We start from the raw sequence: 67,927 nt of genomic DNA, 5'->3' as shown, positions 1-67,927 counted from the left end.
GCTCCAAAGCTCAAAAGAGCACACTCGTTCAGCGTACACAGAAACACAGCAGGTCACAGCCCAGCTGATCAGGTTGGCTTCACTTTTCTCATCAGCTATTACAGGCAGAAACGACCCTCATCATCAGGATAATGGTATAAGCTGGAGGCAGCGTGTGCACAGACTTTCTTCACTTGTTGGCTACGTGTTTACACAGACCTCAATGTGAAATCTGGATTTCAGTGCTGCATTATTTTGCCACAAAGTTTGGCGTCTGACTGCTTCACGGTGATTTCAGTTCCTACGTCGAGCAAATATCACCACCATTGCCGTTTGCTGGATCAGCTTGCTGCTGTTCAGACATCAGCCTCGCTGCTTCTTGGAGAGCTGCGTGTAACTCATCGTGCACATTTGACCTCTCCAAGGTAAAAGTAGTGCCGTTTATACATGGACTAGATCGTTTTGTTGTCTTCTCTTCAAGTATTTCCTTGACAGCCTACATCCAGTTGAAATGAAGAGAAGATCATTAACATTCCATAAGAAGTGAAACATTGAGTACGCAAAATACGCACAAACAATATTGAGATATGCTCCTGACTAATATTATGAAATTCTATTTGCAGACAATCAGGATTCAACTGTTCAGCAGCAAGGAAAAGATATACAGATAGTAATTCTTTACTGCCTGACCTAAAAACATTGATCGTTAACCCTGGAAACTGGACCAAAAATCAAGATTGTTAGCCCCAGAAACTGGAAACAGATTCAAAGGCTACTAAATCGGGCATCCTATAATGATCTTGATGTAGCTGTGAATGTGACAAGTGAGAATTGGATCAACGGTCCTCTATAAAAGGAGAGATGGCAATATTGTGGACATTAGAATCTGTTCTAGCCAATCAAGGTCATAAAGCAACCTAAGTCACCATCCACATAAATTGAATGCGAAGTGATAGGTCAAAGATATATGCTAATGCTAGCCACAGAATATATTTTGCAGGCATGCCATAAATAGAAGGATCATAACTAAAGGAGTGTGAAACTTCACATCAGACATGAACTTGTTTTAATTCTAGCTATTGACTGGTGCACTGCTAACTAATAATGCTATACCTCCACCGGATACTCTAATTTGCCAATGAACACCATATTTTCTTTTATGGCTGGGTTCCGGCCTGAAAAGACAGGATTGGATCTTTTCTTCAGCCAGAAAGGTACCCTAAATGGTTTTCAGATGATTCAGCATTTTAGCCCTTCACAATATCCTCAGAAGTCTACATTTAAAAGCTTGAAACCAAATCTTCAAGACTCGTGCCAAAGAGATCATGTCTTTCAGATCTTGCCTATAACAACCAAATACTGCTCCAGCGCAGGACTAAATTATCTGGAAATGCCATTGAAAATTTGTGACATTTCCAGGCTGAAGGCAAGCTGTAGCTTGTTAGAGCTATGATTTTGCATCTGATATGTGATACATTTAACAAATTGGCCAAGGATATTATTGATCAACACTCAACATAATGATTCTTCCCAATTCGAGTATTCAATCAGCTGAACAAGTACAAATGGTGCAAACCTGCAACATCTTGGGATGGAAAGTGGGCACGCCGACCTGCGAGACAGCGGCGGCGCCAAAGAAGTTCCCCAGCAGCGCGGCGTCCGTTGCAGAGAGGCCCCACAACAACCCCGCCGCAAAACCAGCCAGAAAGCTGTCTCCGGCGCCAGTGGGGTCCACCTGAACGGCGGGGAACGGCACGACGCGCGCTTCCCCTCCGTCCCAGTACAGCCGGCACCCGTCCCTCCCATCCGTGACGATCACGCAGCACCGCCGCCTCGCCGTCTCCAACCCCACGTACGGCGCCTCCTCCGACGACGCCTTGAGGAACGCCACCCGCGGGAGGAGCCGCGCGTACGGCGTATCTTCAAGCGCCACGTGGCCGACGGCGCCGTCGCCGTCGAACGCCCGGATTAGCGCCTGCGCGTCCACAAGCACCGCGCGGCAGAGCCGGATCATCCGCTCGAGCGTCTCCGGCAGCACCTCCCCGGCGACGCCGACGGCGAGGCCGTAGGCAAAGCGGCGATCGGGGAGGTCGGCCGGGTAGATCGGGTCGCAGGCGCGCACGCGCCGGAGCTCCCGGTCGGGGGCGTGCGCCGAGGAGGCGGCGTCGGAGAACTGCGCGTGGAAGGATGTGGTCGGCGACGCGCAGAGCAGCGGCGGGCGCCGAGCGGGCCCCGGCGCGGAGGCGTAGGCGAAGTCGTGCCCCACCTTGGAGACCACGACGAACGGGGCCTCCCCCTGCTCCTCCTCCTCCCGGGGCGACGCGGCGTCGAGCACGTTGGACACGAAGGCAGCGGCCCCGCCGAGAGTCTCCCCCACCACGCGCCCGCCCCGGATCAGCACGTCGTGGCAGTAGCTCCCCACCACCAGTCCCTCGAGCGCGGGCGCTCCCTTCGCCGTCGTCGGCAGCTGCTGATGATTCTCCATTTCCTCACGCGCGTCGTCGGGTTCCGCCGCGAGCGGCATCGCGGCGGGGGCGGCGGCGGCAGCGGGGGGAGGAGCCACGGTGCGGGGCGGAGAGGGAAGCGTGGGGGTCTCGGGGCGGCGAGGGAGAGGAGGTGCGCGACGGCATCGTAGGGGAGGGTGGAGATGCGGCGCGGTGGGGAATAAAAACGCGGGGGGCGGGGGCTGGATGCCGGGGCGGCGACTAGACGACTAGGTGGGGCTTTACAGATGCTGCGGGCACGGGGCGTTCGGCGGGACACGTGGTGGCGGCGCACGTGTGAGCTGGTGCGGCGGCGGTGGCAGCTGACGCCGCCCGGCGCGTTGGAATTTGGGATTGCCGTCGGAGCCTGCCAGCCTGGATCGTCGGCCCTGGAGGGGTAGCTGACTAGTAGTAGCTGCTGCTATGGCGTGTGGCCTGCTGGCTGCTGCTGCTTTTTGTCATGATTCATGGCCTGGACGCGTGACATTGCTCACGGTCAGTCGGTCACCGGTTTCGTTTGCGTACGCTGATCTCTACGACTCTACCGTCTCTACGGAACAAGGAAAAGATTTCTTGTTAGTCATACGAGATTTTAGATGATACAAAGAATGAAAGAAGAGGGGAAGAAATTACCTCTACAAAAGTTAGCTTTGCATCGTTGTGGCTTTTGTGGGATCACGGTCCTTTGCTTCAGTTCACAGATGAACCGCATCTACTAATGGTGCAAGCATAAGTGCATAACGCATACAAGATTTCAAATATATCAAAGAGCATTGACGGGTCAGTTTTTATCGCTGAATGCAAATGCAAAAATAACCTGATTGAGTTAAGCATCAACAATATTTGCTTCTGTGTTGGATGACGACTGGTAGTATAGAGCGAGCACATATATAGCAACAAACAATGTAGGAAGAGTGCGCGCAAAAAGGTGTAGGTAGGAACTGAGCTAGCAAGAGGGCTAAAAGGAGTCATATCCTCTTAATCCTCATGCTCTACAATCTACATACTCTTTTTGATACATGTGCAATTTGCTATTTGGATTTCGATTAGTTAGGAAGTTAATATTTAGCACTTTTCACTTCAAATACATGACAAATCACTCTTTTTTCCTAAGAGCTACTAGTTGCTCCTTCTTACTATGTCTAACTCCCTCACTTGATGGTGTATCTTCCCTCGTATGCATCTAAACTTAAAATGGTTTATACTCTGAAATTACAAGCCAATCTATTTTGTTCTAAGTCAATCTTCTCTAGCTTCAATCAAATTTATAGAAAAATACACAAATATCTACAGTATCAAAATTTTTCATTAAATACATTACGCAATATATACTGATTGTGCATTTATTTGATAGTGTAGATTTTAAAATATTTGTTTACAAATTTATTAAAATTAGATAAGTTTAACTTAAGACAAAACTAACTATATTTTTAAACGGAGGGAGTAGTCAGCACATAAAAGTTTGAATATAGCATACATTTAGCAATAGCCTATCTGAATCTAGGTGAAATACGATATGATATATAGGACGAAATATACAACAAACACAAAGTGAAGTGAACAGCTTCGTTTGCAACTTTGCATTTCTTAAGCCACTGTAAATTCGGAATGTTACAGAGCTACGCGCGTAAAATTCTTCTCGGAAAGGAAACTTCCCCAAACCCCCTTGTCATTCTCCACTAGACCACACCGATCCACTCCTACAACCTCCGGTCTCCCCGGCGTCCCGACTCCGAGCCCCGCCGCGGAGCCTCACCGACATGGCTACAGCCAGCGGCGCCCCGCCGCCGGCAATGGACGAGAAGGCACGGCGCACGCGCGACCTCCTAGCCAGCTTCTACAACACCGACCCCTCCGCGGCTTCAGCCGCCGGGGCCGCGGCCCCAGCGTCTCTGGCGCGGCCCTCCCCCACCGCGGCTCCTGCGTCGCCCCTGGACTCCATCAACTCCACCTCCTTCGATCCAGAGATCTACATGAATGTCCTGGTTAGTGCTTTCGTCTGATCCCCACTCCCTCTCTCCCCCTGATCTCAGATCCAGCTCCCTGCTTGTCCGCCTGATCGTTTCTGTTGGGGGCATGTTGGGTAAACTTTGAATGAATGTGATGAACTGTGACCTGCAACAACCTCGAATTGTTAAGATCTGTCTGGATTAATCTGATTAAGGCACATTGTATTTCGTCTGGAGATCAACTGAGCCGAAATGGCGGTTTCTATGATGCTGTTAACTTATGTGTGTATATGCTGCTAAAATTTCTAATTTATCTGTAGTTCATATAGTTCTGTTTTGGATGAAATTTGTTCCATTAATATGTGATTATAATTGTAACTGTGCTCAGGAAATGAAACCATGAAGATATGGTATCTAAGACAGAGAGTTAGTTATATAACACATATCATAGTGGATTTACCAAAACAGATGAAATTGAAAATTTGAATTGGAGCATTCTATCAGTACGGGCTACTTACATAACGTGCTTAGTTCATAACTATGCTGTTGAACGTTGCATCTGAATGTAGATTGGGTTTTTTGTTTAACTAAAATCTCGTTCAAATTCACCTTGAGTTTGGGATCTTTACCCATGGATGCTATTCATCAGAAATACCAAATTTACTGCCGCAGTACTTATAGTGTCAGTTTATTTACATAGTTTACTTAGAATAGTTAGTTTACACTGGCATTACCTTTTATAGTGTCAATTTCTATTATGTACTTATATTACATTCTGATAATTGGAGCTTTAGCATGACTTAAGAGTGATATGTATGTCAAGCGGTGAACATTACCCTTTTTATATAACTGTTACATGCCTTGCCATTTTCACTTGAATGGCATGAATTATTCATGCTGTTCCTTGCAGTGTTGGGTACTCACTGCTGCAAGCCCTTTTGTGAGTCCTTAAATGGTTTTGAGCGTTTTCTATATGGACTTAAGACAGCGTTGGTTTGTGCCCCAACTGACCTTGTTAAATGATTGGATAGCTGGATTTTTTTTCTAACTACCAATGAGTTAACCAAGGTTTGGCAAGAAAGTGTACAGGATGTGACCAAAGGGATATGATATGCCAAAATTTCACATCCATTTAAACAAGTGCCAAATTCTCAGGAGGTTACTGAATACCTAACATGGGCAAGGTTGTTTGGGGCCCAAACCACACATCCTAATATGCTATTGCTAGTGTTTGTTTAAAACGTAAAGAAGTAGGACCATGGTGTCAAAGTTTAGTTTGTTAGCTCCGATATCAATGGGAAGAATGCTCACTTCCCTAGTGGTTTTTAGGTACAACAATCCAATCTGGAAGGTCTTCTACAGAGGCATGTGAAGATGGCTGCTGAGATCAAGAACCTAGACACAGACTTACAGATGCTAGTGTATGAGAACTATAACAAGTTTATTAGTGCAACTGACACTATAAAAAGGTGGTGCTATTTTCTTACTGACAGCTCAGACTTCTTCTGCTAACCAGTTTGATGTACTAATGGTATTATTTGTTGTAATTGTAATGTTTATCTCTACACTTCCATGATTTTGCTGCAGGATGAAGACTAACATTGTTGGAATGGAGGCAGGTATGGAGCAGCTCCTTTCAAAGGTATGCATTATCTCGTTGTTGGTATACTGTTGATTCATCTTTACATGGTTGAAGCAATCTATTTTTTCCTTTTTTTTTCAGATAACATCAGTGCAGTCAAAAAGTGACACAGTGAATACATCTCTTTTCGACAAAAGGGAAAACATAGAGAAATTACACCGTACACGCAATCTTCTTCGAAAAGTTCAAGTAAACGTTCTCCTCCTTCCACTATTATTCTTAGAAGTTAGAACTAACGATTTATGCTGCTTGATCTGCTATTGCCGCCAAGAACTAACAATTTGTAGTTTATACAGCAAAATAACACTATGCAGATTTCACAATGATAGGTTAGTTACACCTAAGTGGCCTACATGCATCATGATTGATGTCCCCACCCATGTTGTGGCCTTGTGGGAGGCCAAAATGGCCAATGTGTGTAGGTTATCACCAAGTTTTTGTGTTGCATAGGGAATGTAGTGGCACAAACCCATGACAGTCACATATAGCAATTTTGAGTTAAATTTTTGCTGTGAAGCTAGGAAAACATTGCGGCAAGTTGTTGTGCCTGTGTAATTTAGCTCACTTGAGAATGACTTTTTGTTTCTGATCACTTGAAAACATGCCTTGAAGATATTTGTTCAAAACTGCCCGTTCAATAGTTTACTTTTACATAACTCCAGAGTGTGTTTACTGCCAGTGAATTCCAGTAACTAACTAAACATAGACAACAGCAACAACAACAACAACATAGCCTTTCAGTCCCAATCAAGTTGGGGTAGGCTAAAAGAAAAAAAGAGAGAGAAACTTTTATTAATGTTAGCTTCCATATTCTTTTGCAGTTCATATATGACCTTCCAACTCGGCTTAACAAATGCATCAAGACAGAAGCATATGCAGATGCTGTCAGGTTTTTTACTGGAGCAAAACCTATTTTTGAGGTAAAGTTGAGCTAAAGTGAATGTCTTCATCTTAAAAACTCCCTGCAGCACCTTGTTTAGCATGCTGTTTTGTCTACTTTCTTCTCTATATAGGCCTATGGTGATACATCCTTTCAAGACTGTAAAAAGGCATCTGAGGAGGCAATGGATTTAGTTATACAACATCTTCAGGTAACTGTATGCATTTTGATTCAGATTTGTGCGGAAGAGCTCGTGACTATTTATTCAAATGCTATTGATTCGTTACACAATCGTAGTATGCTAACTGTGTATTGACTTTAATACTGTTTACCACCCATGAATACAGGCGAAGTTATACTCAGATTCTGAACCTATTGAAGAGAGAGCAGAAGCTGTAGTTCTCCTTAAACAATTGAACTTTCCAGTATGTATTTTATCACTGCTAGTGACATGCATATTGATGAGGCTGTGTCAGAGCTTCTCTTTGTCTTGTATGTGTTGCCTTTTGTTCATTAAATGCTCGTCTTAGTTTTTCTTTCTACCTCTCAACAGGTGGACAACCTAAAATCTAATCTACTTGAGAAGTTAGAGGATTGTCTCTTGAATCTCCAGAATGAGTCTACACAGGTATATATATCAGAAATATTAGAACAACGGAACAGTTTCCATTTAATATCAGGTGGAAGTTCCACAAACTGGGACTGGCACAGCTTGTGTGGTCTGTATTTGCGACTGAGCATGCACAATTTGTGTAATGTGATGATGCTCTTGCTGTAAAATGTAGCCTATTTGTATTTGTTGCAGCCATTTTACGATTTTGTTTTTGAACTACTTTGATTAACCATCTAATACTCTCGTGTTAATTTTTGTTAGGCTTCAATCGGCGACATTTCAAAGACATTCCGTGCTTATTTAATAATATTTCCTGATTCAGAAAGACGTCTCATTGAACTTGCACAAGCTTTGTTCTCAAAGTAAGTTGAGCTTAGTTCTTATGCAATTCTGCCATCGAAGTGTCAGCTGTACTTGGATCCTGTCATCCTGAATAATCATGACCTGCCCAAATCTTTGCTGTTAGCTCCCAGGATATAAACGAAGATTACTGATGTGAAAAGTACATTGCATGCCTTCTTTCATTAATGATATAAAATTTTTAATCCTGAAAGATAGGACTGCAAGTTGACGTATCATGTATGTCCATGAAGCTTTGCAGATATAACTTGAGATGTTGATATCTCTTATTTATAGTTTTATTTCTAAATTCTTGAGAAGATGAAAGCAGCTTGGGGGAATGTGGGGTGGGTGGGAAGTGATGAAAGCAGGGGTGGACTAGGGTGAGCCTTGGTCCCCGCTGCTTGATATATTACTCTAGTTAGCTCCAGAAAAGTTTCATACAAAAAGGAAAACCCTTCTTGGGATCCTTTTAGATTTAGTACATGCTATTTGGACCCCGCTATAAATTATTCTTGCACAACCCCTTCCACTTGATAATATTGGGGTTTGTGGAGTCCGATGTAGCGGGTGCGAATTGGGGCCCCTTTGGGTCACCACTGACCCTTTTTAGTTCAATTGACCCATAGGGGCACCACTTTGCACCCCTCGTCTGGTATGGCAGCTGTCTTCAGGATCTGATTCCAGAAAGGCAAAGGAGCCGCAAATCTTCGAACAACCTGGTACATGTCTTACATTACCAAGTAAATTGCAGAGAGAAATGGGAGTGAAAAAACAAAGGGGAATATTTTCTTTTCTTTTTTTGCTTTCTACCATTCCACATATGGACTGTTACATATATTCCTTACTGTGCAATGGGGATGCAGGAAAATTGCTCCAATTTTGCGGTTCTATGAGATCAACTGAAACTGTCATTTCATTTTGTCATACATTCCTACTATGAAATTCATCACATATACACTTTTTTTGACAAGTCTCATACACACTCAATATTTTCGTTTTCTTTTGCATAAAGCCGATATGAAACAGTCAGAGAGAGTCTGAAGAAAAGAATTCCATCAACAGATCTGCTGGCAATGCTACGTAAGAACTCGCCTACATTCTATGTTATAGCACCATTGCAATTTTATTTAGAGAAAATATTTTGAACAACAGTTTAAACCTCTATGGGCCAGTCACTGTTGGTATTTGAATTCATATCATTCAAAAGTTATCCAATCTATAGACAGAATCCTTATCGCACCATTCCGGACATGAGAGGTTCGGTGGTGATCTTTCAGGGCTACTGGGCTAGTTAGCAGTTGCTTTGCTGTGCTGATTGCTTTGAGATGGAAACTTACTAGTTCCACTAAGATTTTGCTGTTATATGACTTGAATAGGTTTATTTTGAAACACTTCCCCAATAGCAAAAACAGTGCTACTTAATAAATTGATTTTAATGTTTGTGAGATTATTGCATTATTTTGATTTAATACTGCTATTGTTGGGTGATCAAAGGGTCCTTGTGGGAGGATGCATCTGCGATTGATGAAGTTATTCCAGAGGCTGCGCTACCAGCTTTTTCGTTGGAGGTTTGACCTGCACATTTGTAACGGTTCCATTCGGTGATATCATTACCTTCACAGACAAGAATCATATGTTTTTCCTCTGTGGTTGAAATATCCTTTAACTGATTTAATGTTATGCCTTCCGTCTTCAATCAGCTTGTATATTCTGCCTAGAATCAATTAGAGACCATACGGCTAAATGTGCATTATACACTTAGCTTATTAATATGGAAATTTGGCATAGATCACAGTGCTTTCTTGGCTGGTGTATTGTTATTTGCTTCAACTTGCTACAGAAGGCATATGGGGCAGGGTCATAAGGCCTAGTATTTTGGCAGATACTCTTTGAGACAGTGATTCCTGGCATAGGAGTCTCTAGCTTCAGGTTTCTTACTATTCGATAATCCTAATTAACAAAATTCTTTTTATAATTTAGTGAACCGAAATAGATGCTCAAGTAGTAGCCACCTGTTCACAGAATTATATCAGGTCAGCTGTTGCAGTTAGGGTTGGAACTTATTACAAGCATTGGTTTCTATGAAAGTATGATTGCCATTTTAGATCTATCATCTTGTAAACAACATTCTAAAATCAGCTATTAATATTTATTTGAATATTCCCCTGATGGTGAATATAGTGTTATATTGCTTAACTTGTGATTATAGTAACACTTAGCGGTACCCATGGCTTGTGGGTGTGACCTAGTAGACTCGAATTTGCTGCACTGCCTGATATCCTGTGCATTAATTTGCAACTGAGTAAAAATTGTTTTGTACTATATGTTTAGCTGTGGATTTTTATTAGTATACTTTGGCAGTATAGTGTTAGTGTATAGGTTACATGATAAGATTCTTTTGGAAATACTGTAGGTTTGCTTTCTTCCTCTTGTTTTCTTATCCAGGGGATGGATTGAGTATACTTAAATACCCTTCTGCAATTGCTGTTTTTGATATCTTCCATGTCCAGTCGTCTTGATACTGATTGTGCATGTGCCATGCCATTCTTTTTGTTTTCAGACTACTCGAGACATTATTAGGCAACACATAGCGACTGCCTTTCTTCATCTTCAAAGTGAAATATCAGGTTGCCCCACTCCCGCCACAATTTATCTTCAGTTTACAATTCTATTCCAGAACTGGCCTTCATCTTTTGATTTGCCAGTAACTTATTTTGTCTATGGGTGAGCAGGTGCATTGGTCAGAACACATTCAACATCAAATGAGAAATTAGAAGAGTCACAGCTGCAAACTGCTATGGATACAAGCAAAATCAAAGTATCTCAAGGATGCATAGATCTCCTGCAGGTACATATTTTTGGAAGTGTCAGAAAGCATAATGTCCACCTGTTTTTACGTTGTCAAACAACTTAAATGTCACTAGCAATCAACTAAATAGCTCATAATTACATCCAAGCTCTACCCTCTGTTCCAAAATGTGGGTTTTAGCTGTCCTAAGTTAAACTTATCTAACTTTGACCAAGTTTGTAGAAAAATGCACCAATATCTACAACATCAAATTAGTTTCATTAAATCCACCATGAAATATGTCTTGATAGTGCATTTATTTCATATTGCAGATGCTAATGTTTTTCTATAAACTTGGTCCAAGTTAGAGAAGTTTGATTTAGTACAAAACTAAAACCTCTTACATTTTGGGAGGGAGTATTATTGATTCCATTTCAAATTTTGTACAAGCCCACCCCACCCCTGTCGGTGACTCATGTTGGATTTCATCTCTAGCCTGCCCCAACTTGCTTGGGACTCAAAGGCTTTGTTGTTGTGATTGTGTCAGAGCTTCCTTATGCTCTGTTTTGATGTTCTCATTCTGAGCATGCTGCTTTCAGGAATTTCATAATCTGATAGATGGCAATACAGAGTTGCTTGTAAAGCTGAGAGATTTGATTATTGATTGGGTACAAGAAGGGTTTCAAGACTTTTTCCAGAAACTTGATGGTCATTTTCATGTGCTCTCTGGGAGAAGCAAGGGTTTTCCACAGGAGTCAAGTGCTCTGGATTCTGTGCAAATTGATAAGGTCCCAACAGTGTTGGTGCTTATGCTTGCGCAACTCTGTGTTTACATTGAACAAACAACAATTCCTAAAGTCACAGAGGTACATTGCTAATTTCACTTGTTCATCGTCCAATGTGCAACTTAAGTACTTAACAATGAAACAACTCTGACCTCTGTTGCCTTTTTTCAGGAGCTGGCTTCTTCGTTTTCTGGAGGTGGTGCACGTAGTTATGAATACGGACCACCTTTCGTACCTGGAGAGATATGCCGGCTATATCGTTCATCTGGGGAGAAATTCTTACACCATGTAGGAAACATTCTTTATCTTCTGTTCTTTTCATTCTATTCTCGTTACTATTGGCTTTTTACATCTCTTCTATTTTCCTTTGCTTCTCTTGTTTGAAACTACAAACTACATATAGATAGAAAAAAGAAAAAGGCTTGCAGACTAGTAGTCTCTCTTATACTATCAGATCTTCCTTTTGTGAAACATTATTGTAATAGAGACATAGTGATATGTGTGCACTATTTTAGTCTATTTGGAATATTGTGAGAATCATCCACCTAGTGTATCTTGTACATTCAACTTGGAAAGCAATGTCAGTAAATGTATGGTATCTTGTGCCATGCCATTACTTGTTCTAGACTTTGGTTTCTAAGCAGTCGGGTCACAGTTTACATGTTAAGGGCCAATGTCCCATGACATGGCCCATGGGAACATATGTCATCTACTGTTTGTAATCCGAAATTGCTCATTCCTTTTCTCTGTTAGAAGTACAATTCTTTTTATTGGATCTGGCAGTGCCAATAACTGAATATTATGTTCCTTGGAGCAGTACATAAATATGAAGACTCAGAAGATCTCCAAACTTCTTAATAAGCGATTTACAACACCTGTTTGGATAAAGGTTAGCAGTTGTATTGGAAACAAAATATTTGCAACCAGTAATTCTGCCTTTTCTGGTTTTGTTAGCTCAAATTTACATTTCTTCTTCTTCTAAAACAGCACAAGGAACCACGGGAAGTAAACATGTTTGTTGATCTACTTCTCCTTGAGGTTTGTTCAGTTCCTTTTCCTATTTCATTATGTGTGCCTCTAATGCTACTATGGTTACAAATTTAAAACTGAGCTTGCGTTATCAATTTATCATATGAATTTAGCTGTTGGAGTCTTGAACTTGTTCATTTTATGTCCTCACTACCTCATATGGCTAGCGCCTGCTTTCAAAATTCAAACGCGTGAGCTTATGCTGTAACTTTCAGTCTTACGATTTTTTAGTAAAAAGATCTTGTTTTCCTTGTAGTTCAATGGTGTGGTATCTGAAGTCAAGCAGATCTTACCTGGTCAAATTCGGCGGCATCGGCATTCTGATAGCACTGGCAGCACAACTTCCTCTAGAAGCAATCCGATGCGCGAAGACATGTTGAACCGATCAAACACACACCGTGCTAGAAGTCAGTTTTTAGAAAACCACCTAGCAAAGTTATTTGAGCAAAAAATGGAAATATTCACCAAAGTTGAATACACACAGGTGATCGCTTGGAATTACCAATTTCTCTTCTCCTTTTAGAAATAAAAAGATTTGGTTTTGGACTTATGTTTTCATTCATCTTTTAGTTTGTTAAATATTTGGACTAGGGGCATCATACTGCATCAGCTTAATGGAAATTTGTAGTTATGGCAGAAATTCCCACTTTGAAATACATGCTGTGTTTGTTTTAAGTGAAAACAGTCATCCTTGTGGCTTGCTTGCATAGGAAATAAGTTCCAACAGCTGCAAGTAATGTTTTTGATTTACTTGTGCCCATGTGACATGATGAATATAACAAACCTGTACAATGCCAAATGCAGTATAATTTATCGAATGCGTTGTCTGAATGATGTCATATACCAGCTTATCAATTGAAATTTTCTGATTCTTGTTGCGGCAGATATGCTTTCAAATTATGAGCTAATTTGTTCGGCGATAAAGTATAATTTTCTTTCATCTATATGAGCATCGCCCAGCTACTTTTGATTGTAATTCCTTGTATTCTGGGTAAATTTCAGGAATCTGTAATATCTACTGTCCTCAAGCTCTGCCTGAAAAGCTTGCAAGAATTTGTCCGTCTTCAAACTTTCAACAGAAGTGGATTTCAGCAGATTCAGTTGGATATGGAATTTCTCAAGAGCTCCCTTAAGGAGTTTGTGGATGATGAAGCAGCTATTAGCTTTTTACTCAAAGAGGTCAGATAACTGCACTTTACATTCGATTTGCCACTAACTGGTTTCTGCCTGAAACCAGTCAAAACTACCTTTAGTGCTCTAATTATTCCTTATTATGCTTGCTTGTAAATTGATTCTCATATCTTTGCAGGTGAACAATGCTGCACATGAGAGATGTCTTGACCCAATCCCTCTTGAGCCCCCCATATTGGATAAGCTCACAAATGCAAAACTAGCAAAAATTAAAGAGCAAAACCCAAATATGCAGTAGCTATGCACAGATTGGTAACATCCAATTGACACTCTTTAGAGTGAGGTGCGCAACTGCATATGGTTTAGGGCATGTAGCATGTTGTCGACTGTATGTAAATCTGGAATACACTTGAACTGAACAACACTCCCCAAATTTATACTAGTATACTTAATTTGACACGGTTGAGCTCTCAGCATCCTCTTTTGCTTTTCAAGCGTCCATCAAATTGTTCTTCTCTGCATTGTATTGAGTTCAGCTAGGGTCAGCAGAGTTGTGGTCCAAATTTAATCAAATGGGCTTTGTGAAGTTGTTGAATGAAGATAGGTAAATATTCTGAGGATGCTGCACGTGTAGAAAATATGTGAGAATTCTTTAACTCTACTTAGCATGATCTTATGTTAACTGATGCCATCGTATTTCAAAATGGACTTATTGGCATTCGTACTTTCACCTAATTGGCAGATTGGCTACTATGATCAAGCAGCTGAGGCCGCCTACTCTTATAGTTAATTCTTTTGGAAAGCGAGGACTGTTGTCATGACTATGAATTCTGCCTGTCGGGATTGTGATTTCCCTTTTCACGCCTGTATTGTTTTCTTATTTCTCATCTTCAGCTGTACCATCTTTGCTTTCAACTTAAGTTTCCTGTGCTCCGTGTCCCAATTTTGCCTTCTGTAACATATATTGCTCGCCAATCACATTTTGAGCCGCATTGCTATGTCTTTGGAATAACATTTTAACTTCTGCCGATCCTGGGAAGGGTAGGTAAATGTGAATGTGGATCGCTGTATCATTTGTGCACACGGTGTTGGCTACTTGGTTAACTAGCTACAAATACATGGAGATCGTAAGATTTTCGAGGTAAGAATTGAGATGCGCAAGTTGATGAGCTGTGGCATGTTTTGCCATGCTACATCAGAGATTCGGAGACACTCTGCTCAAACAGTTTCCAAGTGTTAGGAGTTTACTGATAAAGAAACCTCAACAACGCTAGCTGAATTTTTTTTTATTAAGTGGATCATATATGAGTGGAGGAGCATGAAGAGACATCCACAGATGTAGCCAGACCCGAAAGGCGGACTTCGGAAGAGCTGACTGCTGAGGGATATATGGCCCCACATAATTTAGGAAACAAATTTGCACATAACTTTAACTATATGCTCACTGAAGAAAAAACAGTCTTTTTTTTTGGCGACACCCAGTCGAGTCATAACCAACATGAATGTAAAGGGTACACTTAGTGACCATGTGATATTTGAAGACTAAAGGTAAAGCTTGAAGATAACTTTCGATAAGTTCAGTAGAACATTGATTTCAGTTCTTAATAATCGTCCGAGCTAGTAAATTGATTCCTCTGCCTTCCTGGTAGATTACCTGTTGGTAGAGTGAAGGATTGTGATCTTGTGCACCTGTAATGCATATCCACCGTGTCTCTTCCGTGCCCACCACGCTCAGCTTTGGACAGCTACAGGCACAACATATAATGTCACATCGGCAGGGACCAAGCCCAGCATCTTTTTCAAAATGCCACAAGAGTCAAAATAAACAGAATCCAGCCCGAATTGAGCAGTAAACCCACCGGCTGTAATTTGAATACCAGTTCACTTGTATGTTTGAAAATCATAATTCATTGTTCTCAGACGAAAAACAGAGAGAGCAACAATTTTCCAAGTGCCATGGCATACAAACATGACAACTAACCAACATGCCTAGTGTGGTTCGTTCCGTAGCTAGAGGCCCTAATTCTGGCAACCCTGAAGGGAACCCTCAGCACAAATTTACAGAAATGGCAGCAATGCTCAAAGAGAAACCACTCCACAATCAGACACTTGGCATGGAAGCGCAAACGACGACGTAGGCCAGGTACTGCAGGGCATCTTGTAGCTTGCTGACAGCGCTAGTCTGATCGGAATTCAGATGGTTGGATATGGACTTAGCTTTCTCCTGCACTGACTTCTGACTTGGGAGATCATCCTGCTTGTCAGCGAGAGCATTTTGTATAGCTGCCGCATAAGCTTCAGCCACATCCGAGATTCCTGCAGATAGAGATGTGTCCAAATTGAACTTTACACGTCTGACGTACAATAATCAACTATACCCATAAGAGGACAATTACCTGTAGCAAAACTAGTAGAGACCTTTTCCATATCCACAGAGATGGACTGCACCTTCCATCTGATTGTTTTAGCTTTTGAAATGGGATCTTCAGGCCAATCTATCTTAACGTCATTTTCATCATCTTCATTCTTTGATTTGTTGGCAGCAGATATTACTGACTTTCCTAGGACCAGAAGCTGAGAAACTGCAAGGCAGCACATCTCTGATAGTCTCTGCAATAAGAGTTTGTTTTCCCTCAGAAATATCCACAATTTTATGGGCAAAGGATGACACACATTATATAGTATGTACATACATGAACACCCTCTGAGTGAATGGTCTCTAGCCTATTGGTAGTTCGTTTGATAATATCATTTGGAGAAAGCCCACCCAAGGCAGTGGCGAACCTGCAAAGGTGATAAATGTTGTCATGGTCTGATCAGTGCTTTTAATGAAATGAATGCCGGAAAATGAAGTATGAATGAGAAGACATTTTGCAGAATCGAGATGAATGGACAATATATTGCAAACAAATAAAACCATGTTAATTCCTTATATACATTGGATTTTTTTAAAGATGTTTCTGTCTTTCTAGTAAGCTGCATACTAAAATGGCTCTCTACAGATGACCATAATTTCGTTAATTTCATCATTGCTTGACAAAACTAAACTACCAACACAAAAATTTTAAATTTAAGAGGAGATATATATACCCTGCAGCCATCTTAGCAGCCTTGCTAACACTTGTTTCACATAACTTCTTCATCTCAGCATCAGCATCAGTATCAGCTGATTCAATCTTCTTCCCTTTGTCAGAGTCTGGTCCATCTTCCTCGGCATTGGTGCTAAGACTAAATATCTGTTGTATTTCTTTGAGCTTTCCATCATAATATGTTTTCTGCTCAGCACTAAGTTTTCCCTTTTTCCTATTAAACAACAGTGCATAGTGGCTTGATAGTGCTTCCAGCTCCTATTACAAAGGGAAAACAGAGACCACGCTCAACTAGAGAAAAAGGGAGCAATTATTGAAACCAAGCACACAATAAACTTGGGAAAACAAAGTGTCACCTCTAATTGATCAGGTCCTCCATAAATATAGAAGCATCTGTCAAATGAGACTTCTTCAAACTGCTCCTCTTCTGTCTGTTGGTCACCTTCACCGGCACTACCTTTGTCAACTTCCATACCAGTTTCTTCAACAATAAACTCCATTGTCTCCTTTCCAACACGTTCAAGCACTTCCATACCTCTTGCTGTAAATGACCTCCCTGTCTGCGATTATTGAACTTTAGTATTAAAACGATGTTCATATCATATATATGATATGAAGAAGCAACACAATTACTGAGTCCTAGTTACCTCTAAAATGGTCGGTGCTATAACAGATGCTTTGGCAGGTAGTTCTCCTTGCTGAATGGTTTCAGCAAGGCTTGAAGCTGAGTTCTCCAATCTAGGAAAATATCAGAGATAAATACACAGAGCAAACATGTTACTTCTCCAAGAAAAGGAGAGACACTTGCAGGTTTATCCTTACTGAAGACATTGTTGATATTCCGGCATTAATGATGTGTCAGGAATGTTAACATGATAGTTGATGCTTGAAACTGAGAAAACATGCAGATGCAAAGTTACTAGATTCAACACAGTAGCATATATATGATGGAAAGATTGTTTTCAGAATCCCATTACTAGTTTATACATAAAAGCAGCTATGCAATATCACAAATATACATGTACACAGGCAGCTGAATACCCACATATTCATTTGTCAACCAGTAACTTGTAATGTGTAAATTCATTTGCCAACCAGTATCTGGAAATGAAGAGCATGATAATACCAGCAGCGTTTCACTTATATAATGCCAAGTTTTTTGGATCTCACATGCGCACACATAAGATGTAACTGACTAGATCCACAATTTCGTCAGCAGAATAGACTGGATGGAGGAAGCAATCCTAGGCAACTGTTTCATGTAATATAGATGAAGTAACATGGGGTTTGTCTCTAATCACTGAACTAAAATGTTTCTGTTAAATTCATAAAGGTTGTAACAACAGAAACTGAAGTAGATATAAATGAGGGATGTACTTTTGAACAAATAGTGAGCCACTCTTCCATGCAGTCCCAAGTGCTTGCCAAGTACCGGTCGTGATGGTCTCCACCGAGCTATCAAAGGCCTTCAGCCCCTGCAGAAATCCATACACACACATTGCAAACAGCAATTCACCAACCATTATCACCTGCATTGCCAGGACACAGCAGCAATATTGAGAGGGTAGCAACGCAGGTACTTGCCTGGCCCAGGATTGAGTCCTCACTGGCCTTCTCCAGCTTTTCCAGAGCCGCCTTGCGTCTCTCCTCCTCTTCCTCCCCCTCCGGTTCCTTCTCCTTATCCTTCTCCCCGCTGTCGGGTCCCGTGTCCTGCTCAGGCGGCTGCTGAATGTCGGCGATGGCACTCTTAGCAACCTCCACCGCCTGCGACATACCACACCACATCAATTCATCGAAACCCTAATCCAACCTTCCCACCGAAGGGGAAAAAATTCTACGCATGACGTATGAAGCCGGGCAGGTCGGAGTGCTACTCAGTACTCACGTTGCGGGAGATCTCGGAGAAGATGTTGAGGCCCCATCCGCCCCAGCCGCCAGTAGCCTGCTCCGCGGGCTGGCTCTTCTCGGCGGCCTGCGCCGGCGGCGGCGACTCGTCGGACATGGCGCGTGCGGTTCACTCCTCGCTCTGGCTCTGGCGGAACGGATCTAAGCTGCAACCACCAGTGGGCTCGCGACTGCAACTACCTGGTGGTGGTGGAGTCGGAGAGGAGCGTTGCGTGCCGTGCACGTGGGGTTGTGTTGGGCCCAGCCCGATGCGTCAATGCCCACGAGGCTGTTGTGGCCCAGGCAGGCCTGCCTTGCTATGATTTCTCTCCGGCCTGGCCCAAACAGCACGAGTCAGAACTCAGAACCCCCTCGAAACCCCAGGCTGCCGATTGTTTGCTTCGCCGGAGATGAGCCGTGAACAGAGCGCAATGGCAGCGGCGGAGGAGGGAGCGGCTGCCGCGCCCCCCGATGGCGGCGCAGAGAGCGAGGCTGCGGCGGAGATGGATGCAGCGGCGGTTATGGAGGGGGAGGAGAAAGAGGAGGCGGCGGAGTACTCGTGGCCCCAGCTCCGCTTCGACCGCCCCCCTCGCCGGCTCTACCAGTTCGCCCGTCAGTTCCGCTCCGCCACTCCCGCTGGCGGCAGGGGAAGCGGCGACAACTTCCTAAAAGGCGTCAAGTGGTCGCCCGACGGATCCTCTTTCCTCACCAGCTCCGACGACAACTCGCTCCGCTTGTTCTACCTGTACGCAGCTCGCTTACCTTCTGAATTCTGATACTCTCCCTCGCGCGCGCGTTGCAAGATGATAAAGTTGCGTCATTTCCTTCTTTACTTGGGCAGGCCGGAGGACGCGTACAGTGGAGCGGAGCACGTTGCCGATGCTGCTGTCGGAGGTGAAGGTGGGTCTTTAGTTTTAGTTGTTTGCTGATGCGATTGTGGGGCTGTATCTTGTAAATGCTTGAACTGAATTCTTGGCTTATCTTTGATTGTCTCAATTGGTATAGTTGTGCAATGGGTTGCCTACTTCTAGGCTGCAATTTTGATATCCATTTTCCCCTTGCAGATTCTTATGGCGCATTCCTCCAGGTGAACGAGGGTGAACCGGTGTACGACTTCTGCTGGTATCCGTGTATGTCCTTGTCTGGTGAGTGATGGATTGCTTTCTGTGGTATGATCATGTTCGTTTTTTTTCTTTGTGGTCAATTAGTGAAATTAAGATGTTTTTGTTGTTTTGCAGACCCAGCCACCTGTGTATTTGCAAGCACCAGTCGTGATCACCCGATACACCTTTGGGATGCCACCAGTGGGGAAGTAAGACTGGTTTCTCCTGCTTGTTTTGTTTGGTGTATGTATGGCTAACAAGTAATTCCAGTTATGATGCTTCGTTTTGGGAATTGCAGCTCCGGTGCACTTACAGAGCATATGATTCCATGGATGAAATAACTGCTGCACTTTCAATCTCTTTCAATTCTGCAGGATCTAAGTATGTGTGATTCACTCAGACTCTAAGTTGAATTCATGTTTCATAAGGAAATTTTCTGAAACATACTGTTTGCAATCATGGGATTCTGTTGGGCCCTATTCTCAGTATGGGAAATCAGTGGTTTCTTACTCTTTTTTGGTGTGTAATACTCATTATCAGTATCTTAATTTGATATCTTAAGATAGCATATGGGGAGTTCATTGAAAGTTAGTGGCCTAAACCCTTCGAGTCTGTTTGCGGTTGTTTGGCTGTGCTGCTGGCTGCTGTGCACTGGGAAGTCTAGTTAATTATATAATTTTTTGCCTGATCCTTTGTGAAAATTATTTCCAAAAGTGAACCAGGGCTAAAACTATTTTGAGTTTTGACCCCTCTGTTCCATGCCCAGGGTAGAAGGCACATAAGTGCCATCATGCAGAGCTGCAGACTCTGCCAACCCCATGTCTTTGACCTGGTGAACCGTTGATCTGGTGCCAATGTGACATTCAGGACTCATGGAAGCTAGTCTTTAGTAGTCACAGGAATCTTTACAAGCTAGTTGGATTTAACTGTTACAGCTTCATGAAAGATGCTCCCAACTAACTTCTACATCCAAAATTAGAAATGAAAATCCGTGCTTTTTAAAAGCCACAGAAATGGCAAAGAAAGCTTTATACTTAGAGTTAATTTTCTTTTCAGGTACCCAAAAGCCATACAAGTTGCATAATACCAGGCAAATAAATTGGAGTAAAATCTTGACTATTTTATTCATTGGGGGTATGTTGTTCTGCAGGCTATTTGCTGGATACAACAAAGCAATAAGAGTGTTTGATGTTCATCGGCCTGGTAGAGATTTTGATCAGTATTCTCTACTTAAGGGAGATGAAGGGCCAAGGGGTGAGTGAAAAATCCAGCTGTGAGTTTTAATTCCTTGACATGCTTTGAAGCACGCTACAAACTCTGTTGATCATTGATTCTGGAAATGTATTTCATTCTTTTTCCTGAAACAATAATATTTCACATTCTGAAACCACCAAAATAACTTTGTGCCAGAGTTTGCTGTTGTACTCCTTGTATGGCATGTCTTCATAACTATCATCCTTTAGAGCACTATCAGCAATGAGGCTGCCAAATTGTAATTAGTAACAATGCTTTGTTGCGCCATCTGCACGCAGTCGATAGTTGGCACTAAACCTTACTTATAGAGATTTTGATTGCTTCATCTCAGCTCACTTTTGGCTATGTTATTGATGAAAAAGCTGTATTCAGTATGTGTTGTGAAGTGAAATAAATTTAACTGTAAGTGCTTCTGAGCACTTTTTTTTCATGACAGGTATAGTATCTTCAATTTCCTTCTCTCCGCACAATGGGATGCTTGCTGTTGGCTCATACAGCCAGACAACTGCTGTGTATGCAGAGAGTAATATGGAGCCTTTGTATGTCTTACATGGCCAGCTTGGTGGTGTTACACAGGTTAGGAAAGAAGCCATGTACATTTGAATCTCACTGCGTGAAAAGAAGATGACATCGATGGAAATTTCAGGTGCTTTTCTCGAAAGATGGGAACTATTTGTATACTGGAGGGCGCAAGGTATCTATTTTCTGAACAATTGATCAGTTTGCTTATTATCTGGGAGTTTAGGGTTCGTGTGGCTTGCTCAGATCTACTTGACCCTTTTTGGTCAATGATATCGATATCTATCAATCTTTTGTCAGGATCCGTACATATTATGTTGGGATATTCGCAATACTGTGGACATTGTATACAAGTAAGTATGTCAAATCATCAATTTTTTCCCTTAAAAAGCAACATATTTCTTATGATTTTTTAAATGATTTGAGTGCAAGGCTTTTCTGATGTGATCAGATTCGGAGTTTATTGTTTCTGTTGGTAATTTATGTTTTTCAGTTACCATATCTTAATGTTTCATTTGAGCAGATCTTATAGCTATTTCTTCAGTTGTAGGTGTAGGGTGTTATGTGTCAGATATGGTTTAATTTTTCTATGGTGAACTATTTACATTCCATCTGGCATAAAGTGGTTTTAGGATAAGTTCATTCAATTGATTAGCTAGAGTAATAACCTTACTTTACAGTGCGGTTAATTAGATATGTGCCTTCACACTTGAAGCAAACCTGTCCATGCATTGGTGATATCCTGCTCTAGCAATCTTTCAATGTCTACACCAATCCAATAAGCAGACATAAGCAGAAAATACCTATATCAGCACACTTTTGCTGAATTTTCGAAGTGGAACCATGTTTCTTCTGATTTTTATGTTAGTTTCCTTACATTGTTTTGGTTGTGGTTTTCCATAACCAGGTTGTATAGAGCAGCTGATAGTACTAATCAAAGAATATATTTTGACATTGAGCCCTGCGGTAGACATCTAGCCACTGGTGGGCAGGTGAGCTTCCATTTTCTTGTTTGAGTTGGTTATATTTTGAACCAGAAACCACTGAAACAGGAATTTTTGTGTCTCCATAGGATGGCATGGTCCATGTCTATGACCTTCAAGGTGGTCAATGGGTAACAGGCTTCCAAGCAGCAGCTGGTATTCTCAACTCTTGTTTCCAGAGAAGTTTTTAGACTGTCTTTATTTCTGTAGTATATCCTTTAAAATCTCATCTACTTGATCTTAGATACTGTAAACGGGTTCTCCTTCCATCCTTACCTTCCATTTGCCGCAACATCATCTGGGCATAGAAGGTTCGGTATGCAAGATGAGTTCGAAGAGTTAAATTTGGCAGGTGCGTTATATAGACTTCTGGTACTATCCTACAAATCATAGTTTTGATGCTTCAATGGCAGATGTGACACAATTCAATTTCCTGTGCACTATCAGGCAACGAGAACTGCTGCTCTGTCTGGATGTTTCCTTCCTTGCAAGAAGCTTGAGACCACAACAAACCGTGAGCGTTAAGGGAGAGAAGATTCTAGATTTTATATGAAGAATGCCGTGTCAAACTGAGGTTGGATTCACAAAATTTGTTGCCCTTTAGCAGTACAGCAAACGGCTGCTCTTTTTGGTGCTCAGTCAGATGCAATCCGATGGGACATTGACAACTTCCCACCGTGTAATGTTGGACAATCCGCGTAGGCTAATGTAATCCGCGTAGGCTAATGTATCCACTGACGGCTATGTTATCCATTATGGCTTATTTTGGGACGGGGAACTTTATCATGAGTCTGTACCAATGTCAGACTCATCTATGATCTGATGTATAAATTTGGACTTCCTACTATGAATTATTCCAATGATTTGGTCAAATTGATTGCGTTTCATGTCGCTGGAGTGGTTTTCACTTTTTATGCCACTACTTTCGGCCGTTCAGCTAGCGGTGTGATGTGCCAACGTTTTGTATGAGTGCAGTATGAGAAGCAGGTTAGGAGTATCTGCTGCCAAAACTTTGCTACACACTTATGCCAATTCTCGACGATTCATCTCCAGAAGTGGCCAAAAGTGTCTAAAAGTTAAAAGTGCCAAGAAGATTGGCTTTTTGAGCACCAAAAAACTATTGTGAGGATAAATATCCCTCTGCCACTAATAGTTTCCAAAAATTGGTCCCAATAGACTCGATTGTTGCCACATCATCCATTTGTGGGCTGATAATTTTTTTTCGCGCGTGAACAATTACTTGCGGAAGCTCTTTTCGCAAGGAAAAGTGGGAAATTTTTGGATCATGGAGTCAGTATTAGGCACGCGAAAAAATTGAGAACATGATTGGACAGCTATTGGAGCATTTTTTTTTTACCTTGGTTCCTAAAACTATTGGAGAGTTAGAGCATAGAGCAGCCACAATGTGAGAAAAAGTAATCTTTATAGATACATATGGCCTAGCTCACCATTGTGCAAGTAGTCCATATAGCCATGCATGCTTAAGGCTATCCTGGCAGTTTCTCAGCGTGAAAAGTTAGAGGTTCAAATAAACAGCAAACTTTCCGTGCAGCTTCCGAAAAACCAGAAGCTCGGAAAAGCTGAGTTTATATGTGAAGCTGAAAAGCTCAATTTTTCGACCTTTTCGTAGCTTTTTGAGCTCAGAAAGCTAAACACATCTTCTAAAAGCTAGTGTTAGCTTTTCAGAATCAAAACGCCAGGAGCAGCTTTTCAAAAAAGTTCAAAAACTGCAGCTCAAACAAACGTATTTAAATGCTCAAATGGTTGGGTTAGGATGCTTTTTTTATTTTCTCACGGGTCCACAATAGAGTCATCCATGGACTCACCATTGTGACAAAGAAGAAATAACTAAACCTCACTTTTATGGGACCCATTCATAAAGACTACTTTTTTTTACGTCGTGGCTGCCCTTAACGTAGGGCGTGCAGAAATTTTGTAGGCCAAGATACGGACACACGGTTGCATTGCGTGAAATTTTGTGGGTCAGGTACGGACACACGATTGAATTGTGTTTGTTCTTGCAATTTTCAAAAGAAAACGAAAAAAGAAAATAATAATAACTGCGGTGGGTTCGTTGGCTGCTCATCCGACCTCAACCGAGAGTTGCGGGGTGGTCACCATTATATATACCTCAATATTTCGATGAGGAGGCGGACATCCAGAAAGGAGAAAGAGGCGAGATTGAGAGACTCGGCGTTAGATCGCAAGGTGAGTGTTTATGCCGGCGGCCACAGTGGACGGCCGTCGGGGTGTCCTTTAGCGAGCGCCAGCCGGCGGCGGGGAGGCGCCTGGTGCGGCGATGGCGGTATCAGGGAGGCACCTGGCGTTCGGGTTTGGCGGAGCCGGCGACCGGCGCGGAGATGCGACGGCATCGGCGGCCCGTCCGGCGAGCGGCGAACCGCGGCTCTGGCGGAGCCGATTCGTCGACAGCGTCGACGATGGCGCGGCCTCTGCAAAAGGCTGGCCGCGAGATTGGAACCTCGGCGACCATGAACCCGGCGAGCCCTTCTTTCTTTCTGTTGGTGTCTGTATGCTTCCAAGATTTGGTTGTTCTGACCATCTGCTTCTTTTCAGGCAAGTATACAGTGGTACTTTCTTGATTCTCTGTTCGAAACTTTGAATAATCTTCTCTTTGCTGATCTTCTTGACTCATCTTGGATTGCAAGAGAAATCAATCAAAACTGTGTTGTTACTCCCAGACCAAGAACCACAAGATGAAGAAGTACGACAGACACTTGGCGCTCCAGGCGCCGGACTTTGTACCACTAGCTGATCACTGTCTGGGGATAAGGGTTGTCGACTGGTTAACCCCGGTGGAGGCTTTGCTGATGACGCCGTCATCAAATCTGCCACTCCACGGCCTTTTGGACGAAGAAGCCTAGGCCGTCATTAGGGAAGGCCTGACTATTCTAGGAGATCTATTCAAGAGCCGGAAGTGCCTCCACCATGTGAAGCTGGGCACCTTTCTCTTCAACAGGATGACTGGGCGACCAATGCTAAGCCGTGAAGCGGATGTCATTGACCTCATCCATCCCAGCCAAGTGGATGATAACGTAAGGGAGCTGGCGGCCAAAAACAACATCTCCCTGGAAAGTTTGCCGTAGGTGGCCCACGGTCTGTTCCCAATGATGTACCAAGACGGGAACCGGATGTGGTATGCGTCGGCCTGGTTTGGTTCCATTTGCTTATTTCTAAGCGAGTGTCACATCAATATTTAGATACTAATTAGGAGTATTAAACGTAAACTATTTACAAAATCCATTACATAAGTGGAGGCTAAACGGCGAGACGAATCTATTAAGCCTAATTAGTCCATGATTTGACAATGTGTTGCTACAGTAAACATTTGCTAATGATGGATTAATTAGGCTTAATATGTTCGTCTCGCTGTTTAGCCTCCACTTATGTAATAAGTTTTGTAAATAACCTACATTTAATACTCTTAATTAGTATCTAAACATTGATGTAACACTTGCTTAAAAATAAGCAAAGGAACCAAACGCCCCTGCTCCTCGATGACATATCGTTGGTTCCGGTGGACAATCGTCTTGAAGCCTACACCAGGTTGTACGACCAGATGCTGGACGTCATCGGGAGTCGATCCCCAAGCGAGTTCAAGGCTATCCTGCAGGAGATTCTAATGCCTCAAGACTGGCATAAGCTCATCGAATCAAATTCCTAGCTGCTGGAGTTTTACTGTGGCTCTGTCTACGATTCTCAAGACACCAGCCAGGACAAGCAGGCGAGGGAGCTCACCAGGTACTTTCGCAATTCGGCTGCGCATGTTTTCGGTCGGGGCGGTGCACGGATTGGGCGCGCGGACCTGGCAAAGCTGCAATACTCTTTTTCCTCGTTGACCATCAGCTCGCTGGAGAGGGCCTTGCAGAGGCGTGGTTGTTTACGATGTTTAGTTCTAGTTCCTAGGGGTTTGAGTTTACATGTACGTATGGCTCAATGCAGGGCATACGTTAATGGTTCGAACTTGTACATATTGTCCGCTGCAAGCTGCTGATGGTTGCCAAAATCCATTTCATTTGATTGGTTTTTTAAACTTTACTGAACCGGATTTTGCCATCGTGACATTGTAAATATAAGCTGCAAATTACTGCATGTGCTTTATAGGAACTGGAAAACAATTAAATTAATCCAAAGAGAATCAAATTTGCAAAAGACCTTGGAGCTGATAATTAAAAGAGAGACTGCACATCGTAAATGAAGTTATTTTTTATAAAAAAAAACTACAACGGGGACTCAAAAATCATGGACAGCTAAAGGAGCAACATGTTTGTAAAAAAGATCTAGATGCAAATCAGGTGACTGCCAAGATCAAATTGTAAACAATGTCAGTTCAAAAGAAAATAGGGCATCGTTGATGTGGACCACATTAATACCTGGCCTTCGTGGTCTTTTCTCTGGAGCTGCCGACGGAGCAGGAGAGGATTCTGTACTTCCTGACAATATAAAATGACACAAATAGAGATAGAGATCCGTGGTCCCTGACATGGTTTTCCATGTGGATGGACTTGGCTCAAACGTCAGTGCAAAATAGTTAAGAGCAACATAAGTTGCACATATATGACAACCTTTCAGGTACACTATAATTAAGTAAATCACAAAAGCGAATACTACGGGGGCGTTTTCTTCCGGTGACTTATTTGTAGCACGTGTCACATCGAATGTTTAGATACTAATTAGGAGTATTAAACGTAGACTATTTACAAAACCCATTACATAAGTCGAGGCTAAACGGCGAGACGAATCTATTAAGCCTAATTAAGCCTAATTAATCCATCATTAGCAAATGTTTACTGTAGCAACACATTGTCAAATCATGGACTAATTAGGCTTAATAGATTCGTCTCGCCGTTTAGCCTCGACTTATGTAATGGGTTTTGTAAATAGTCTACATTTAATACTCCTAATTAGTATCTAAACATTCGATGTGACATGTGCTAAAAATAAGTCAGTGGAAGAAAACGGGACCTACATGTTGTGCTCAATTCATGGCAATGCTAACAATGTGCAAAATATGATAAATGGAAACCATCAGAATTAATGTAAAAAGGGATGCACGGAAAACAGTCCTTTCCCACAAATGGTTCCACTTGTTAAGTTGTTATGCGCCCGTCTGAACCCAATGCAAACAACTAGTCACGCAGCGCACCGGATATTCAGTAGGCAGGTCATATATATGTGTCAAAAACAACCTCCCGGAAAATTTATGATGTCACACTGCTAAGCAGCACCTATGCTTTCTGAACTCTATCATTCATAAAGCAACTAATTAATATTTAAAGTGCTTGCACTACTAAATATCCATACCAATCATCAGGCTATAAAATCTCATGAGAAGCAGCCAATAGAGATAATGACAAATGAACAGAAAGATGAAAATTAGTCACTTAAACAGCTTTAGGGCATTTTTGGAATAGATGATTCTCAAAACTTAGGAATAGGAAAAATGCATGATTAGACTTATACGAAACTTGCAGCCCTACAGGAATTCAAAATGCAAAAAAAGTTTCTAAAGTAGTCTTTGGATGCGACACATAAAAAACACAGGAATTCGAAGGGAGAGATGACAAAGGAAATTTTCCATGAGCTCCAAACTCATGTTAGTTTTCCTCCAAAATTTCTATGGATTCATGCATCCATAGGAATCCTAAGAAATTTTATATGATGCAATCCTCTGTTCAAAAAGGTCACGTAGGAAATTTTCCTATAGGATTGGAATCCTAAAAAATTCCTTTGTTCCGAAGAGGGGCCTTAGTGAATTTGTAAACTATATGCCTGTATCTCTATATGATCATGAATAAACTAAGGTCCTGTTTGGGAAGAGGGTGTTAAAGTTTAACACCCCACTTTTAACACTTTTTAACACTTTTCTTATCCAAACACTTGTGTTAAAAGTGAGATGTTAAAGTTTAACACCCAATTTTTCATAAACACATGGAGGGGGTGTTAAAACTTGCTAAAGGTGTTAAAAGTGGTCCCCCTCTCTACTTTTTCCCAGGTTACCCCTTCTCTCTCCTCCCTCTCTCTTCGCCGGCCATAAATGAGGGGCAATGGAGTCATTTCCCACCAAAGGTGTTAAAGTTTAACACATCATCCAAACACCCCAATGTGTTAAACTTTAGCACTCTATTTGAGAGTGTTAAAACTTTAACACTTGTTAAATTTTAACACAGGGTATCCAAACAGGCCCTAAGATAACACAAACAAATACGATGACTACGTCACTACTCAGAAGGGCAAATACTATGAGTTCCACGTAGGCACAAAAGCACACAGGAAAGTCATTGAACTATAACCACGACTTCACGAGGGTCCAACGAGCGTAAGGCGCATCAGAAATAAAAAGGGAGCGGGACTTGGGGGGGGGGGGGGGGGGTTCTCCCATCTTAACTGGGGGGGGACATGGCGCTGCTGGAGCGGACTGCGGCGGGACACTTTTCTTCAGTAGAATTAGATTTTTCTTTTTTGCCACTTTATTATGCTTCCACAGAGAGTTGCAGTGACATACTCTTGTATCATGTTAGACTAATGTGTGTCTTCACTTTAAATTTTACCTTTATCGATCAACGTGTCCTCTCATGGAGTCATGGTCGGCAGGAATGTCGGACGGGTGTGTCACTTGCGCTACTGAATTGGCAACATCTCACACTAGGCTTCATGGCCATGAGAGTTTTTTCAGTTCCACATGTATAAAATTTCAGTAGCATCAGTTCGGTAGTTGTAGTTCCCTAAATTATTCAACTCACACAACTGTGCAAGTGCTCAAGATAAGAGCTGCTTTTCATGTGAACGTTGCAGCATATAGAGTAGCTGTCTGCTACCGGCCAGAAATAGTGAGGTCTGAACTCTGAAGTAGGCCCTTGTTTAGTTCACTCCCCACTTCCAACTTTAGCACTATGCAAAAAGAAGATTCTCCATCACATCAAACTTGCGGTACATGCATGGAGTACTAAATGTAGACGGAATTAAAAACTAATTGTACAGTTTTGTTGTACTTTGCGAGACGAATCTTTTGAGCCTAATTAGTCAATGTTTGGACAATAATTCACAAATACAAACGAAACGCTACAGTGTGCTACAGTGCTGTAACAGTAATTTGGCACCTCCAAACTTTGCCAACTAAACAAGACCCTAGGTGTTCAAACATAGTGAAAAGCAAACATTTATGATCACTGCCATGAAAGATGTTCCAAGATTCAAGGATAGAATGTACACTACTCCAAGGAAAATATTAGCACATACCACAAACTTAGCCCGTACCAACAATAAAGATAATTTCACAGTACGGATATTAGTAGGTTGCAGCATTTAGTTCATATTTTTACTGTCTTTTTTTTGCGAATAATATTTTTACTATCTTATCAATGAGACCGTGAGTCGAAAGAGGCAAAGGGCCAATGAATCAACTCCAGAGCTCACGAGCTCTCATGTGGCACACAAACAACACGGGAAGATGGAGCTCGCACTTCCCGAGCCTGACCTCGTCGTTGTTGAGACACTGCATTACCAACCAAGAACATTGAGATCGTATAGTCAAGACTCAAGACAATTAAATATCTAAATGCAAAATCAACAATGTATATGAAATAACTAGCACAGCGATGATCATTAACATGTTCGTATGGAACTACTCCTCAAGGGTTATCGAGGTAATGTAAGCATGGTTTTAGGAGGAATTAATATGGCTCAAAAAAATTATATGTCCAGCAACCTCAATAACTAGAAAAGTCAAGGGGGCAGAACAACGTACATCCTTCAGTTTCTCATAAGGGGATGTGGCATGAATCAGGATTTCTCATTGGAGTAGCAGCGGCTACGGCGCTCTCGTAAAGGATGTGGCATGAATCAGGATTCCCCATTGGAGCAGCAGGGGCAGCCGCCGCCGCCGCCGCCGCCTCCTCCTCCTCCTCCATTACAACCAAAGCTTTCTTGCGGCGGCACTGATACAGCAAGCGGAGATGGTGCTTGCACTTGCCGAGCCTGATCTCGTGGCTGTTGAGACACGGCGATCATCACACAAGAACGTCATTGAGGCCACATCACAAGGCAATAGCAAGTGAATTTATTAAACTCATAATGAATCGATCAGCAGCATGTTCATACGTCTCAGAAAAAAAAAACACAGCATGTTCGTAGGGAGAAGGTAGCGTACATCCTCGAAGTTCTTAGAGTGGATGTGGCATGGATTAAGCACTGGCACCAACCTGAACGGTCTTGGGAGCCGTCGCAGCATCAGCAGACGGAGGTTCCATGGCACAAAGCGATAGGTCCATGGCTGTTACCCGAGATCAGAACAGCAAGACGGCTTGTCTTCTCTTTCTTCTAGATCTCCGGCTTCTTCTTCCTTGTGTCCACCTCTTGTTCTTCACCTCTTGCGTGCTCGCATCGCATCGCATCACCCCCAGCACTACGTCAGGGAAAAGACGGCGGGATGACGGGGGCGGCAGCTAGGGCATGATATTTATGATGCCGAGTTCCCCCTCTCCCCGGTACGCACTCTTTCTTTTCCTTATTCGAGATTTTAAGGAGTAAGGACTAATTGTCGCGGTCGTTGATTTTTAATTATTTATTCTTACAACTTCTAAGATGCGATATCAGATTTCGAAAATAAAGATTCTCGTTCCATCAGCACATCAAGCTTTACATATTTACCAAGTCGATCGGTATGAATGGTGCTGCTGAATTGGCGGCGTTTTCAACCTACTAGTCTGCAAGGCCTGACAATTGCAGCTGTCCGGTTTCAGAAAAGCACTGATGGGATCAGACGTTGAATTCTTTGAACATTTTATTTGCCCTGGATATTCGCTCAAGAGCTCTAGTAGCTAGCTTATCTCGACATTTTGGGTTCTTCGAGCAAATCGCAGTTTCAAGCATCACCTTGTAGAAGTATCGGCCACAAATTCCAATAGCACAGCCTACCACAACTCTGCATAATCAATTAAGAACAGTGGGATCTCATCGGCAAAGGCACTTTAATAAACTCAACAACGAACTCAAATCTGCAAAGGTTAACGAAATAACATGTAAGCATGTTTAGGGAGGAGTTAACAGGCCCTAACATGCCATATCGCCATTGCCGAGATCGTCTCGAAATTCATTTGTTCTTTCACCCATAAAAATTCTGGCTTTGGGCCCAAAACAAGCCCACCACCACAACTTGCGATATCGACATTACAGAGAGCAGGGACCTATACGAAGAATATAGCAAGGAAAACCTTTACCAGGGACCTAACCCTGTATGCAAGAGTAAAATTTTAATTTCTTAGAATTGGCAGGGGCCGCGCGAACGCGTACCCCCTCTACCACAAATTATGACGTCCACTCTCCCACTTGGGGAGATGGTAAACCAGCGCACCCACCAAGTGCAATGTGGGCCACTGATCTAGGCCATGGGCCTTCTTGATCGCCCATCGACCCCGTCCAGGTAAGTAAGGAGCTAGGTTGCCTGGGGGCTTTGTTATATAGGCAGCTCGAGCAGCCGCGCAAGGTTGAGGCGCCGAGGTGGGACTAAACCGCGCTCGCCCCTGAGAAAAGAAGCCGCAACGGCGCGACTCCGCCAGATTGCGGTGCTGTGATGGGCCAACAAAAGGTGCCGGTACATGGGCCGAGCCATGTGGGTTTTGCTGTGTCGATGTGGGCTCGGATTTTCTTTTCTTAAGTTGTTGTCATCCACTTCATCCATCACCGCACCCGTTCGTTCCTAATTGTCGTTTTTGTTTCTGATGATGAAACACAGATGCTTAAATATGCTGCGCCACTTTGTGCGCCAAGCAAAATGAAAAAAATTGTTACGTGAAATTCATATACATGGGCTGGTTTTGAAGTCTTTTCGTTCAAGCTATGCAGATAACAGGCCGACCTGCTAGAGAGATTTTTTTTCCCGGTGTTAGGAGGGTCTCGAGTCGAGCGGTCGCCACTGTAATCGAAAAACGGGGAGAAAAAAGTCTTCGCAAGTCTGCTCGACTACCAATCATCAGTGCATGAAAGATTAGATGGATTTACGCAATTCCCCTGATGTTGCACTGATAAAAACTTGATGCGGCCAACCTTCACAACCATGGTGAAAAGAACATCACCATCCATTGGTAAACAACCTATTTCCATTACGAACACCTGCTTCATCGGGGCACCAAAATTCGTAAGGCAACTACCACGGTGCAGGCACGGTCGTTCTGCAGAGCCATTACTAATCAACCATGCGAGCAAAGATAGCCATTGAATGATCAGCTCCAACCTCCAATGAAACAGCAACTTAGGTAGATGCACGAGCTCTCCAGCGGCTCTCGTTCAGCTTGTGGATGTAGTACTTGCGTTTACTGAAGTCGCCAACTTCATAGTTTCTGATACGCTGCATTATCAATTAAGAAAACATCAGCGGCTGCTAGTAAACAATATACTAATCTGTACCACTTGTCCACTGAACTCAACTTTGAACAGTTATCGAAGTAAACACCGATGGTTAGTGCGAGCAGCTATCATGATTCAACTACAGAAATAAAAGTTCAGCAAGGGGTTTTCTTAGTGCAACTTCAACATTTAGGGTTAAAAAAAAACACAGCTGCCAATAACCAATGCACATCAACTATATAAATCTAAAAGACAAATAATAGACAACAAATACTCTATGTGATTCCAAATGTAGGTTGGTTATCACCATATGAAACACTAACCATGGGTATGTATTACCATAGAAAACCATGCCAGAGTACACTAACCATGGTGAAATAATAGAAACATCATGCTAGATCAAACACAGAGAGGGCGAGATGTCACATGAATCATACTCTCCCACTGGAGCAGCATGGTTAGCAGTAGATGGTCAGCTTATCAATTGCAGCATCAACAGCTCTGCGTGAAGTGGCACTTCCGGTACCAGAAGTCGTGCCTCAGAATTATGTGCATTTAGATATTGATCATTAGCAGCAGTTCTATATGCCATGGAACTGACTACGTTTCCAATATTTTTTTTTTTTTGCCAAAGATACCACCTTGAGTTAACCCAATTCTTCCGAGCACGGAGACATTGCTGCTCTGAGTAGGGCCTGTAGGAGTAGCTTGGTGCACTGCCAAAAAAAAGTTGCACCAACAATAAGGTATAACTAATTCAACATTCCATCTGATGATCTTAACTATTCAGCAGCATAAACAGAGTATGGTGTTAATCTATGGCAAAACTTCAGGGAATGGTAAGCAATACAGTTATATGCCAGTAAAATCAGATTTACAAAAGGATCAAGCCAGTGAGCATCGAAAAGGCAATTTACATTATGGATTTAGATACATTGAAAATATTTTCAGTAATGCAACAACAGTCACAGAAAAAACTACATAGCCAGAGATGCAGCAAAGTCCTGGGCTTCCTTTCCTTGGGAACGTTGGCATCCTTTGGATGGGGATTGACTGGCTTGGATGCAGAGGAAAGTGTCTTTACTTACAAAGTCATGTATAATCAATTAATCCTGATCAGAATTCAGACACAAGGTGACCCAAATCCCGACGACCGTGTGCGTTTCCAGGAGAACGGTCTGCAAAGGAACTCGTTCTCGTTGGCGTGTGGGCCGTCACTGTGAGACCCACACATCAATTACCACCCCGACCCACGGGCCTTGGGCTGCTGCACACGCACGGTTCATCGGGGCCGAAACGAGCCCGTCTCCTCCCCTAGTCGCGTTATCGATCTGAACCTTCGGGCCTTCGGTTCACCGGGCGCTCCACAAGTAACAGAAGACGGCGACGCCATAGATGTTTCTCCGCGCCGGGCGGCGAGCGGAGCGCGGCGGTCGATGAGATTGACGGCGCGGCGGGCGCGACAATGCAAAACCCTCGCCCCTCCTACGCGCACCACCAGCTGCAGCAGCACCTTTCCTCCCTCCTCTCCGCCGCCGCCGGCGACCCCCCGCACCCCTCCGATGACGCCTCCCGCACCGCCGCACTCTCCAACCTCCGCCTCTCCTTCCTCCACCCACCCAACCGGCCCCTCCTCCCCGCCCTCGCCCCCTTCCTCGCCCCGCCCCTCTCGGTCCTCCTCGCTGATGATGCGTAAGTGCACCCTCCTCTCGTTCTCTTCGCTTTCCCCCCTTCACGCATCACCTCGGCTCATCCGGCTCGTGCTTGATGGTTTGCTGTGCAGGTCCTACGCGGTGCGACGTGCGGCGGTGTCGGCGTACGCGACGCTCTGCGCGGTGCTGTGCTCGCACGAAGCGCCCGGGGGTCTGCCGGACGGGTTCGTCGCCTGGGCGCTGCCGCTTCTGGGGGACCCTTCCTCAGCCGCGCTCGTCACCGAAGGGCTCCGGGAGCTCCTGGCCACCGGGGACGTGGCCCCGGTCGAGCGGTTCGTGCCGCCTCTCCTCGCCTCCTGCCGTGACGTGCTCGAGGATGAGCGGACGTCCCTCGCCGTGCTCCGGTGTCTGCTCGGCCTGCTTATGCTGATTGCCGCCAAGTTCCCCCATTGCTTCCGTCCGCAGTTTGTTGATATCATGGACCTGCTCCTTGGGTGGGCGTTTGTGCCAGACCTTGCTGATGCCGATCGCAGCATGATTATGGATAGCTTTTTGCAGTTTCAGTGGCATTGGCTTGGGAATCTGCAGTTCTCGCTTGGGTTGCTTCCCAAGTTCTTGGCTGATATGGAGGTGCTTGTGCATGATCCCAACCTTGCAGCCAGCCATAACTCTGGGCGACTTCGTCCGCTGTTTGCTTGCTTCTCTACGGTACTGCAGATCATGGCGTCTGGTGTGGCTGAGCGAAATAACCTAAGGGAACTTGTAGCTGGGCCTCTGGAAGCGTTAGCTCCTCAGCTTTTAAGGTGTGCATCAGTGATAGCCTCTAAGCTTGGCTGGTCTGAGAGGATGGAAGAAGCATCCAGATGCTTGGTCTTGCTTGCAGAGATTCTGCAGGAACGGTTTGCTGAATTTTATGTCCTGTTTGTGGATGTGTTGGCCCAGAGTTTGGAAGTTGCCTCATCAGCACAGTTGGTGGCAGCACTTAAGACTAACCTGCAAGTTCTGTCACTGCAAAATTTGGGGCTCTGTGCATCTTCTGTGGGAGCTTTGCTTGACTTCAGTTCAATTTTATCTAAGTTGCGTCTTCATCCAAACCATACTGTGGTCGCAAACTCAGCAGCTACTTACCTTTTTTGCCTACAGCATGGATCGGAAGATGTAGTTGATCAAGCAATTGCATCGTTGACAAAAGAGTTAGAGCTGATAAAATCTCTGCTTGAGGAAGGGCAAGCAAGTTACCCTTGTATCCAGAGTCTCTCCTTAGAGTCTAACAATGAAAGGAAAAGCAAGTTGAACTCAGGTGCACATTCTTGGGCACAATATTCAGAGGATCAGTTGCTTTCCTTAATGAAATTTGATCTGAAGATTCTTCTGGCCACGATTGCACTTGATACAAGAAAGAGAAATGAGCGAGCAAGTAGCTTGACATCATTCATCTCAGAGAAGCTTGACCCGTTTGGTACACCTTTCCATAATTTCCTTGAGATGCAGTTTCAGATTTTCTCTACACTACACAAACTGAGCAACATGGAACTCTCAAGCATTATGGCAACATCTGAAGGTTGCAAAACTCAGCTGATTTCTTGTGAGTGTAAAAAGAAGTTTGTGCATAAATATGGCAAATACATAGTTCAGGGTCTTAATGCATCATCATCCATGACACTGAAATTAGAGGCTCTAGATTGGATAGCTTCATTTGAAAATTTGATTCGTGGAATGGAGAGGGATGTGGATAAGTTCAGTTTCTCTTATGAGGCCATTGGGGATGCTACACTTTCGAATGGTATCCTTTTCACTGTCTTGGATTGCGCATATGATAGGGAGCCTAAAGTGAGATGCCATGTTGCATTAACCTTGGAGTTACTATTCCTGGGTAAACTCATCAATCCCATGAACTTCTTGGTTGTCGCTCAGGTTCTGCTTGATAAGCTTAGTGATCCAGATAGTAATGTAAAGGATGCATTTCTAAGGTTATTTTCAATCGCTTTGCCTATCACGACATATGCGTTTGGCTTGCTTGTGGACAAGCATAGTTATCTGAATTCCTCAGATATTGCTAACATGTCCAACCATTGCATGAACTGGAGGCACGTGCTTGCTGTGAAGCAACAACCTAGGAAACTCCACTGGCAGCAGCTTGTTTCTATTTTGAGTTACCTTTCTCTCAGATTGAAATTACCTCTTTCATCTTGGGTGCAACGGCTGGTCTTTAGTTACCGTGGCAAGAAAGATATGCTTTCTGGTCAAACTGATATGTCTGGAGATGCTGATGGGAACGAACTCCCCAAAGGTCCTAGTGTGGACAGAGCTATTATTGATAGGATCTACTCAGTTAACAATCATGCTGCAGTTTGGTGGGGAATACATGAAGCTGCCCGGCACTGCATTAACCTTCGACTTCGAACTCATCTAGGTGGTCCCACTCAGACATTTGCAGCTCTAGAACGCATGCTTTTGGATGTAACAAATGTATTGACGCCGGAAGCTAAGGAAGGTGAAGGCAGGTATATAGGGCCAGCTGACATTTGCTTATTGCCAATGCGTCTGCTATTGGATTTCGTTGAGGCATTGAAAAAATATGCTTACAATGCATATGAAGGTTCCTTTGTTCTATCACCCCCACCTAAAGCAAGTTCTGTGTTTTTCCGCGCAAACAAACGAGTTTGTGAAGAGTGGTTTTCGCGAATTTGTGATCCAATGTTGAATGCAGGATTAGCTATGCATTGCAGTGATGCAGTCGTTCACTACTGTTCATTGCGGCTGGTAGATCTCAGAAACCTGGCTGCATCATCCCTCAGAGGCAATAGTCACACAGGTGGAGCTACTGAAAGTCATCATGGTTTTAGAGAGAGGTTAGAAGCAGATGTTCTGAAGGTCCTCCGGCATGTTTCCTTGGCATTGTGCAGATGTCATGAAACAGACGCCTTAGTTGGACTTCAGAAGTGGGCTGTGTCAACATTGTACACTTACTTTGAGCAAGACAATCAACTAGTGCGGAGTGTATCTGATTGCGACAAGCACTTCTCGTGGATGTCAGGACTGATCTATCAATCCCAGGGGCAGTATGAAAAGGCGGCTGCACATTATTCCCATCTACTGCAGTCGGAGGAAGCCCTTACCTCCATGAAGTCTGATGGCATTCAGTACATCATAGAGCGTGTCATTGAGTGCTACACATCCCTTTCAGATTGGAAATGCTTAGAGAGCTGGCTTGCAGAGTTACAAGTGCTCCGTGCTGTCCATGCTGGCAAACCTTATTCAGGTGCTCTAACAAGTGCTGGCAACGAACTCAATGCTATTCATGCAATGGCGTGCTTTGATGAGGGGGACTTTCATTCAGCTTGGGGTTATCTTGACCTTACTCCGAAAAGTAGCAGTGAGCTCACCCTTGATCCCAAGGTCGCACTTGAGAGAAGTGAACTTATGCTCTTGCGTGGAATGCTTCAATCTAGTAGCAAGTTGGAGGGCATAAAGGAGGAGCTTGATAAGGCTAAATTGATGTTGGATGAAGCTCTCTCTGTTGTCCCACTCAATGGATTGCCTGAAGCTGCTGCTTGCGCTGGCCAGCTTCATTGCATCTTTGCATTCGAGGAAGCTTCGGGGTTGACCTGCCAAAATGGACCTAATCAATCACGATCAATAATGGATTCTTTACTGAAAGTACTGCATGATCCCATCGATAGAATGCATCAAGACTGCAGCATGTGGCTAAAGGTCTTCAAAGTTTACCGTAATACACAACCATCTTCTTTATCCACTCTTCTTCTCTGCCAGAAGCTTGCAAGTCTTGCTAGAAAGCAGGGCAACTTTATGTTGGCTACCCGTTTAAACCAGTACCTCACAAATCATCCTTTGAAGTCATCTGATGAGATGGACAAGGAAATACTTGAGTTGAACATTAAGTACGAAGGAGCCTTGCTGAAGCGTGAAAAGGGAAATAATGAAGAGGCTCTATCTGAGATGTGGTCACTGGTTCGTGCTAGCGTTCTGTCCACAATTAATTGTTCATCTGACATTGGCACTCCGCATTCACTTATTGCTAGGGCTTGTTTGAAACTCTCAACCTGGATAGAGCAAGAAAACTCAACCCCTATCTTAAATAGGATAATTCCAAAGGTAATAGAAGATCTCAGTGATTCTAATGGCTTTCAAAATGGTACAGAGGAACTTTTGTTTGGTGATAGTGTTGCTGTTTCGACTTTGAACTATCGTGCACTTGCTGAAGAAATCATAGGCACTGCTCGGAAGACATCCTGGCAACTTTGCCCCAGCATGGGTAAAGCTTGGCTTGCTTATGCATCCTGGTGCTTCACTCATGCCAGTTATTCTCTGTCTGGAAAAGATTCAAATTTGCAGAATTCACTGTCCCCTGTTCTTCAGTCTGAACTTTCCCCAGATAGATATCACTTGACAAATGATGAGAAATCTGAGGTGGAGGAAATAATCAGAAGTATCTGTGCTGATAAACATGCAGATCATGTGGGTTGTGATTATCCAGTGACAGCAGGCCCCATAACTTCACTTATTGAACAGGCAATTCATCTGATAGAAACTGCAGCTGGAGCACCAGGCTTTGAGGCCCGTGAAGGTGAAGACCCCCCAGCAGTTCTAGCATCAGAACTAATAGTTCTTCTTTGTAAATCTGATTGTGCAAAGGACAATACGCCTTTGATTGACAAGCTTATTGAAATTTGGTGGTCATTAAGGAAAAGGAGGGTATCACTCTTCGGTCACGCAGCACATGCTTATTTTCAGTACCTTTCTCATTCATCAACTGAGCTTCAACCTTCATATCACCATGATGCTTTGAAAGGGAAAACAAGAAGCTACACTATGCGTGCAATGCTGTATCTCCTTCACATAATGTTGAACTATGGGGTGGAACTGAAGGAAACACTTGAAAGTGGGGTTTCAACAGTTCCTTTACTGCCATGGCAGGTACATCATGATAGTGGCCTGTATTATATAATTATGAGCTTATGATAATAGTTACCTTATAATTATATGCTTTGGAAATATGCAGGAGATTATACCTCAACTTTTTGCACGCTTGAGTTCCCACCCAGAGAAGATAGTAAGGGAACTTTTGGAGAGTATATTGCTGAAGCTAGGAAAACTTTCTCCTTGTTCTATTGTATATCCTACATTGGTTGATATCAATGCTTGTGAAGGAGAACCCTCTGAGGAGCTTCAGCACATATCGGACTTTCTGGTATTTTACCTTAGTACCTTACCATATCAGACTATGGTTATCTACTTTAGCGACGGTGCTATTTTATGTTTTTAAACCTTTCTGTTTTCCATAGGTTAAGCTGTACCCCAATTTAATTAAAGATGTTAAGCTTGCAATTGAGGAGCTAGGTATGATTACTGTTCTTTGGGAGGAACAGTGGCTGAGCACTTTACAAGATCTCCATTCAGGTAAGCCTCACCTCCCCTTTTGCTGTCCTGTCGAATCAGCTGGAGGAGGCAGGTTTTGACTGAAAACTTAGATACCTACATGACTTACCTTAAGGTTCAGCTCGACATTGCGGTGCTTTCCTGCAGAATCTAAATAGATGTTATTGGTTAGGTGATGTAAGTGGTAAAAACAAAGTTGATTTAAAAAGGTGGCCGCAACATGAAAAGCACCCTAAGGTTTCATTTGTTTTACTCTATGATTTACGCAATTACATGTTCCTCTAGTGTCATGTGCTACTACACACGACAAGTTAATGACAGTTAACTAGGTTCCGGTGCCATGAAATGATGAAAGGTCACTGCATAGAATTGCCAGGATTGATGATGCCCCTTGAGAGTTTATGATATGACTCATGTGATCCTTCAGTTTCAGTTTTCCAATACTGTAAAAGGATTTTCTTATAAGCAAATGGAAATTTTCATGTCACTGGCAGTAGATCATCTGGAAGTTTAGTCGGAAGCATACAACATTACAGCAACATACGTGTAGAGATGCTTTATATCTGGCCTATGGTGGCGGCAACCACACCACAAGGGCAGGGTTTGGGACAATAGATTGATTTTCTTGCTTCCTTTGGTTGATAATCTCCTCTCAGGCTTACTTGACCCTAAACAAGATATCTAATCTTATCTCTAACTTAACCCTAATGGGCCTACCATACTCTCGATCTGGCCCGTAAGATCCAGCTGACTGCCCATGACAATTATATTTATGTTAAGTAAACTACAGTTCTTGAGTAGATGCAGATGTTATTATTGACCAAATTTCTATTGTGATGCAGATGTTTTAAGGAGAATCAATATACTTAAAGATGAAGCTGCAAGGGTTGCTGCAAATTCTACACTGAGTTCAGCAGAAAAGAACAAGATTAATGCTGCAAAATATTCTGCTGTGATGACTCCAATCATTGTAGCCTTGGAACGTCGTCTGGCATCTACATCTCGCGAACCAAAAACATCTCATGAGATGTGGTTCCATAAGGAATTTAATGCTAAGCTGAAATCTGCAATCACAACCCTTAAGACGCCCCCTGGATCTCCAACAGCATTAGGAGAGATTTGGCAGCCTTTTGATTCAATTGCTGCTTCTTTAGCCACGCATCAAAGAAAGTCATGCATATTGTTAAGTGAAATTGCTCCACAGCTAGCTGTTTTGTCAACATCTGACATTCCAATGCCTGGTTTTGAGAAGCAGATACTTGATTCCTCAGAATCTTTTGCTGGAAACCATGGCATTGTAACTGTGTCGTCATTCTGCAAAGAGGTGACGATACTTTCAACAAAGACAAGACCTAAGAAGCTTGTTTTGCAAGGATCAGATGGTCAGAGGTATACTTACCTTCTCAAGGGCCGGGAGGATCTACGCCTTGATTCTCGGATAATGCAGTTGTTGGAGGCGATAAATAGCTTATTGTACTCGTCTTCTGACACTCGAAGTCGAAATATTGCACTACGGTTCTATTCTGTTACACCGGTTAGTGGACGAGCTGGACTGATCCAATGGGTGGAAAATGTAAGCAGCATATACAATGTGTACAAATCATGGCAAAAGCGTTCGCAATTGGCACAGGCAGAGGCACAGCTATCTTCAGTTAGCGCTGGTAACATTCGCAACCCTGTTCCACCTGTTCCTCGTCCAAGTGATATGTTCTATGGAAAAATTATACCAGCACTGAAAGAAAAAGGGATCAAAAGGGTAGTATCACGAAGAGATTGGCCACTAGATGTCAAGAGAAAAGTTCTATTGGAGCTTATGAATGAGACTCCAAAACAAATTCTGTGGCAAGAAATGTGGTGTGCTAGTGAAGGCTTCAGAAACTTTAACTCCAAAGTAAAGAGGTAGGGCATGGCACCTTTCTTTTGAACACAGCAGTTACATTATTCGCCACTTGCTCTTCCCTCACCCTCCTTGGAAAAAATTGTGTTTTTTTCCTGCTAGTTGTCACTTCCTGAAAGAATAAATACACTATTAGTTGTTAGTAACTTTAGGAAACCACATTAAATATTGAAGACATATATGATTATATATTTTAAATTGAATAGCTTTATTATATATTTTAAATTGAATAGTTTAGACTCTGCACTCATAAACCTTAACGTGTAAACAATATATTCTTATAAACTATAGTTGAAAGAAAAGAAAATGTGTACTCTTTTCTTGGAATGAAGAAAGTGAGGAATTTGCTGAATTAAATGGTTGCAGATCCCTAGTACATGGGATCTGGGCCTTGGAAGCTGAGATGAAGAGAGTCCTCCCTGTTTTGTGCATAGTACTTTCTCTTGGATAGGATTCTGTTACCGTTGACAGGAATTTGATGTGGGTGCGAGACATCTTCATTATTTAACAGTCATGTTAATATTAGGAACTCTAGATAAGATTTTTTGTGTTTACAAGAAATGGTTTGTTAAGTAACACTTGCCATGCAATTATGTATTGTTTTTTTTCAATATATATGGTAACTGAGTTAAAAAAAGGTCAGGAATTCCTTGAACAAATTCTTGGTAACTCATTCGTTCAACACACTGCAGGTTACAAAGAGTGCTATGATAGCCCTTTTAAGATTGATAACTAAAGTTTTCTTTATTCTTGATAATATTGCCTTATGATTAAAGTTCTTACAGCTGGTGAGTGCTTAGCTATGAATCAAATTTTTACTGCAGATTCTCTAGCAGTGTAGCAGCCATGAGCATGGTTGGCCATATGCTGGGTCTTGGAGATAGACATCTGGACAACATTCTTATGGATTTCAGCAATGGTGATGTAGTTCATATTGATTACAACATATGCTTTGATAAAGGGAAAAGGCTGAAGATTCCAGAAATTGTTCCATTCCGTCTCACTCAAACTATTGAATCAGCTTTAGGATTGACTGGTGTGGAAGGTGTTTTTAGAGTTACTTGTGAGGAAGTTATGGATGTCCTCTTGAAGAACAAAGATACCATCTTGATGTTGTTGGAAGTATTTGTTTGGGACCCATTGATTGAGTGGACACGAGGAAATATCCAAGATGAAGCAGGAATTGCTGGTGAAGAGAAGAAAGGAATGGAATTAGCAGTTAGTTTGAGCTTATTCTCTTCAAGAATTCAAGAAATCCGTGTTCCTTTGCAGGTAATTGTTTGCTAGGAGTTGAAGCTTCTCTTTTTGACCTCTTGAATACGCAGGAGAGCTGTACAACACCTTACAAAGCTTTACATTGAGTGCCCTTCTTAAGTAAGAAAACAACCTGACCAGGAAATCAGACTAAAATAAACACCTAATCTATTCCCAAAAGCAGTATCTGGAGTTCCTTAGCTCCAACCATGCACCATAAAGTTCCATCTTCCTTGACTGCCCACATTACCTTGTTTACATCTGGTGTGGTAGCATTGAAGTCAACATGTTGCAAATGTCTCTTGCATCTACCTGGTCATTAGTGGATTTAATATTTAACCGGGAGCCTGGTGTGGTAGCATTGAAGTCAACATGTTGCAAATGTCTCTTGCATCTACCTGGTCATTAGTGGATTTAATATTTAACCGGGAGCTGGTACTAAACGTGCGCTTCATTGTGGAAAGTCAGACCTTAGCTTTGACCACTTATATAGTCTAAACATAGTTTTTTCACATGAAAAATTGAACCATTAGGTCTATTATCTATCATCATTAGTACTTTCAAAACATGATTCTCTCTCTCTCTCTCTCTCTCTCTAACACATTACTAAAGAATAATTTAATTTTGATGGCCAAAGTTGCTTACTGGAGATCATGACTTATCCAAAGATTCATAAATTATCGAACAGAGGGAGTACCGTTTAATATGGAATTTTTTTATCAATGATTGAAGTAAATGTATAGGGACTTTGTCACAAATTAGCTAACTGATGTTGTATGGATGGTTGTAGCGAAACTTGCTTGTTTAGTTTATTTCCTAAGAAATATATAGTAAGTTAATTGTTTCATTATCTACATAGGTTCCTATAGGATGGTAGCAATAAAATATATCACTCTTTATTGCCATCTGTCACACACTACACAGATGCTATGATTAATATTTCAAGATTGAGTCCCATTTTGTAGCTGTTTCCTGTCCTGAACTATTAATGTATTTTTTTTATTATCATTGCCACTATCTGATCGAACAGTTTCCTTTCCCCAGGAGCATAAGGATCTTTTCTTAACTAATTTGCCAGCCACAGTATCTGCTCTAAAGGTATTATTTCCAAGTCCGCAAGCAAAAGATTAATTATCGCAAATAAACATTTCCATCTCCTTATTTCTTCTTTTCACTATGTGCAGAAATTCTTGGATACTTTAGATCACTATGAGGTTGCATCAGCTATGTTTTATCATGCTGAGAAAGAGAGATCAAATGTTTTGCAGAATGAAATGTCGGCTAATTCAATCCTAGCTGATGCTACTACAGTTGCTGAGAAATCTCGCACTTCATTTGAAATTCATGCTCACGAGTTAGCAGAAGCAAAAGCTGCAGCAGTTGATGAAGCTAACAAGCTTAAAATATGGGTGGAAAAATATGCACGAGTTCTTGAGGCTATACGGGACAGATCTATTGTGTGTGCTGAGTCATGCATGCAATTGAATTGTAAGGACGAGGCATTAAGCCTTATTTCAGCTGTCCTAGAATCAGGAGTCCCACTTACAGTTGTACCAGAGCCAACAAGAGCACAGTGCTCTGAGTTGGATAGGGAGGTTTCTCAATTAATATCTGAGTTGCAGGGTGGGCTTTCCTCTGCTTTGGACTCACTTGTTGAATATTCTTTAGTGTTGCAGCAAGTTCTTCCTGTTAACTACATCACAACCAGTCCAATATCTAGTTGGGCGCAAGTTTTGCAGCTATCTGTAAGAAATACATCACAAGATATGCTTTCCCTTGCCAAAAGACAGGCCGCAGAAGTCATTGCTAAGGTTCAAGGTGAAGGCACTCATCTAGTGCAGCAAAGATATCGGGATCTCTTAAATCAAATGGAAAGTTACATTACATGCGTGGAAAGACTTGCAAGGGAATGTTCTGAACTGATGAATTCTATCGGGTTGGATAATGAAATGCAATCCAAAGAGCGGATACTTTCTGCATTCATGAACTCTATTCAATTGCCTTCACAAAAGAACGACGGTGATGACACTCATCTGTCACATTCAGAAAGTCTTAGGCAGGGTGAGATCAAAATTCCAGCTAAGGGTGATATACAAGAGACAACAAGTAAGGTGCTTTCTATTCTTGGGATTGCTGTGGGCCAGCTGTATAGTGATATTAGAGCCAAAGTGTCTGACCTCTCAACTAAAGCTATTGGAAAAGCTAAATTTAGGGCAGATGATTCTGGTCTTCAGGCTGATGCTGGAATGGGCTTGCAATTTTTTGAACAGCACATAGAAAAATGTGCATTGATCTCTAGTGTTGTTGATGAAGTGCATGAAGTTATTGGGAAAACCTTAGCTGAGACAAGTGTTGCTTATGCAAAGCCCCACCCCAGGCACTGGGCTTCTACTTTTCAGGCTGCTTTGCACTCAAGTATCAACATGATTGAACAAATGACTGAAGCTTTTCTTCCAGAATTTATCAGATCATTTGTTTCACACAATTCAGAGGTAATGGAAGCTGTTGGTTTAATTTCTAAGATACGCGGTTCTGTTGACAAAGCTCTAGAGAAGCTGGTTGAGGTAGAACTTGAGAGAACATCTCTTACTGAATTGGAACAGAGCTACTCTGTGAAAGTTGGTCGAATTACTGAGCAGCAAATAGCTCTTGAAGAAGCTGCTGCAAGAGGCAGAGAACATCTATCTTGGGAAGAAGCAGAGGAGCTAGCTTCGCAGGAGGAAATCTGTAGAGCACAATTGGAACAACTACATGAAACATGGAGCCAGAAAGATTTGCGTATTTCATCACTTATGAAAGTAGAAGACAGTGTCATCAATTCGTTGCTTTCTTCCAAACAGTACTTCTCATCTTTGGTGGATCGTGATCAGGAAAGTGAGTTTCATTTTAGACAAAGCAAGGCCCTCCTTTCAATCTTGGCAAAACCCTTTGCTGACCTGGAATTGCTTGATCGCGTGTGTCCTTCTAACATAGATAGACCCATTTCCAGTATGAAAGATGCTTTGTCTTTGGGTTCTTCATTGTCTGATGTGGTGTGGCCTTTAGCTGGCATATGGAAGGATCATGCTTTTTTTGTTTGGGAACTCAGCCTTCTTGATTCAATTCTTGATTTATGCATGCATGAGATGTCATCTTCTGTTGAGCATAGTATTAACGCCAATCAACTTTACCTGACTCTTAAAAAGAAGCTTGCAATCCATGTGGAAAAACAAGTTTTCCGGTATATAACAGAAAGGATTGCTCCTTCACTCATCCTAAGTTTAGATGAAGAAATTAGTGCTTTACTACAGCTGGGTCAAGGAAGAAGAGAATCAGATCAACCTAAAAGAGATTTTGCTGCCGTTGGAAGGGTTGCATTAATGCTTGAGGAATATTGTAATGCTCACGAGACAGCTAGAACTACCCGGACTGCCGTTTCACTAATGAAAAAGCAATTGAATGAGCTCACCGAGGCTCTGCGCAAAACCATTTTGGAAACAGTTCAGGTTGAATGGCTACATGATCTTTCATCTCCCCATGTGCAAAAGGCAAAGGTTTTGTCACAAAATATTCTTAGCGATGATAAGTTCATCTCTTTGATTTTAAATCTGAGCAGAAGCAACATGTTAGATAAGATCCAGTCTTCGGTCTCGTTGATAACAAGGTCAATTGAATTCCTGCAAGCTTGTGAAAGCATTTCTATTTCAGCTGAAGGACAACTTGAGAGAGCAATGGGATGGGCCTGTGCTGGTACAAATACTTCTGGTGCAGGTGGTTCAACCGCAAAGGGTTCAGGAATTCCCCCTGAATTTCATGGTCATCTGTTGAAAAGGAGGAAATTGCTTCAAGTGGTTCAAAAAGAGGCATCTGATCTTGTTAAGTTGTGCACATCTGTTTTGGAGTTTGAAGCATCCAGAGATGGACTTTACTTCATTCCTGAGGATAAAGCTCCCGAACAATCTATGGACAAAGGCAGGGCCTGGCAGCAAACTTTCGTGAATCTCCTGACACGTCTAGACGCAGCATATCATTCCTTTATATGTAAGTTGACTATAATCTTTTTTTTCATACTTTAATTACAGTTATGCTCAAATTAATCAAGACAGACAAACTTATTCTTTGCTATAAAAAACTGAATCCACTCAAGATAGCCTGTTGGTGTCTTGTGGGATATAATTGTGCTGATGTGCTATGCTGTGGTTTTTTTACCTTTTTTAGTTATGCTCTATAGTACTCAGCTCCATACCCCTGAAGCAAGATATACAAATATTGCCAAAGTCTATTCAGAATCTGAAAGTTCTGCGCCCTTCTACCATTATGGTTCCTCCTGTTGTTCTACATAAGTTTCTCCTGTTTCATAATAGTTATATGTATGTCTGTTACAAGCAGGTGCAGAACAGGAGTGGAAAGTTGGCCAAGTCAACCTGGAAACTGCTGGAAAAGGCTTGTTTTCAGCAAACAACCAGGTTTCTGTAGTCTCTGTAAAAGCAAAATCTGCACTAGGTATGCTACTCCTACTTGGAGTTGTTGATTTTTTTTTTTATCATCCATTGTGGGAGTTTGTATATATCCCTTCTTTTACCATTGTATAATAATATTGGTACCTTTTGCCAGTTAATCTACAGGATGCTCTTGTAGCCATGTATGAACATGCTTGTGAAGTAAGTGCATTGCTATCTGGATTCAAACATGTATCACAGGATCGCACTGCCTTGACTTCTGAATGTGGTTCCTTGCTCGACGAGGTACATAATCAAATTTCATCTTGATGGAACTTTCTGTTTTGAGTTTTTTGATTGCATAGGAGCTAGTGAAGTTAATCATGTAGATTGAGCTGTGGAAGCCTGCAAATGGTTTGTAACCACATTAGCCAAAATTGAGAAATTAATATTATTTAGCTTGCTGTTTGGCATTACTGAATTGTATATGCAAGTCTTTTATGATTTTTACTCTCCAACTATGAGGAATTAGAAATTTCAGATGTGGCGGTCTGTCTTACATAGTTACACTCCCTTTTTAGTTGTTTATGACAATGAGATCGAATCAGTTATTTCTTGTTCTTGATTTCCTGGAAATTATTTGCAGGTTTTGGCTATAGCAGATGGGTTGCATGATGTGTACGCTCTGGGGAAGGAAGCTGCTGCAGTGCACAGTTCCCTTATGACCAATCTTTCTAAGGCTTGTCACTGCTTCTCTTTGTTCATTATATTTCCTTCCCCAATTTCAATATAGTTACTTGTTTTTCATGTACATGGTGTTTGACATCGTTTGAATATATGATATATGTGGGTCATATCACATTATTGGGATATGCTAAACAGTACTCACAGAATATATAACTACTTACCATCAATATAGTTTTTTCCATGGAACATGGAATCACTTTCTTTCTCTGAAGAAAAAGGCCTTTTGTTTTGTGCTTGACAGGCAAATGCAACTTTATTTCCACTTGAAGCATGTCTATCTGCTGATGTAACTATTATGTCTGAAGCAATTTCAAAGGAAAGAGAGAAGAACAATGCCAGTATGCCCCTTATTCATGGAAAGGCATTATTCCAATCTTATAACATTAAAATTAGGGAAGCTTGCAAAAATATAGAACCTCTGGTGGGTCCGCTTACTGAGAATGTGGAGGGACTATATTCCGTGGTTATGAAGCTTGGACAGCTTTCAAGTCTTCATGCTGCGAATCTTCACAAGGTACTTAACTAAGAAATGTTATATGCTGAGAGCATGCTAATCATTTGCGCCCCACAGTTTGAACTTTTAAGGTATAAATGAGGCGAATGTGTTGCTAACCTTGAGGTGCAGTAATGTATTAGAAGGAGCTTGATCTGGTTTGAACTTCCTAGTCAATATATGTGAATCTGAATTTCTAAATAGGCATGTGACATACTGACGTTTCTGCTTTGGTTTTTTAGTAAGCTTTGATTGCTATTTTTGCTCTTAGGAATATAGATGTATTTGATGTACATACATAAGCTTTAACTTTAACCCTTTCTTTTTGCGACGTGTTACATGTGGCTAGGTGCCAATTATTTCACTTATTTTTGTCTTATTCACAGGCTCTAGAAGTTCCAGGAGAAAGGGAATCTGTGAGATCCCAGGATATACCCTCGACAGATCTTTTGCAAAGCGATTCATCAACTGAGAAGGATAGAGGCTCTTCTGGAAGCGTGGAATGTGAGTCTGCGGATTTAGAAATGAATACAGCCGTATCTTTGCAAGATGGATGTTGGATTTCACCTCCAGAGCACTCATATACTAGCAGCTCTGGATGTACCACAGGGTTGACCCAGATTAGTTCTTCTGACAACTTAGAGAAAATAGATGCTCTTATGGATGTTAGGGCTGAAATAGAAGGTCCTGGTGCTACTGACCAGGAAACTAGAGATAGTAGTGATAATCAGTCTATATCAAGTAATGTCGCATTGACACATGCTAGCAATATTCATGAGGTTGAAACCCATTTGGTGGAGGGAAGAATTGAAAGTGAGGATAGCAGTGCAGCCTCCAAACAAGTTAGAGGACAAGAATGCAACAACAGTGATCCTAAATCCTATGCTGATTCTTTGATTCGAGTAACTAGAGGTAAGAACGATAAAAGGGTGGATGGCTGATGTCTGACACCTTTATTTAGTTTTGCAGAATTACTTTGTCTGATAGAAACTAGGCTGCTCTGAAATTTCTTTAAGAAGTGTATTGTGTATCTCAACACTTAAATTTATCAGATCATTGTTGTTTTAATCGGTTTGTAAATGTACAGTCAGCATCATGTTGACACCACAAATGATTTTCCTCTGAGAAGCAACTAAAATTGCATATACTGGATAAAATAATAAGATATCTGTAACCTAACTTTTCATTTAGTATGCTATCTAACTTCAGTTTATACAAAAAGACTAATGCAAAGCAATGGGTAATTTATGGTTCTCTTGTATTATGTCTTTGCTATTCGAAACTGAGTATTGTAAATCATCATAAACCTTTTTATTTTCACCTTTTTTTGTGCCTGAGAACTTAGCTTCTTATCAAGTATTACGCCTGAAGGATTTTGAAGCACAGACAAATTTAGAGCTAATGTTTGCTTGTTCTCTTTGGTGTCAACAGGTAAAAATCCTTTTGCTCTGTCCATCCTGAAGCAAGTGGAGCATAAGTTACATGGAAAGGATATAGATGGTACCAGGTGGGTGACTAAGAGGAAAGAATTTTAGCAGTCAATTATATTTATTTATTTATGTTTTCCCGTTTATTGATCTCGTGTCATTCTGTCAAGGTCCTTGAACATTTCCGAGCAAGTTGACTATCTTCTTAAACAAGCAACAAGTATCGACAATTTATGCAATATGTATGAGGGATGGACACCATGGATATGATTCAAAGACATAACTTCCTTCAGTGTGCATGGGCAAATGGTCCAGGTAATAACTTAATATTATGCCCCCAAGTGTACAAGGCAAGGCTACATGGCTCCTTTTTATAGGTCTCTTGTTATGGTTTTTAAACTGTAGGTCTCCTTATATGTGCATTATAGCACATCGACATCTTTTTTTTTGTCACATGTCAACCTGTTTATTTACTGATGTTCTCAAGATAAAATGGAAACTGGGATGTATGCTAGGGTAAACACCATTGGAAGAGGTTGGTTAGCGACAACTTGGTAAACAGCAATCAGTGAATGAGGGCGAGGAAAAGCTAGACTTGAGATATTTTAGAAACTGACCGGTTCTTGCTTAGTTAAAAGGATGGCAATGATGTCCGCTTGAGCAGCAGTATTGGCTCTGGCTTCAACCCTCTCACCAGGGCGACCTCTGGATGGCACAGGGGATCCTTGATAATGTCAGAATCCTGATAAAAACACATCAAAGCCTTCATGTATCTTTATGAGCTACCCATTTGTTCTTCCCAGTTAATGTTGAAGTTGAAAGAGTTAGTCAATTGTCATTCACTACAAGTTGAAGGACAACATACTGAACTTTTGTTCTTTAATTTCTTCGAAGATGTGTCGGTCTTACATAATCCAAAAGGAGAACATCATCAGGGTTCAAAAACATCATTAGGGTGCAGGATTCTTGCTCAGTTTTTGAGCAAATCGACCTGTAAAACCTTTTCACACTGCACCGCCCCCACCCCCCCAAAAAAAGCACTAGCCTTAGAAACCCGAAGGAGTGGTTAGTTGAAAACCTGAAAAAGGATTTCAAACAATTTTTCATCATGTCCAGGATCAGATGAAGCTGAGACCTTGTTGAACATTGCATGTTCTGATATTCACTTTTGTTTCCCTAATTAGTATGTGCCCTTCTGAATTGGTTTCTCCCCTGCTTGTTGTTCAGTGGCAACCTTTAACATATGGAATAATCTTTCTGGCAGAATAGTCTTGGTTTGCTGCTTAACATTTCTGGATCACTTTGTCAAATGATGCATCGTTCCTCTATGCACCTATGGTTATATTGATCAATCTTGGCCTCTTGGGTATACTTCTGATTGTACCATTACTCTTTTTTTATGAGCAATATGTCAGTTATACTTGGCTATCATTTTTCTTACAGAAATGTTTTTATTGCACCCTGTAGCCTGTAAGGTCATCATCGCTCTTTTCATGTACTCACGATTTTTTCTAGTGGATAAATTTCAACTAATACTCATTTGTCAATTTTGATCGTATGGTTATTTACAATATTTGTGTGTGTGTGCGCGTGCAATTTGACTATAAAATTGCTGTTACATTTTCAGAGTATGGGCGGTACAGAAGATCCATACTAAAAGAAGGATGCTGTAGCATGTCCATCAGAGGCTATGGCTGCTGGTTACTATGGATGATAGTGAACCAGTTTAAAGACATTTGATTGTGGCCATTATCTTTTTCCCCTTGTATCCAAATGAAAGGCAACTGTTTTAAGCTTTAGCTATAGGAGAGATTGAATTGGATCCATCCTTGCAAGTACTGGCAAAGAGAGATTCCACGGTGCGCATGAATGGATTGCTCAAAGTGGATTAGCAGAGTAATCAAGCGCACACTTGCAGCCTCATGGCCTGGTCATTCCCCATATATTCCAGAACAGAATGTGGAAGCTAATGCAATGTTCTTGTAATCCGACTTGAGCATGGTATGCATTCCCATAATTCCCAAGGCACGCAACTACTCCCTGTAGAGCTGGATGACCTAGCTGAGGCTGAATAAAAGGCAGGCAAGTTTGTTTTGGCTGACCCTGGCTAACCTTTTTATCCCCATAGGAACCCGAGGAGCAGATGTGACTTTACCTGATCCAAATAAAATGTACATATTGTTTTTTGCCTGTACTTGTGATTTTGGCAGTTCCCTCTTGTGGCCAAGTGACTTTCTTTGAAATATAGGTGTTGGGCATGCAATTTTGGAACTGGAGTTCTAGTTTGATCTCTGATTTCAGATGAACATGGTGTAAATAGTAATGTTTTACATTTTGTGCATGCTGATCCCAAGCACGAAACCTCATTCCAGTTATCAGGTAAATTTTTACCTGATTAAACAGAATATGGTATTAGAAATGCAATAACTTAACATTCAGTCTATCACTGCTATAATGATTCTTCCACTTTGTCTACTATCATTGTAGCTTTCTACCACTTCTTGTATCTTGATAGAGACACATGATTGTCCCCAGTCCTTGAGCTGAAAAAAGATTCATGAAGACAAAAGGAGAAAAAATCTGCTGCTTATCTTTATTCATTAATTTCTGTTCCTTTTATTATTTGAGACAGAGATTGATCACTTTATGCCTTTATTTTATCTGCATTCGAGTCCGAACTCGTGGGCAGTGTTTGTGCTGTTGCTCACTTGTGGTCGTGGAACAGATAGGGCTCGGGTGGCCTGGATGCACGTAGGCACGGCAGTAACACTAACACCCTGGCGCGGTATAGACGTTCAGATAAAATCTACTCGTTTTTCGTCAAGTTTGTAATTTCCTGCGGTTATTCGTGCATTTCGTACGTCTTAAAGGTAAATTATTTTTTTTAAATAAATATAGATAAATGAATTGCTAATAACTGCCTCTTATGTTGGGAAAAATATAGTGCCACTTCTTGTGGTGTCGCTTTCCGAGTGTTTGGTAGTGGGCGATAAAGTGTTGGTGTAATGTAAGTTCAGCGGTCAAGCTGCTGTTTCCTTTGCGATCTGTTGCCCCGCCTTCCGATTGGTGCTACTTACCAAATCATATGCGTACGGCTCGATGTGGAGAATCTTTCCTGCCAGGGTTGGTGGTCGTCATGAAAGTTTAATACTCACGTTAGCAGGTCAGGGATCATTTGAGACCAACATACTTACATACCCCTTGCGCTGATGCGAATCTGGCCAAATATAATCATTTTTTTCCTGTTGATACCGATATACTGACTGTTCATTTATAATAATGCAGCAGGTTCAAGATCACCCGGTGGAATTTACAGTCAAGAATCGACAGAGAAAATGGCCAGAATATTTCAGTAGTAACATATAAATTTCCCGCTATCTCAACAGGAAATTTCGTTTCAAAAAAGAAAGAAAAATTCTTTAGAGTGTGTGTCGTCATTGCCACGAATCCAGTACTAAATGCCACAAACAAAATGAACAAGAAAAATCCATTTCCAGAAAGAAAAAACTATAGATGAAAAATCTCAGGAAATAAGTGACAAAGTGGTCCATATAGAAAAGTGACAAAGTCTATATAGTTCACGGAATAGGAAATAGGAAAAGGAAAGTTCATGGGTTGGTGACGCTGATGCGTTTGGTGTGGAGTGGTGGTGCGTGCTGAGGACTGCGGCACTGGCCAGGCCATGGGCCCATGGCCATCCAACCACACCCACGAGCACGGGGATATCCAGCCAAAATAACCCCCCAAAACGCCACCGATTCCACTACCTCCCAAACTCGCGAGTCGAGGTTGCAACCCCCCGGCACAGGAGGTGGACGCGCCCACCACCGCCCACCATGGCCATGGCGACAGCCCTCCGCAAGCTCTCCGCCAACGCGCTCCGCCGCCAGCCGCTCTCCCGCATCACGCCGCTCTACTACATGGTACGCCGCCGCCCGCTTCTTGTTTCGTTTTCGTGGCACGGCAGTCCTCTGTTCTTATCTCCTACGCACCCATCGAAAGAAAGAAAGATTCATGCCGCGGTGCCGATTCGTTTCTCTGATTTGGTTTGGCCTTTTGGCGTGCGCAGGCGTCCCTGCCGGCGACGGAGGAGAGATCCGGAGTCACCGTATGTTCTGATTACTCTGTCCTGAATCGTTGGTATGTCCATTGCCCGTGTCAGTCGCTTGCATATATTCATCACGTGTTCTTGGCGTCGTGTGCAGTGGACAAAGCAGCTGAACGCGCCGCTCGAAGAGGTCGACCCCGAGGTTGCTGACATCATCGAGCTCGAGAAGGCCCGCCAATGGAAGGTCTCTGTTTCCTTCAGTCATCTTTTCTAGACCTACTTCTTCAGTCATATGCAGTCGTTGCAATGTTGGATTATATTATATTCTTTGTTCTCATTGAATTGTGTCTGTGTCAAAATGTTTGATGCAGGGGCTGGAGCTCATCCCGTCGGAGAATTTCACGTCGGTGTCAGTGATGCAGGCGGTGGGTTCTGTCATGACCAACAAGTACAGCGAGGGGTACCCCGGCGCAAGATACTACGGTGGGAATGAGTAAGGCCCTGTTCTATCAGTTGTCATTGTTGGGATTGTTTCAGTGGAAACACGCATGTTTGCAAGAGAAATTGAATTGCCGTCTGCGTGAATTCATGGATAATCTGAATTGGTTGTTGTTCTGGTTTTTCTTGGTTGCAGATACATTGATATGGCCGAATCCTTGTGTCAGAAACGTGCTTTGGAGGCTTTCCGCTTGGACCCAGCGAAGTGGGGAGGTAAAATCTTGTACAGTCTTGTTCAAAACTATTGCACAAAAGAGGCCAATATCTATTATGTTGCCTCATCATATTTGCCTCTTTTATGAAATAGTCTTGTACAAATTTTCTCTTTGAATTCAAGCCTTTATATTGCACTAAAGCATGCAGGTTTGGGTGATGCAAATTAGAGAAGTTGGTGGAAACAATCTGTTCTACTAATAAACTATATTAAGAGAATGCCTAATGGTTTGATACAATTTAGAAATGCTATAAAGTTTTGCAAGGTGTTCAGAGTGCATGGGATTAGTTATAAGGAATTCATCTTCTGTATATGTTGTCATTGCTCATAATAACCAATGTTTACCTCTGCAGTGAATGTGCAACCTCTATCGGGTTCACCTGCCAACTTCCATGTATACACCGCCCTATTGAAGCCACATGAAAGGATCATGGCTTTGGATCTTCCTCACGGTGGACATCTTTCTCATGGTTACCAGGTACATGGATCTGGATTTTACTTTTATCTCCTTACTGTTTTTATTTAGAGGTAGCATACAAGCATGAATGTGTCCTTTGTTGCTTGTTTTCCTTGCTAGCCCTGCAGATGGTTTAATCTTTATGGTTGTTCCATTCTTGCATTGGAAGTTGCTATGCAAGCTACGTGCTACCTTCGCACATGATTACATAATGCGTATATATAGTTTCCCATAATTCTTAGAAACGTTCATGTATGCTACTGAAACTCCTGTTGCTCAAAGGTTCTACTTAACGTTTGCAGACTGATACTAAGAAGATTTCGGCAACTTCGATATTCTTTGAGACAATGCCCTACAGACTGGATGAAAGCACTGGCTTCATTGATTATGATCAGGTACTTTCCCTCCTTATTTTATATACTTTATATCATCAGCTTATTCAGATAGCTTTGTCACTTTTATAGATGGCAGTAATGTGTTATTTCTTTTTTCATTTTTAGCCAAACAAGTTTCTTATCTAGGATATACTTATTTCGTCATTTCTCTTTCGATGGTAAAATTATTTAAACTTGAATCACCCTGACACCTTATCTGCTCCTACCTATGTGCAGTTGGAGAAAAGCGCTGTTCTTTTCAGGCCAAAGTTGATCATAGCTGGTGCAAGTGCATATGCTCGCCTATATGATTATGACCGTATGAGGAAGGCAAGTTTCTTCTTTAACAATGAAAATTGAACCGTTTTATTTTGTAATCAACCAAATAATTCCATCATGTTTTGTGATTGACAGATATGCAACAAGCAGAAAGCAATACTTCTAGCAGACATGGCACATATCAGTGGGCTTGTTGCAGCTGGCGTCATTCCATCTCCTTTTGATTATGCAGATGTAGTGACTACCACTACTCACAAGTCACTCCGTGGGCCACGTGGAGCCATGATCTTTTACAGGAAGGGAGTGAAAGAAATAAATAAGCAGGGAAAAGAGGTATGACTGGAGGAAAATAATAGACTATAGTAGCATAGGATGTTGAAGATTTTCTTCTAATGAGTTCATGCTGTAGTACATAAGAAAAAGGAAGGACTAAGGTATATCACTATGCAGGTTATGTATGATTTTGAGGACAAGATCAACGCTGCCGTCTTTCCAGGTCTGCAAGGCGGGCCTCATAACCATACCATTACTGGCTTGGCTGTTGCGCTTAAGCAGGTTTGTGCCAGTTATGCTGTTTCATATTATCTTGAATTCATATTGTTTTCCTTTGTCTAAGGCTCTCAGTGGTTGATTATATTTCAGGCAACTACCCCAGAGTACCGAGCTTATCAAGAGCAGGTTATCAGTAACTCTGCTAAATTTGCACAGGTATGCTTACTTAATATGATGATTAGCTTGCTTACTGTTTGTATTAGTAGCAGCTTTTAGGAAATCCTAGTAGATTATGTATACAGTATGTTTTATTGTGTCCTTTATTTCAAAGCACTTTGCTGGCTTAGCTACGTTAGATAATATTATTTACAGTGATGTTATCTTTCATCTACATCACCCCAGATGCTATGAAACAAAAATATCTAGTTCTTCAGCATTGTTAATTGTGCTTTGAATCACTAATTGCTGGGAATATTTTTATCCAGAGCTTGGTAGCAAAAGGATACGAGCTTGTCTCTGGTGGGACTGATAACCATTTGGTCCTCGTTAATCTCAAGAATAAGGTAAGAGAGAAATGTGTTTCAAATTGCATGTTTTATCAGTTTGGAATTAGGTATATCAATTCTAATGGTAATGATCAATAAACCTTTGGGATGTTTATTTGATGTTATTATTAGGGAAATATATTGGTTGATGTTCAGTTGTTTCCAATTCTGATGCCATGTCTGAACGATGGTGATCTTTTCCAATGTTACGTATAGGGGATAGATGGCTCAAGGGTGGAGAAGGTTTTAGAATGTGTGCATATTGCAGCAAACAAGAACACTGTTCCTGGCGATGTTTCAGCTATGGTACCAGGAGGCATCAGGATGGGTAAATATGTGGCCGTAGATTGTTTGTTTTCAATTTATTTTAAAATTAAGTTCGGAAATTCTTAATACCAGCTCTCCATCATGCAGGAACCCCAGCTCTTACATCCAGAGGATTTGTGGAGGAAGATTTTGCTAAGGTTGCTGACTTCTTTGATGCAGCAGTGAACTTGGCTGTGAAGATTAAGGCTGCAACGACAGGTCACTCAAAGTCCTAGTTTGTTTCCTAAAGAAGTGTTAGATATATTTGTATTTATTGAGGTGTCTAGTTCACTAGTGGGATAACCTGATATATATATTTTGTTTTTAACTCTTGCCATATAGGTGGAACAAAGCTGAAGGACTTTGTTACCACTTTGCAATCTGATAGCATCCAAGCTGAGATTGCAAAGCTTCGCCATGATGTGGAGGAATATGCAAAACAGTTCCCAACAATTGGATTTGAGAAAGAGACCATGAAATACAAGAACTAAGATCTGAATGGTAAGGTATGCTCCATCTTTATCCAGTCGTTTTTTTTAAAAAAAAAAACCTATGCAGTAACTCAGTTGTAGTAGGGACTAGGGAGTACCGGAACAGTAATGCAGTTGTTTAAAGAAGAACTAAAATCTGAATCTTGTGTCCTTTCCTCTTGATCGCCTTTGCAGAAGATGAGAAGAATAATGAATGCAATCACTCAACAAATTATCTTTTTTTTCCTAGCAGCAAGAAAAGATGTCGAGGCAATTATTGGGGGTGTTTAAGTGGGCATGATCATGTAAACATAAACCCAAGCCCCATCCCCAAGGTGGAAGTAGAATGGCATCTTATCTTAAGAGAGAGATTGGCAATTTACAGCATGTGGAACTTGTGTCGATAGCCCATACTGTAGACACCTACTACTGCAAGACCCTATACTGATGCTCTCTGAATAATATGTGTGCTTGCGGTGTTGTCATTTGCCTTGTATCATTGTAAGTAAGCCTTAGCCAGAGAAGTATTTTACATTACATCCAAAAGGCCACGGGATACTTGAGCATAGACTCAGTAGCTTCTTCTGGCACCCTGTAGTTCTGAATTCGGCGGCTGTAGCCCGTCGTCAGGTCTCCATTCTTGTCATACTTGAGAAACAAGGTCGTCACTCGTGCTGACAGATACCGGCGTTGCAGAGGCTGTTGTTCTCCTTCCTCCTCGTACTTACAGACGCACTGCACGGGGCAGAATCGGCTCCCGCCTCCCATGTCGACGAGCGTGGCGGCACCTACAGGCCACTCGTCAGGCTCTTCGGCGAACAGGTTCTCCTTGCCCACTTGCCGGGACACGCATTGCCGCCCTGCCGTCGCCGCCTGGCGCCGGCGCAGATGTGGCGGATATCCGGGTACCTCGAGATCCCGACACAGGCGTTCAGCTCGGGATCGAAGTGCCCGCGGCCAAAGAAAGGGAGGATCCAGTCACCATGTCGCTCCCAACCAAACATGGTGCTAAAGGTGAGGGTGCAGTCGCTTTTGCCGTCCACGACGCTGACGAAGGTGTACCCATCCGGGTGCACGGTGGGTCAGGGAGCTTGTGCCACGAACGGCCGGCCCAGCCGCCCAGCACTTGCCGCCGGGTTCATCAGGTTCAGGAAGAGGGGCCTGGTCGAGCAGCTCGAAGGAGTCAGTGGACGCCCTGTTCCCGGTCGAGATGTAGATGAGGTGGACGGGATCGGCGCTGGGCCGAGGGCCGAAGATGATGCCCCGAGGGCCGCGAGCGGACGTCGAAGACGGGAACGAGGCTCTCGGGCAAGAGATGGGTGTCGCCGCCGCGGTCGTCGTCGTCGTCGTCGTCGTCGTACGGACCCTCGACGTGCATGGCCATGATCATGGTGTCGAAGGCGGCCGCGAAGCACGAGGGCGCCCCGCGCGGCGCACCCAGGCGGACGACAGCCGGTGGCGGAGGCTGCTCGGTGCGATCGATTTGTGATTGTAGCATTGTCTTCCCCTGATGGCTGATCAACTTCGTCATCGGCCGTAAGATCTGCCTTGCGGATGCTGTAACTCCGAGTCCAAATCGAGGGCAAAAACCAAAAAAAAAAACTTAAAAGCTTCAAGGTCCATCAGGCGGCAACCTACACAACTGACCATCAAACGGGACAACCTCTGTTGTAGGGCCGGGGGCACTTTGGTTGTCATGTTTTGTTTGCCTCTATAGTTGCACTTTGGCTGTATAGCATGAGCAAGAACGAATATCTGGAATTGTATTAGCGGTGTTATAAATTAATTCTTGTTTTTTTTTAAACGCAAGTAGGCAGCAATACTCCGTCATTGTTCAAAAAACAAAATAAGAAAGCTAGTTCAACAACAAACCCATTGTCTTATTTAGTTGAAACAAGGTTAAAATGCCGCGATCCCTCTTAGGGCTAGAATATACCAAGTTAACTTTAGAGAAAGAAAACGAAGGTCCTTTAATTGGAGTGAGAGATTAAACTTTACAGCATTTTATTTGGGTAAAATAGGTGTTTTGGTCCCTCAACTTTGCCCCAAGGGTCAAATTGGTCCCTCAACTTTCAGATCAGCTAATGCCAATTTAGTCCTTCAAATCTCGTTTTTTTAAGTCAAACTCGTCTTCATATTTATGTGATGCTTCATGCTGGTATGAAACTAATGCAAAAGGTCTTTTCTACCCTTGGCTCTTTCTTCCCTCCTCAATTTCCTTGAGGACCTACAGTACAGCGAGGCGAGCTCGAGTACGTTTGAAGCTCCGTCATCAGGTTTGAGATATAGTAGAGACGTAACAACACTATTGCAGCGTTATGGATGCCATGTCAGTCAGACGTGGCTTCATTCTATTTAGCACTAGCACACCTTTGCCATGTCTCGAGACCTGCTTTGTTGCAACAAGTCTGTCCGTTCCCTTGGGTACAACTTGGCCAGAGCCCATCGGTCATATCAAAATACACATGGATGAACACATCAGCCATGATGGTACGAGGCATGCTGAACACTCTGCGATTTGCAGTGATAAAAGTAAAACAAAAGGAGAAAAGAGCCTTAGGAATTGTGAGGATTTCAGACCTGAGCTACTAGCTTGTGAAGAGAGGAAGTCTACTGACTGGCAACAACAATTGGATGACCAGTAAGGGCTGGTGGCGCTACTCCGGAAAATGGTGCCCAGCCACTATAGCGCGAGCACGGACTAGTCGAAGCCCCGCGTGGAGGCAGGCAGAAGGAGGAGGCGAGCGGAGCTGCCAACAAGAGCATAAGGAGCATCGTCGTTGGCTCACCGTTCAGAAGTACTGGTCCTGGCGATACTGCAGCTTCTTGTGGAAATTGACGAGGGGAACGAGTCGAGGGTAAAAAAGATTTTTCTTACAGTATAAGGATTAATTTGAATAAAAATGAAAGTTGAGCGACTAGATTGGTCGACCTAAAAGTTGAGGGATGAACTTGAACTTTATAGGGATCAATATAGCTATTTTGCCTTTTTTTGCATTAAGGGGATTATGCTATAAACTATAAAGCATGAAAAATGTTTAAATAAAGCATCATGAATCTTAAAAAGGCACATTGATCTAGATAGAGATAAGAGGGGGGAAAACAAATAGGCTAATCGCGCTATTCATGCAGGCACCTTGTCCTGACTAGTTTATTTTCAACTTGATGTGAAATATTCAAGCTCGCACACTCCAAATGTTCATATGCTCCATTTCTAAAGATAGTCTCTATCCCTAAATTAAACTGATGAGAGGGAGCGATTGGCGGGCGATGGTCCCACCATTTCTTCCCCGCCTCCAACCTCTTTAACGGTCACAACGATTTCTCTCTTCCCGCCACTTTCTCTTCGCCTCTCCCTCTCCCTCTGATCCACGCATACACAGGCCCGCTCTCCCCCTCCCCTCGCAATTCTCCCATCCGCCGTGACCGGAGCTCCGCCACCACGGCCTCCGGCAAGAAGCAGATGAGAGACAGCGACGGAGAGGGCGCCGGCGGCGGCGTCTCGCGCTCGCACCCGTCGAACCTCCCGCTGCCGGCGCCGCACTCCGACCCGAACCTCCAGTTCTCGGGGGTTACGGACGATGAGATGTCGAACCGGAACAGCAGCTCCTCCGCCACCGGCGGCGCCAGCCCCGGGTACTACTCCGACTACCCGTCCAGCTTCAGTGGCGAGTGCTCGCCGTACAACATGTCCCCCTGGAACCAGACCATGGCGTCCCCCTGGTCGCACCACAGCGAGGCCTCCGCCGCCGGCCTCGGCGGCCCGCCCACCATGGCGCCCGGGACGAGCCTCATCGGCTCGCTGGTGAGGGAGGAGGGCCACATCTACTCGCTCGCTGCCAAGGGCGACACGCTCTACACCGGCTCGGACAGCAAGAACATCCGCGTCTGGCGCAAGCAGAAGGACTCTGGGGGGTTCAAGTCCTCGAGCGGCCTCGTGAAGGCCATCGTCATCTCCGGCGAGCGCATCTTCACCGGGCACCAGGACGGCAAGATCCGGGTGTGGAAGGTGTCGCCCAAGAACGGCCTGCACAAGCGCGTGGGCAGCCTGCCCCGGCTGCGCGACTTCCTGCGCGGCTCGCTGAACCCGTCCAACTACGTGGAGGTGCGCAAGAACCGGACGGCGCTGTGGATCCGGCACAGCGACGCCGTGTCGTGCCTGAGCCCAACGGAGCCGGCGCAGGGCCTGCTCTACTCGGGCTCCTGGGACCGAACCTTCAAGGTGTGGCGCATCAACGACTCCAAGTGCCTCGAGTCCGTGGTGGCGCACGATGACAACGTCAACGCCGTCGTGGCGGCGTTCGACGGGCTCGTGTTCACGGGCTCGGCGGACGGCACGGTCAAGGTGTGGCGGCGGGAGTTGCAGGGGAAGAGCACCAAGCACTCGGCCGTGCAGACGCTGCTCAAGCAGGAACACGCCGTGAACGCGCTCGCCGTCAGCGCCGTCGCGCCGGTGCTCTACTGCGGATCCTCCGACGGGCTCGTCAACTTCTGGGAGGGCGACCGCCACCTCGTCCACGGCGGCGTGCTCCGCGGCCACAAGAAGGCCGTGTTCTGCCTCGCCGCCGCCGGCGCGCTCCTGCTCAGCGGCTCCGCCGACAACACCATCTTCGTGTGGCGGCGCGACGGCGGCATGCATTCCTGCCTCTCGGTGCTCACGGGTCACACCGAGCCCATCAGGTGCATCGCCGTCGTCGAGGACAACGGCGACAGCAGCGAATCCAACGCCGGCGGCGGCGGCGCGGCCGGAGGGGGCTCGGCGTCGCGGTGGATAGTGTACAGCGGCAGCCTCGACAAGTCGATCAAGGTGTGGCGCGTGACCGACGAGCCGGCGCCGGACGCGCTGCTCCTGGGCCCCGGCGCCGGCGACGGGCCCCAGATGTTCGACCGGTATCCCGGCGATGCCACGTTCGGGGCCAGCGCCTCGACGACGTCGTTCCGCTAAGACGTATCACTTGGCCAGAATGCCATCTTGCATTGGTGGAGGGATTACCAGAACAACATGCTGGATCGATACACATACGTCCTCAATATATACTGATGGGAATAGCTGAAAATGGAAGGTATGGCAATTACTGCTAGCTTGTGCTGGGCACGAGCTGGTGGGTTTGGCACTTTTTTGTGACAAGAAGGGATGGTGAATTTAGTTAGGTACTGTTTGCTTTTCTTGCAACTTTGCATCGCTAATTAAGGTGAATTTTGATACAGTACATGCTTATCTGTCTGTGCTAGCTGAAAATGAATTGGTTTTGTGCTAAAGGATGTATTCAATGAATGTCTCAATTCTAACTTCCAGTGATTTTATTTTTTTCTCTCTTGAAATGAAATATCATTTGGCAGTGTGCCCCTTCTCTTATCTGAGCGTGTTTCCTACAGTTCAGTGTGTCTCTTATTTCTCCTCGTCGATCTCAACCTCTTCGAATTCGCGGTGGCGGTGGAGGTAAAATTGGGCCGCCGCCCACCTGCTCCTCCTATTTCTCCAGGAGCTCGGCTGCGGGCCCTCCTCCTTCAGTTAGGGTGTATTTGGATGAAGAGACGGGATGGGATGGAGAGACGGTCCCTCCAAAACTCACGGACGCATCCATCCCCCGTGCACGGCGTCTCCCTCCGTCTCCTCGCGCCCGCACGTCTCCTCGTGCCCGCCCACCCCTCCGTTCCTCCTTGCGTGCCCCTGGATGGCTCTGTCCGGCGGCGGCCAGGCCAGGCGGTAGCGGCGGCCGACCAAGGACGCGGGCGGCGGCGGTGTGGCGCGGGCCAGGGGCACAGCGGCAGGCGCGTGGGGCGACGGGCGGCGGCGCAGGGGCGACGGCCGGGCCTGGGTAGCGGCGCTAGGCGGCAGTCGGGCGGCTTGGCCCGCAGGGGCCGGCTGTGGCGGGTGGCGGGCACAACGCGGCTCGGGGCCAGGAGGCGGTGGCTGGCGGCGCATCCAGGCGAGGGCGAGCAGGAGCTCGGGAGGAGGCCGGGGGTCGTGCCCGCGGAGGCGAAGGAGGCGGAGGAAGGGGGGAGTGGAGCTCCGGGGGCAGCGGCGCGTCCATGGTCGGGTGGCGGAGGAAGGGGGAGCGGAGCTCTGGGGGCGGCGGCGCGTCCATGGCCGGGCTGCGCCTCCTTGATTTGGCTCGTCCGTCCATGAATTTATGAGAATGAGTAGTCAAAATGGATTCGCGAGATATCAAGGAAGCTTCTATTGCAATTGATTGAGTTGGAATTCAACATGGATGTCGAATTTCAAGACTGGTTGGCAGTTTTGACAGAGGAAGGGGGAAACAGGAAATAACAGAGGAAGAAGAAGATTGGGAAGGGAGGCTGGCACGTGGGCCGCGGCTAACGGAATACAAACACCGTTTATTTCACTTGTCCTCGTCCCACCAACCAAAACAACAAAATTGGAACGCCCATATCCCTCCAACCAAACACTAACTGGAATCATCTCATCTCTAAAAAAAGATGTCATCTCCAGTCCCACTTGTTTCTCCATCCAAACACACACTTAGCGGAGCTGATTGACATCATCTATGGCGTCCCGTCTGTCACTCCTTTGGCTGGAGCTCTATTCCCTTCCATTAGCATCGAGCTTTTCTTAGCGCCGCCCGACGTGCCCCGGAGATGATGGTCGTTGTTCGATTCGCTATCTCGCCGGCCACTGCCGAAATCCAAGTGCCACTAAGGGAAGCGATGCAGGTTTGCAGCGCGCCAGCACACGTTCAATAGCCATATCAATATCCAGTGCTTCAGAGTTCAGACCAAATGCAAACCGCATCTGAAGCATCCTATGTCGGATAGAGGAGCATCAAACTGCAATCATGATAACAGTCTTCGCATCTGAGCGCTTGGTATGAAATCGTGTGAGTCTGGCAGTCTCTCAGTGTTGTTCCTGTATGTTAACTGATAGCAAAGCTTCTGATGAAAAATCCAGAGTTCTTGGCTGCAGCCAACTGTCAGACTACATCGTCCCCGGTGGCTGGTCCTCGTGGTTGATTTTGACTAGGTCGCACCAATCATCCGTCCTTTTAAGGTCAAGGAAGGATGAAAGTTGAGGTGGTACTACGAATTCGGGTTTATGTTTTTAAAATGTTCAGGATTTCCTCAAAAGATTTGCTCGTGTCAAATAAGGAAGAAAAAAATGCACGAGTAGGGCATGAAATGTGAAGAGGATAAGCAGATTGCAGATAGCAGAAGGCGGCCAGTCGCTGCCAGAAGCTTTGACGTCACGTGGTGATGGGTAGTTAAACAACAGTCAGCAGCATACAGTTACACTGGTCCTCGTGGTTGATTTTGGCTAGGTCGCACCAATCATCCTTCCTTTTAAGGTCAAGGAAGGATGAAAGTTGAGGTGGTACTGCGAATTCGAGCTTATGTTTTTAAAATGTTCAGGATTTCCTCAAGAGATTGCACGTGTCAAATAAGGAAGAAATAAATGCACGAGTAGGGTATGAAATGTGAAAAGGATACGCAGATTGCAGATAGTAGAAGGCGACCGATCGCTGCCAGAAGCTCTGACGTCACGTTGTGATGGGTAGTTAAACAGCAGTCAGCAGCATACAGTTACAGCACAGGTAGTTCCGTTCCCGGCAGCTACCCAACTCCTTTCTACCCAAACATGCCGATCGAGGTCGAGGCTAGATGACAATGACACTGCACCAAACAGTGGAATAATCTACTTACTATCGATTATAGTGCAAGCTTATTTAGCTCCATCTCGATCGCCTTCACTTGCAATACACGCTGCTGCCCTTCATCAGTCCGGGGATCCGGCGCATGCGCGCGCAAAGCTTCGTCGGTTAGGTCCTGGCCAAAATGTTGCCGGTTTAGGGTGTTTGGTTTGCCCTTAGTCCATTTTAGTTCCTAAATTTCCAAACACTCCTACTTATTTGACTAAACTTTAGCCATAAACATTAGTCCATAAGTCATCAAAGGGTTGCTTATAGGGGTTAAACTGGAGCATGGACACCTCCTGCCCTCATTAATTACTTGTATGCTTCCCTCTCTCTTCCCCTCGCACCAATGATCAGGAGTGAACATTAAATGTTGTTTAGCCCTTAGAACCAAACAAAGGGACTAAACTTTATTTCCTTAAAATAAATAAGTTTTAATGCTAAAATAAGTAAGGGCAAACCAAACAATCCCCTGTTGAAGCCAAGCCGACGGCGACCGCTGGCTCCTTTGTATCATTGCGACAGAAAAGGTTGGTGCATGGTGGCACCAGAAAAGGAGAGCGCGCATGAATATGATGATGCATGCCCGGGCCGGGGAAGAAAACACGCTGCTGCTACCCTCCGGGGGCAGATTTGCATGGGAAAAGCAGGCGGTGGGTTACCCATCCTTTCGACGCTTTTCTCTTTTTCTCCCCTGTCGCCGCTCGCCGGGCCAAATCCCACCGCATGTGTACAGGCGTTCCCTCCCGGTGCGGCGGCTCCGCTCAGCGAGCAGTCGAGCACGGCCAAGGGCCAACTACCTCGGCGACTCGGCGTTTCGAGTCCCTCTCTAAACGATATCGGTGGTTACGAGCGGATCGAGAGCGTGGAGGCCGGATTCAGGTAGCTGCAAAAGGTAACGAGACGTTTACCCTGTACTCCTACGTTGTGCCTCGTTGCCCGTGGCCGGTTGGGACGAGACGTTCCGGAGCCCCCCATACCAGCAAGCATGCATGGCTAGGAGGCAGGACAATTATGGGGTCGACAGCTTAACTCAGGCGACCAAGCAAGCCAGCTCAAAACCTGCTGTCCGGGGAGACAATCAGCCAATCACACAAACTGCTTCTCATGCTCCATCCTTTGTTGGCCTCTACCTCGCCATTGTTACAATCGTCGCTGTGGTACAGATCGAATAGGCTGCCGATCGCCGAAGAGCTAGCACAAGAGACAAAATCCACGCCAACCAACGAGCGGTCCAAGACTCCAGGGCCCCAGGCGAATTCATGCGCAGCCCTGAAATGATCCCAAGAAACAAGAATCCAGAGCAGCAATTAATGGATACCGGAACCCGGCCGAGAAGGTTGGTCCGTATCACTGTACGGACCGTCTGCATCACAAGCAGTGTTGTTCAGTTAGTGCCGGAACAGTAGTTTCACTGCTGCGGGGGATTGTAATCGTTGAACTAAAACCTCTCTTCTTCTAATCTTAAATGCAAGTGCCAATGTTTCAAAAAAAAAAACTGCTGCGGGGGACGCAGTTGGGGCAGCTCGCCATTACTAGACCAATCTTTCGCGCTAGCTGTAGCAGCCTTCAGTTGATCAGCTCATCCCTGATTTGGATCCAACAAAATGCATTTGACCATATAGTGTGTGTGTGTGTGTGTGTGTGTGTGTGTGTGTGTGTGTGTGTGTGTGTGTGTGTGTGTTCACAGTCACAGAATTGCAACGGTACTTCAGTTCAGTCATCTCCTAGTCCTTGAGAGTTTCAGCTGCTGCGAATATTTTCATTTTTTGCAGCTATTTGGCGGGGGCAAAGCTTTCACCTCCGTCGGGTACCTGAAGCAAGCTGCAAACAGAACCCGCCGGCCGTGGCGCGCGTCCACCCGGCGCGGACCGGTCGCTCATCTTGAATGCGCGTGCGCGCCGTTGCCACGGCATGTCGCTCGTGCCGGGGGCGCAGGGCTGGCTGGAAAACGACCGTGAAAAGGGAGACGTCGGCGAGAAAACGAAACGGCCAGCGGTAAAGCAGAGACGGTTTCGTTCAGGTTTCAGACAGTTCGTTCCCATCTGGCCGCCTGAATGAAAGCAAAAAAGCGGGAAAAGGTCACAAGTTTTGGTAAAAAAACAAATGTACATGGAGTGCGGTGTACTACTCGTATTACTGTATTGGTAGCCGTATTCCGCTTTACAGTTAAGATTGCTCGCCAGTCTGCCCTCAGCACCTAACATGCACAGACTCCTGATGGTTCTGTTTGCGGGTGGACGCGCGCCACGGCCGGCGGGTTGTTCATTTTTCGGCTTCGCCGTCCATTGATGGATCGTTGCTGCAAATGAACAACTGCACCTGCGTGCTTTCTCGGGGAATTTTGTGTTCCAATGCGTTGTGCTCGATGAAATTCCGCTGAGGCGTGCATGGGTTCTGTTTGCAGCTTGCTTCAGGTACCTGACGCAGGTGAAAGCTTTGCCCCCGCCAAATAGAATTTTGCTGCATGGGTTCTGTTCATTTTTCGG

General features: G+C 43.8%; 7 protein-coding genes and 1 long non-coding RNA gene across 16 annotated transcripts in view; 5 read left to right on the top strand and 3 right to left on the bottom strand.

Annotated features, from left to right (window-relative positions):
* The window catches only part of LOC101760672 (inositol 3-kinase), a 2,931-nt gene extending 71 nt beyond the window's left edge, over positions 1-2,860 (bottom strand). The window contains exons 1-2 of one of the 2 annotated variants that reach the window (XM_022822925.1): positions 1,592-2,860; positions 1-475 (exon numbers count right to left, since the gene is read on the bottom strand). The exon at positions 1-475 is cut by the window's left edge and continues 71 nt beyond it. In XM_022822925.1, the coding sequence (XP_022678660.1) occupies positions 281-475; positions 1,592-2,503 (1,107 nt within the window). In that variant the 5' untranslated portion in view covers positions 2,504-2,860 and the 3' untranslated portion in view covers positions 1-280. Of the gene's footprint in view, positions 476-1,555 lie in introns of both variants that reach the window. The other variant, XM_004981786.4, reaches the window with a different exon arrangement.
* A 1,265-nt stretch (positions 2,861-4,125) lies between these two features.
* LOC101760119 (vacuolar protein sorting-associated protein 51 homolog) lies at positions 4,126-14,671 on the top strand. The gene is made up of 21 exons (XM_012842963.2): positions 4,126-4,447; positions 5,741-5,880; positions 5,999-6,053; positions 6,135-6,242; positions 6,875-6,973; positions 7,067-7,144; positions 7,281-7,358; positions 7,487-7,561; positions 7,808-7,908; positions 8,901-8,968; positions 9,383-9,456; positions 10,449-10,515; positions 10,621-10,736; positions 11,276-11,542; positions 11,633-11,749; positions 12,279-12,350; positions 12,449-12,499; positions 12,747-12,974; positions 13,493-13,669; positions 13,800-14,262; positions 14,364-14,671. The coding sequence occupies exons 1-20, from the start codon at positions 4,223-4,225 to the stop codon at positions 13,917-13,919; spliced, it is 2,316 nt and encodes a 771-aa protein (XP_012698417.1). The 5' UTR covers positions 4,126-4,222; the 3' UTR covers positions 13,920-14,262; positions 14,364-14,671.
* A 792-nt stretch (positions 14,672-15,463) lies between these two features.
* On the bottom strand, positions 15,464-18,783 carry LOC101759710. The gene is made up of 9 exons (XM_004981784.2): positions 18,596-18,783; positions 18,295-18,474; positions 18,088-18,185; positions 17,358-17,448; positions 17,067-17,270; positions 16,712-16,968; positions 16,315-16,405; positions 16,018-16,231; positions 15,464-15,937 (listed from the first exon to the last, which is right to left on the bottom strand). The coding sequence occupies exons 1-9, from the start codon at positions 18,710-18,712 to the stop codon at positions 15,723-15,725; spliced, it is 1,467 nt and encodes a 488-aa protein (XP_004981841.1). The 5' UTR covers positions 18,713-18,783; the 3' UTR covers positions 15,464-15,722.
* A 126-nt stretch (positions 18,784-18,909) lies between these two features.
* On the top strand, positions 18,910-23,326 carry LOC101759300 (telomerase Cajal body protein 1). The gene is made up of 13 exons (XM_004981783.3): positions 18,910-19,339; positions 19,436-19,494; positions 19,659-19,739; positions 19,833-19,906; positions 19,996-20,078; positions 20,848-20,951; positions 21,388-21,527; positions 21,598-21,645; positions 21,771-21,823; positions 22,378-22,462; positions 22,543-22,609; positions 22,698-22,805; positions 22,901-23,326. The coding sequence occupies exons 1-13, from the start codon at positions 19,005-19,007 to the stop codon at positions 22,951-22,953; spliced, it is 1,290 nt and encodes a 429-aa protein (XP_004981840.1). The 5' UTR covers positions 18,910-19,004; the 3' UTR covers positions 22,954-23,326.
* A 6,232-nt stretch (positions 23,327-29,558) lies between these two features.
* LOC111258414 lies at positions 29,559-31,307 on the bottom strand. The gene is made up of 3 exons (XR_002678989.1): positions 30,673-31,307; positions 30,219-30,460; positions 29,559-29,966 (listed from the first exon to the last, which is right to left on the bottom strand). It is a non-coding gene; the product is annotated as an uncharacterized LOC111258414 (long non-coding RNA).
* Positions 31,308-34,179: 2,872 nt separating this feature from the next.
* On the top strand, positions 34,180-52,549 carry LOC101758768 (serine/threonine-protein kinase SMG1). Of its 3 annotated transcripts, none has more exons than XR_002675833.1 (17): positions 34,180-34,507; positions 34,599-39,405; positions 39,491-39,679; positions 39,774-39,888; positions 40,710-41,766; positions 42,589-43,036; positions 44,063-44,116; positions 44,203-47,038; positions 47,387-47,500; positions 47,612-47,742; positions 48,083-48,175; positions 48,425-48,697; positions 49,063-49,588; positions 50,108-50,183; positions 50,274-50,418; positions 51,373-51,469; positions 51,731-52,549. XR_002675833.1 is itself a non-coding variant. In XM_012842707.2 (16 exons), exons 1-15 carry the CDS (start codon positions 34,281-34,283, stop codon positions 50,371-50,373), a joined length of 11,046 nt encoding a protein of 3,681 aa, XP_012698161.2. In that variant the 5' UTR covers positions 34,180-34,280; the 3' UTR covers positions 50,374-50,418; positions 51,731-52,549. The 3 variants fall into 3 exon arrangements, 1 of the variants encoding a protein (XP_012698161.2); XR_001163009.2 differs by having other exon boundaries at positions 51,368-51,469; XM_012842707.2 differs by lacking the exon at positions 51,373-51,469.
* A 1,299-nt stretch (positions 52,550-53,848) lies between these two features.
* Positions 53,849-58,434, top strand: LOC101758360 (serine hydroxymethyltransferase, mitochondrial). Of its 6 annotated transcripts, none has more exons than XM_014804551.2 (16): positions 53,849-54,026; positions 54,173-54,211; positions 54,309-54,395; positions 54,523-54,644; positions 54,786-54,862; positions 55,217-55,341; positions 55,623-55,715; positions 55,932-56,024; positions 56,109-56,306; positions 56,424-56,528; positions 56,616-56,681; positions 56,951-57,028; positions 57,227-57,338; positions 57,425-57,535; positions 57,659-57,817; positions 58,037-58,434. In XM_014804551.2, exons 1-15 carry the CDS (start codon positions 53,940-53,942, stop codon positions 57,805-57,807), a joined length of 1,542 nt encoding a protein of 513 aa, XP_014660037.1. In that variant the 5' UTR covers positions 53,849-53,939; the 3' UTR covers positions 57,808-57,817; positions 58,037-58,434. The 6 variants fall into 6 exon arrangements, with proteins under 6 accessions (XP_014660037.1, XP_012698284.1, XP_012698283.1 ...); XM_012842830.3 differs by having other exon boundaries at positions 57,982-58,434; XM_012842829.3 differs by having other exon boundaries at positions 57,659-57,822; positions 58,040-58,434.
* Positions 58,435-61,249: 2,815 nt separating this feature from the next.
* LOC101757551 (protein JINGUBANG) lies at positions 61,250-62,812 on the top strand. The gene has a single exon (XM_004981779.3). The coding sequence runs from the start codon at positions 61,250-61,252 to the stop codon at positions 62,729-62,731; it is 1,482 nt and encodes a 493-aa protein (XP_004981836.1). The 3' UTR covers positions 62,732-62,812.
* Positions 62,813-67,927: the final 5,115 nt, after the last annotated feature.

This window comes from Setaria italica, chromosome IX (assembly GCF_000263155.2).
Source record: "Setaria italica strain Yugu1 chromosome IX, Setaria_italica_v2.0, whole genome shotgun sequence".
Classification (NCBI taxonomy): Eukaryota; Viridiplantae; Streptophyta; class Magnoliopsida; order Poales; family Poaceae; genus Setaria; species Setaria italica.
The sequence above is the reverse complement of the archived record's forward strand: the minus strand, read 5'-3'. Positions and strand labels throughout refer to the sequence as shown.

Excerpts from the sequence above, each read along its gene's own strand:
- LOC101760119 (XM_012842963.2), top strand. The coding sequence starts at position 4,223 with ATGGCTACAGCCAGCGGCGCCCCGCCGCCGGCAATGGACGAGAAGGCA. Across the intron at positions 6,054-6,134 it reads TGGAGCAGCTCCTTTCAAAG|ATAACATCAGTGCAGTCAAA; the intron begins GTATGCATTATC and ends TTTTTTTTTCAG. Across the intron at positions 11,543-11,632 it reads CAATTCCTAAAGTCACAGAG|GAGCTGGCTTCTTCGTTTTC; the intron begins GTACATTGCTAA and ends GCCTTTTTTCAG.
- LOC101759710 (XM_004981784.2), bottom strand. The coding sequence starts at position 18,712 with ATGTCCGACGAGTCGCCGCCGCCGGCGCAGGCCGCCGAGAAGAGCCAG. Across the intron at positions 16,232-16,314 it reads TTCACTCAGAGGGTGTTCAT|AGACTATCAGAGATGTGCTG; the intron begins GTATGTACATAC and ends CTCTTATTGCAG. Across the intron at positions 15,938-16,017 it reads CTCTACTAGTTTTGCTACAG|GAATCTCGGATGTGGCTGAA; the intron begins GTAATTGTCCTC and ends CTCTATCTGCAG.
- LOC101759300 (XM_004981783.3), top strand. The coding sequence starts at position 19,005 with ATGAGCCGTGAACAGAGCGCAATGGCAGCGGCGGAGGAGGGAGCGGCT. Across the intron at positions 19,740-19,832 it reads TCCGTGTATGTCCTTGTCTG|ACCCAGCCACCTGTGTATTT; the intron begins GTGAGTGATGGA and ends GTTGTTTTGCAG. Across the intron at positions 21,824-22,377 it reads ACTGTGGACATTGTATACAA|GTTGTATAGAGCAGCTGATA; the intron begins GTAAGTATGTCA and ends TTCCATAACCAG.
- LOC101758768 (XM_012842707.2), top strand. The coding sequence starts at position 34,281 with ATGCAAAACCCTCGCCCCTCCTACGCGCACCACCAGCTGCAGCAGCAC. Across the intron at positions 39,406-39,490 it reads TTCCTTTACTGCCATGGCAG|GAGATTATACCTCAACTTTT; the intron begins GTACATCATGAT and ends GGAAATATGCAG. Across the intron at positions 47,501-47,611 it reads AAAAGCAAAATCTGCACTAG|TTAATCTACAGGATGCTCTT; the intron begins GTATGCTACTCC and ends ACCTTTTGCCAG.
- LOC101758360 (XM_014804551.2), top strand. The coding sequence starts at position 53,940 with ATGGCCATGGCGACAGCCCTCCGCAAGCTCTCCGCCAACGCGCTCCGC. Across the intron at positions 54,212-54,308 it reads AGGAGAGATCCGGAGTCACC|TGGACAAAGCAGCTGAACGC; the intron begins GTATGTTCTGAT and ends CGTCGTGTGCAG. Across the intron at positions 56,025-56,108 it reads ATTATGACCGTATGAGGAAG|ATATGCAACAAGCAGAAAGC; the intron begins GCAAGTTTCTTC and ends TGTGATTGACAG.
- LOC101757551 (XM_004981779.3), top strand. The coding sequence starts at position 61,250 with ATGAGAGACAGCGACGGAGAGGGCGCCGGCGGCGGCGTCTCGCGCTCG.